General features: G+C 48.2%; 1 long non-coding RNA gene across 2 annotated transcripts; it reads right to left on the bottom strand.

The window, feature by feature from the left end:
- Positions 1-35793: 35793 nt before the first annotated feature.
- Positions 35794-40146, bottom strand: LOC125523982 (uncharacterized). Of its 2 annotated transcripts, XR_007290492.2 has the most exons (4): positions 38865-39827; positions 38599-38760; positions 37064-37556; positions 35794-36102 (listed from the first exon to the last, which is right to left on the bottom strand). It is a non-coding gene; the product is annotated as an uncharacterized LOC125523982 (long non-coding RNA). The 2 variants fall into 2 exon arrangements; XR_015598632.1 differs by having other exon boundaries at positions 37064-38760; positions 38865-40146.
- Between the last annotated feature and the right edge of the window lie 31943 nt (positions 40147-72089).

The following is a 72089-nucleotide window of genomic DNA, read 5'->3' as shown; positions in this document are numbered from 1 at the left end:
AACTAGTAATGGCACACCCCTAACAGGTGCGCCATTAGTAACCAGGGTTACTAATGGCGCATTTTTAGGTGGTGCGCCACTAGTAACCTGAGACCAGCTAGATATTTTGGACAGCCATCTACCACACTCACTTTCCCCGCTTCATTCTCTCCACCTCCTCCTCCAAACTTGTCTCGGCTGCCTCCTCCTCCTCACCTCATTTGCACCATAGATTCACCCAAATTAAGTGGTTAAATTACCTCTTTTTGATAGGTAAGTAAGGGGAAAGCTTTCTTTATGTTGTAGATCTACTTTTTTCTCTCTCCAACAATGTGCACATGCACTTTTTATGGCCTAGCTAGATCTACGCATGTTTGTGGTGTTGCATATATGTTTGTGTTTGCATGTACCGGTATTTGAAATGCGATAGTTGCCAATATTTTGCCGGAATGCTGATTCATTTCCGTTTCGGCGAGAATTTGGCACTATGCATTCTTTTTGGTCCTATTTTTAGGGAAAGTCATGCCAAAAATTTTCTTGGTTCTAAAATATCGTTTTTCTCTACCCCGCAGGCAACCATGGTCCGCACGATGACCGAAGGCATCGTGAATAGGTTTTTGAGCTCCGCGAAGGATGAGATGCTTCAAAAGAACAAGACGGAGATAAGATGTCCGTGTCGAAGATGCAAGCTGAAGAGCCTTATTGCGGACCCGGATTTCGGACAGGTGCGGGACCACCTGCTCTTGCGTGGTTTCATGGATGGCTATCAGTGGCAAGGTGATGAAGATGACTATGAAGTCGTCCATGGGCGCCGGGAAAGAAATGAGGAAGGGCAGCAAGACAACCAATGCGGTGAGGGCGGGCAAGAAGACGAAGAATCTCCAGGACATGATCACGACGGTGATGCTGTACACAGTCACCATGTAGAAGATGCCGGACATCATGATGAGGAAGATCAAGACGAAGGGCATGATCATGAAGATGAAGATGCCGGAGCGGACGATGATGGACCATCGATGGGCTGGGTGCAGGACCCTCATATTCAAGAGCTACTTCTTAAGCAAACAGATAACACAAGAGCTGCCGCCCGAGAGAAAGCCAAGATGGATCAATTAGAGATAGACGCGGTTACTCCATTGTATGAAGGATGCAGGCCCAAGGATACCAGCCTGAAAGTAACACTCATGGCTCTGTAGATGAAGGTAAAACACAAAATGACTAACGCATACTTCGACGAGAACATGTCATTCTGGCACGAACGTCTTCCCAAGGGGAACAAGTGCCCGACCAGATTCAAGGAGGCCAAGAAAATCGTGTGTCCTCTGGATTTACTGCACGTGAAATACCATGTGTGCATGAGCAATTGCATCATTTAACGGGACGAGCACGCAGAGTCTACCATATGTCCGGTGTGCGGCGTCACTCGATACAAGAAGAGGAAGAAAGCTCCTCGAAAATTGGTGTGGTACTTTCCGATCACTCCTCGTCTGCAGCGGTATTTCGCGGACCCTAGGCTAGCAAAGCTGCTGCGTTGGCACGCGGATAGGGAGGAAAAGAAGCGAGAAGGTGACGGAAATGATCCGGAGATAAATAAAAAAGACAAGATGTTGAGTCACCCTAAGGATGCGAGCCAGTGGCAAGCATTGAACTTCGAACACCCAGAATTTGGGGCCGATCCAAGGAACATTGTGCTGGGCGCGAGCACCGATGGAGTCAATCCATTTGGATGCCAGAGAAGCATACATAGCCCCTGGCCTGTGTTTGTGTGGATGTACAACCTTACCCCCTGGTTGTGCATGAATAGGAAGTACATTCACATGAGCATGCTAATTAAAGGGCCGAAACAACCAGGGAATGAAATCAATCTGTATCTGGGGCTGCTGAAAGAGGAGCAAGACACGCTGTGGAAAATGCCAGCCAATACGTGGGATGCCGTAGAGAAAGAATATTTCCCTATGAGAGCCGCACTACTCACGACGGTGCACGACTATCTCGGTTACATATATCTCGTGGGTCAGGTGGTCCACGGATTTTCTGGATGCGTCAGGTGCATGGATGACACAATGTATCGCCATCTAGATAGAGATCCCGGGTCTTCGAAAACCGTGTTCATGGGACATCGAAGGTGGCTTCATGACGATGACCAATTGAGAAAACGCAAGGATCTGTTCGATGGTGAAACCGAACCCCGAAGGCGCCCGCGTACGAGGAGCGGCGAGGAAATAGATGAGCTGTTGAAAAATTGGAAAGATTGCCCACTGCTGGGAAAGAAGCAAAAGGCGCCAGAGCCGGGAAAGAAGCGAAAGGCGCCAGAACCGCTGCTGAAGGTATGGAAAACGAGGTCTGTTTTCTGGGACTTGCCGTACTGGAAGATCCACCGTGTGCCTCACAGCCTTGATGCCATGCATATCACGAAGAATGTGTGACAGAGTCTTCTTGGTACCCTGCTCAACATGCCAGAGAGGACCAAAGATGGGCCAAAAGAAAGGGCAGACTTGAAATCAATGGGCATCAGGGAGGAGCTTCACGCTAATGATGATGATGATGATGATGATGACGATGATGATGATGATGAGGCGAAGCAGGACACGGAAACTCGTCGCAAAGGCAAAAAAGGCCAAGAAGACCGGAATTGACTACCCTCCCACGTGCTTCACTCTAAGTCAGGAGGAGATCGAGCAGTTTTTCACCTGCCTCGTAGGAGTAAAACTTCCTTATGGTTACACGGGGAAGATAAGCAGATTGTCGGGGGTTGGGTGCGACATATGCCAAGGGATGGCTTATCATGGTGGGGGCGAGTAGAACGTCGCCGGTGCCTGGAAACGGGATAAGGCGAAGGCATGCACGCCGGCGAATCTTACCCAGCTTCGGGGTTCTCCGGGGAGATAATACCCCTACTGCTGCTATGCGGGGTCTCCGCATGATCACTATGGCAAAGTGTGTACACGGTTGCTCCTTGAGCTATTTCCTGGAGGTAGGAGAAGGCTAGGCTAGCTTTCTCCTTCCTATATGACATGGTCTAGTGCTAATGGATTCGAACCCTTTGCATGGGTGCCTTGGGGGGTTTATATAGGCCTACCCCCAGGGGTACAATGGTTATCCGGCCGGGCGCGGGCCCAGCCGTCAGTTTCTTCGGCCTCCGTCTTCTCCGCCGACTGCTGGGGCCCGCCAACTGGCGGGCCCCACCGACTGGTCTAGTACGGCGCCAACAGTCTATGTCCGCCGCTGGGGGGTCTTGCCGGCTGCTGATTACTATTGCCGTGCTTCTAATGACGCGGGCTTGGTCATGGGGTCGTGGCAACAGCCCCACCGCGTGGCGGGCGATCACTATTGCCACTCCCCGCCATATCTGGTTAATGGCGCATGGACCCCGGGAGAGGGGTTGGCCGACTCTCGGGGGCCGACTCCCAACGGGTCCGACTAGTGACGCTCTCGCCGTCTTCTGGACTCCCGCTGACTGGTGGGGCCCGCCGCCCTGGGTTCGTACAGATAAGCCGTCGTTGGTGCAGGATTCTGCCCACTGGTGCTGATGTCAGGGCCGGCATGGCAACAGTGCCGCGCCGGGCGGAGATCTCCGCGGGTACGGTGTACTGTGGCCATGCCTGCCTTTGGAAAGGGGTGGGAGTGGGCTTTACTGTAGCCACTCCCTGTCCCGTCCCTCCTGATGAGGGCATGGGGTTTGTTGGAGTCGCGGGCCGACTCCCGAAGGCCGGCTTCTCTAGAAGTCGTCAATCAGGAGTCGGCTCATCCTGAAGTCGTCCCCGGGACTCGGCTGTGAGCGGTCAGTCGGTGGCCTTGCCGCCGACTTCTCAGAAGGCGGCTCGTCGTCCTCGGGTCTTGAGTGGTGCAGCTTGCCCCGATGTCTTGAATGGTTCAGGGGCTCGGTTTAGCCTACCCGTGGCCCATTACTCCGACAGTAGTCCCCGAAGCTGATGAGGCGCCGCGGACGATCGGCCGAGGAGCCTCAGTAGTTTCTCTTTCCGGGTGCCTGAGACAGGGATCTTGCTTGACTTCTGCCGGGCCGACTAGAAGGAGTCCGACTCGCTCAACTCTGACTTGTACAATATTTCGAACGCCGCCGCGGGATCCAAGTGGCGTGCTGGCTAAGCTTCTAGGCCACTGCCCGTTCCGAGCCTGTCATGTGGCAACACGCGGCCGGGCCAGTCTGCCTGCCCACTCGTGTGACGGGACAGGCCCACAGGTGGGGCCCGCCATTACCGCGCCTCGGCGCACGAGCGGATCCGCTGCGGTCCGAGCGGATGGTTGGTATTCCCCTGAAGTTACTGCGCGCGGTAACTTACGCGTGTAAACATGGGGGTCGTGGGGTCGTGGGCGCAGTACATCCCACGACCGCCCCCTCGGCTTCGCAGCCCATGAGGCTATAAGTAGGGTGTCAGGACCCCGATTCCAAGTCACATCGATCTAGCCGGTAACACCTCATATCACTTTGCGGCCTCACGCACGGTATCCCACGGGTGTCGCTTTACCATGGCCCGGGACCGTTTGCGCCTTTTGGCTCACGTATATGATAGTGTCGCTAGCATCCATATGACAGAGAACCCGGGCCGACATGGCTAGTCATGAACCCAAAGCAGCACAGACCTATGGAGACAGGCATACATGAATCACATCGAGCATGTCGGTCATCAGCGATTGATTCCGGGCTGTAGCACTGGGCTAACAGGACTCCGGGGAACCCGGGCTGTAGCAGGCTAGGCAGGACTCCGGAAGTCACAGCGTGACATTTCCCCGAAGGGACAGACATAGGAACGAAGTGAAACACATGCCGGCCAGTCAAGTGTCCTGAACAGTAGTGCTAGGCTAGCAGGACTCCGGTGAACCGGGCTGTAGCGGACTACTATGGCTCGAGGAACACTAGACTACATTTCCCCATAAGAAAGGCTGCCAAGGATAAAAAACTAGATTGTCGGATCCCACTCATACCAAGCATTTCAATCATACACACAATATGCCCGATATCAGTACATACAACATGGCATCACAACAAAACTCTACAACTCAAGTACTTTATTTAAAGGCTCCAGGGAGCCATACATAACATGTTCATACACATAGGGGTCACATGACCCGACACTCAAGTCATACAAACATACAAGCACATGCGGAAGCAACTAGTCTGAGTACAGACTCTAGAAAGAAAGAAGGCTTCTCGAAGCCTGTCTATCTACATAGGGCCCTCCATGGCCAGGATCACCACCTGGGTGGCTAGTCACTCGTAGACGTCAAGGTCTACGTAGAACCCATCGGAGGGGGCGGTGTTGTCGTCTAAAAACAGTAATTAATCAAACATGAGTACAAAGGTACTCAGCAAGTCTTACATCAGAACCTACTATACATGCTTATTCTCAAGAAGGTGGTGGGGTTAATGCAGCAAGCCAGCTTTGACTCTTGGCTAAGCTATCCTACGGAACTTCACCAGTAAAATAGTTTTCACACACGAGTCCACTACTCACCAACACAATAGTCCACCAGGGATCCTCACTCGTCATCCTACGAGAGGGCCATCCTCGGTACTCACACTTATCTTGAGTCTTTTATTAGTACCCATTAACTTGTCTATGAACTGTATAGGCAACCAAGTAGTCCTTTACCGCGGACGCGGCTATTCGAATAGTTTTATACCCTGCTGGGGTGTACTTCTTCATACACGCTTTCACCACTTACCGCCGTTTACATGACATGTACTCGGCAACCTTCAAGCGGAAGCCCAGCGAGGGTGTCGGCCATGGACTACCTAAACACTTAAGTCACTTGTCCAGGTTTATCGCCTATCCAGGTTCCATCCGCAGGGAGTCCGGCCGAGGTTTCCACATACGGCCCCGAACGATGTGAACAGGGATCCCGAGACACCAAACGGGTGACTCGGTACACCGTGCCACGGTGTATCTACCGCAACATAGCCCACCTCTAGGGTCAGCACTATGCACGGCCGCCAACACATAACCTACAAACACCAGAAACTATTTGCAACTCCTGGACAGAGTACTAGGGTGGTTAAGAAGCTGAGAGGGTCAATTAAGGATCCCAATGCATGGTAGTAGCTGAATCTTAAATCACACATACAGATCTCATTTCTTAGGGACGGCCTCAATGAAACAACCCACCATGTACTCCTACATGGCCTCTCATTGATACCTTTACCAAAACATGTTCAACACATCCCTCACATTACCGGCATAAGCATTTCACTCTAGCCCATCACCCAGATGAACCAGACCTGACACAACTCTAAGCATAGCAGGCATAGCAAGGTAGGAATCACATACATGGCTCAATCAACTCCTACACATGCTAGTGGGTTTCATCTAGTTATTGTGGCAATGACAGGTCATGCAGAGGATAAGGGTTCAACTACCGTAGCACACAGCAGTTTGAATCGTGTTGTCTTAATGTAGTAAACAAGAGCAGAAGCGAGAATATGGGTTTGTATCGGAATGATCAATGGTTGCTTGCCTGATGGAGTGGTAGTGGGATACTGCCCTTCAGTTGGATACTCGTGAATATCCTCGGAGGCAGAACCTACCACGAAGAGCACATCGTAACACAATCAACACATGATGATATGCAACAATATGATGCATGCTATGACATGGCAATATGAATGTGTCTTGGCCTAATGCAAGCTATAACAGAAAGGAATGAACTCATTTGAATCAAAGATTCAAATATTAGCTCATTAACCATGGCCTTAATAGTGCATTTCCTTATTCTTCTTAAACAGCAAGGTAAACTTGTTTTGTCATGCATGAAACCATTACAGATGGATAGATTGAATTTTTCTGATCATTTTTCATATATAAATCTTTGCATTTGGAGCTATGGTTGATTTTCTATGATTTTTAGAAGTTTTAACTATTTTCTGGAAATTCCTGAATAAAAATAAATCCAGAAAATGCATTACTGCATCAGCATTGCGTCATGCTGACCTCAGCGGGTCAAAGGTGCCAGCCCAGGTTAAACCTGACTGGTGGGCCCCTTCTGTCAGCCCCTCAGCTAATTAACACGATTAGATTAACACTAATTAGCTGTCAGTGGGGCCTGGGCCCACATGTCAGTGACTGATTTAATTAAAATTAATTAAAACTAATCCTAAATTAGTTAGCAGACCGGCCCCACCTGTCATAGACTCAGGGGGGTCAAACTCGCCGGCGACTCGACGCCGGCGAGGCCCGAGACGGTGGCGCAGCTCAGAAAACGCCCACAGGGCACGGGTGAGGCCATTCCTGGGCTCGTTGGAGAGCTCTTGCAGTCGCGCATCTAGTGGTGGTGGAGGCCGGGCCTACGGTGGCCGGAGACGATGACGGCGAGCTCCAAGGCGGCGGCTGGAGTTCGGCCATTTGCGGGGAGTGGGCTGCGGCGTGCAAACATGGAAACTAAAGCGCTAGCGAGGCACTACGCGATGTGGCAGGCACGTTGCATAGCACGGGAGGACCAAATGGTTGCCGGAGCGACACCGGCGACGAGCTCGAGCGGAGACGAGCTTCGGCCATGGTGGAACTATGGCCTAGAAGGTGCAAACGCGTGGGAAAGAAGAGGGGAAAGGCGGCGGAGCTCACAGGGAGGTCGGTGAGCAGCTCAGTGGGCTCGGGGGGACCGGAGCGAGGCGAATCCATGAACAGCGTTCGGCAGGTACCGGGGTTGAAGACGATCCGATGGCGGCGATGTAGGGCCTCCGGCGATGCGTGGCTCGGTGGGGAGGGCGAGGGCATCGCGGCGGAGCTTCTGGACAGGTCAGAGAGGCAAGGGGGTGACGGAGAGCGCGACTACGGCGGTGAGACGGCGACAAGCTCATCGGCCATGGTGCGGGAGAGGGTGAGGGAGACGAGGGGAGAGTGAGCGAGGATGAGAGGGGGACGTGGGGGTCGCGTGGCACCCCTAGGCGTCTCCAGGCGTCGGCGGAAGCAGGAGGTGGCCGGCGTGTGGCCGCGGGCGCCGGCCACGCCCTCCGCGTCCTTCTGGCGCGAGGAGGACGACGACTAGCAGAGCCAGTAGGCTGGGCCAAGCCAGGTGGTTGGGCCAGCACAGGTAAGGCCCGGGTGGGCTTCCCTCTCTCTCTCTCTCTCTCTCTCTTTATTTGTTTCTGTTTTTCTAATTAACTGCAACTGTTGGGCTTTAAATAAAATACTAAAACGTTTCAAAAATCCTGAAAATAATTGTGGGCTATGTTTAGATTATTTCCAACAGGAAACATTTATTTCCAGGATTATTTGAGCATTTAAATTATTTTATAGCATTTAAATGCCCAAATTCAAATACTTATGATTTAATTCAATAACCTTTTGTTGACCTAGAAAATTGTGCAGCAATTTTGCCAGAGGTTTTAACCCAAGACAAGGAGGGTGAACTTTTTAGAAGGGCATTTCAGGTTCATTGAAAATAAATTTAGTAAACCCTAGTTGTTTCCAGGGGGGGTGTTGGGGGTTTCTGCTTTCCCCATTTCAAATTTAAGAGAAATTTAAACATGATGCACACTCTAATGCTTGAACTAGCTAGGGTGTGACAACTCACCCCCACTCAAAAGAATCTCGTCCCGAGATTTAGGATCCTCCGGGAAGAAGGTGGGGTACTCAAGTCGAAGACGATCCTCCCTTTCCCAAGTGGCTTCTTTCTCGGAATGGTGTGACCATTGAACCTTGAGAAACTTGATATTCTGACGTCGAGTGGTACGCTCGGCCTGATCAAGGATACGAACGGGATATTCCCGATAGGAGAGGTTATCTTGTAGATCAAGCGTTTCGTGGTCCACTCCATGGATAGGATCCGCGAAGCAACGCCTGAGTTGTGAAACGTGGAAGACATTGTGAACTCTGGAAAGATGCGGAGGTAGTTCCAATTGGTAGGCAACTTCTCCTCGTTTGGCAAGAATGCGAAAGGGTCCAATGTAACGAGGGGCCAATTTGCCTTTGATACCGAAATGATGGGTTCCCTTTAACGGAGTAACCCGAAGGTAAGCCTTCTCGTCGACTTCATAAGTCATAGGCTTATGTTTACGATCATATTGACTCTTTTGATGAGATTGGGCTATTTTCAATTTCTCACGAATAACGCGAACCTGCTCTTCTGCTTCCTGAATCATATCCGGGCCAAAGAGTTGTCTTTCCCCGGTTTCTGACCAGTTAAGAGGCGTTCGACATTTTCGTCCATGGAGAACTTTGAAAGGAGCCTTGCCCAAGCTGGCTTGATAACTATTGTTATAAGCAAACTCCGCGAATGGAAGGCATTTCTCCCAACTCATTCCGAACGAGATGACAGAAGCTCGGAGCATATCTTCCAGAATTTGATTGACTCGCTCTACTTGACCACTTGATTGAGGATGGAAGGCAGTACTAAAAGAGAGATGAGTTCCCATAGCATTTTGGAAACTTTCCCAAAATCGAGAGGTGAAGAGACTCCCACGGTCTGAGTTAATTTCCAATGGAACACCATGAAGAGACACTATTCGGGAGATGTATAAATCGGCTAGCTGGCTAGCGGTGATACTCTCACGAACAGGTAGAAAGTGGGCTACTTTGGAAAGACGGTCGATCACGACGAAGATGGCATTATTCCCTCTCTTGGTCCTGGGAAACCCAGTGATGAAATCCATACTAATTTTATCCCATTTCCATTCGGGAATAGCCAAAGGTTGAAGAGTGCCAGCAGGCCGTTGATGCTTTGCTTTAACACGACGACAAACGTCGCAATTAGCAATGTATTGAGCGATTTCTCTCTTCATCCTAGTCCACCAAAACCTCTGGCGTAGGTCTTGATACATTTTAGTACTACCGGGATGAATGGTGAGAGGGGATTCATGAGCTTCCTTAAGGATCAACTGGCGCAGATATTGTTTCTTGGGAACCACCAAACGGTTCTCGAAGAAGACAGCACCTCGCTTATCCATGGAGAAACATTTAGCAACTCCGCTAGCGATGTTTTCCTTAATCCGGGATATGCCCTTATCATACCGCTGGGCGGTTATGATTTGATCCATAAGGGTAGGTTTCGCCACCAGGGTGGATAGGAATCCTCGAGGAACAATGTGAAGGTTAAGCTTACGGAATTCCTCATGGAGAGGTGGTTGACTCTGTTGTAACATCAGGTTGTTACAATAGGATTTACGACTTATTGCATCAGCCATGACATTGGCTTTGCCCGGGGTGTAAGTTATTCCTAAGTCGTAATCCGAGATCAACTCAACCCAACGTCTTTGCCTGAGATTCAAGTCTGGTTGGGTGAAGATATATTTCAAACTTTGGTGATCGGTGAAGATCACGCAACGATTACTGAGGAGGTAATGTCGCCAGGTTTTAAGTGCATGGACTACAGCTGCAAGCTCTAGATCATGTGTGGGATAATTTTCCTCATGTGGGTGTAATTGCCGTGAAGCATTGGCAATTACCTGACGATCCTGCATGAGTATCCAACCTAGTCCTTGTCGCGAGGCGTCGCAATAGATAATAGAGTCCTTGGAGAAATCTGGTGGTACCAGTACGGGAGTAGATGTCAGGCGTCTTTTCAGTTCCTGAAAGCTGAACTCACACTGTGGAGTCCACTCGAACCTTTTATCTTTCTTGAGGAGTTCAGTTAGAGGTTTAGCAACCTTGGAGAAATTCTCAACAAAGCGGCGGCAATAGCTCGCTAAGCCAAGGAAACTCCGAACTTGCTTGACCGTCTCAGGTGGAGTCCAATCAAGGACGGCTTGAACTCGCTTGGGATTGACAGCAATACCCTTGCCAGAGATTACATGGCCTAGATAGGTCACTTCTGGCAACCAAAATTCACACTTGGAGAATTTGGCATAAAGGCGATGCTCTCGAAGTTTCATCAATACCAGCCTTAGATGTTCGGCATGTTCCTCTTCATTCTTGGAGTAGATGAGTATGTCATCGAGGTATACCACGACGAATTTATCCAAGTACTCCATGAAAACCGAGTTCATTAACCGAGAGAAGGTAGCTGGGGCATTGGTTAAACCGAAGGACATGACGGTTTACTCGTATTGGCCATAACGAGTAACAAAGGCCGTTTTGGGAATGTCCCCATTTCTGATTTTGATTTGATGGTAGCCCAACCTCAAATCCATCTTGGAAAAGACTGAGGATCTAGCGAGCTGATCATACAGATCATTAATCCTAGGAAGCGGGTATTTTTTCTTGATGGTGACCAGGTTGACAGGGCGGTAGTCCACAACCATTCGATCCGTTCCATCCTTCTTCTTGACGAAGAGGACGGGGCAAGCCCAAGGAGAGGAACTAGGATGGATGAAACCCTTTTTCAAGGACTCATCGAGTTGGTTCTTAAGCTCGGCTAGTTCTAAGGGTGCCATCTTGTAGGGTCTTCTAGAAATTGGCACGGTTCCTGGAACAAGGTCTATCACAAACTCGACATCCCTGTCAGGTGGAACACCTGGAAGTTCTTCTGGAAAGACATCCGGAAAGTCTCAGACTATCGGAACATCCTCAAGGTCTGGAAGGGGGTTAGCATTTAGGGAGTAAAGCTGGCGCTTGGCCACTCGAGTTAAGACATTGACTGTCTTGCCCGATGGGTGAGTAAGCTGAACGGTTCTAGTGGCACAATCAATCTTAGCGTAATGAGCTGACATCCAGTCCATACCCAAGATAATGTTTATGTCCATGGACTTGAGAGCTATCAAGGATGCAAGGAAGGCAAGTCTATCGACAAGAATTTCGTTCCCATGACTTACTCTAGAAGTTTGCCATTTGGAACCCGGAGTTTGAATTACCATGGAAGTGGGCATGTCACAGAATGTCGTGTTATGCAATCGAGCATAGCTCTCGGATATGAAAGAATGAGATGCTCCAGTATCAAAAAGAACAGATGCCGGATGGAAGTTAACAAGGAGCGTACCAAGGACGACGTTGGGATCCCCATGAGCCTCTTGGGCTGAAACATAGTTGACATGGCCACGTGCAGTGGTGGCCGGCTTGGAGTAGAATGTTTTTCCCGCGGGCTTACCACGGCCAACGGACTTTCCAGTTTGATTGGGGTTGATGTTCTAGGGACACTCTCGGCTATAGTGACCCGGCTCTCCACACTTAAAGCATGTCACCACATTGGGGCGTGGAGCAGCATTAGCAGCGGGGCCACCATAGGGCTTGGGTGGTGCAAATTGCTGGTTGGGACGAGGCGCCTCAAAGGATGGCCTCGGGATGAACCTAGGTGGCAGCGCCGTGATTGGGATCCACACTCGGCGCTTCTGAGCTCCAGAGCCGGATGAAGAGCCAAAGTCACGGGAGTGCTTGCGTGAAGCGTCATAATCAGTCTGGCCTGTCTCAGCACTGATGGCTTTATTGACCAACTTCTGAAAGCAGGTGCACTCGTGCAGACGAAGATCGCGGCGAAGCTCAGGGCTAAGTCCCTTGCGGAACCTTGCTTGCTTCTTAGCGTCAGTACATACCTCTTCGGGAGCATAGCGTGCCAGATTTCCAAATTCACGACTATAAGCATCCACAGTCAGTCTTCCTTGGGTGAAGTTGAAGAACTCCTCCCTCTTGCGATCCATGAGACCTTCCGGAATGTGATGCTCGCGGAAAGGCTCATTGAACTCAGCCCAAGTAGTAACTTGGCCGACTGGGCGCATAGCTTCGAAGTTTTCCCACCAAAGGCTAGCAGGGCCTTCGAGGTGATAGGCAGCATAGGTAACCTTGTCGGCTTCGGCTACTTTGGCAGAACGTAGCTTGTGAGTGATGCTGTGAAGCCAGTCATCCGCGTCGAGGGGTTCGACGGAATGGTTAAACTTTGGTGGGTACAGCTTGATAAAGTCATTGATTGACACCAAGTCATTTTGTGGGTGGCGTGCAGTGTTCTGCTCAATCCGCTCTAGCAGGCGGTTAGTCTCACGCTTGTTTCTTTTCGCCTCCAGCATTACTTCGGCCAGAGAAGGCGGGTGAGGCAGATTTTCACCTCTAGCTGCACTGGCTTCCCCCTGCTCCGAGGCAGCAGGGTTGCTGCGGGTGTTGACCATCCTAGGAGAAAACAAGACAATGGTTTAGATAAGGATGGCTCAAACTTAGCAAGGAGTGCAGAATGTAATGGATAACACGGAATGCAGAGATATTCATCCGTATGTCATGGTAATATAAAACTACCATATATGTACCAACGGTCATACACATCATACATAGTTTAGTACAAGCCCAGGCTACAGTACAACTATGATGAAAGACGTTACATCTCATCGGAGGCATTCCAAGCTCCTATACAGTATTTGTCTACACCTCCGGATTTGATTACACACAAAGTCATATTCCACAAGTCTCGCAGGACAGTGGAGATACAACTACTACAATACTAGTGGTACTACTACTAACTCAGACAGCTCCGTAGTAGTCCTCATAGAAGTCACCTCCATAGCCTGGAAGTTCAACTTGACATTCCGGAAACAGACAGTCCTGAGGAGCCTGTGGACCATAGGGGCTAGGATGAGGTCTTGGACCAACAAACGGTGGCCTGCGGGGACCACGGGGTGGGGTGATGCCTCCCACATCACGCCAATCCACCATGTCTGGCAGAGCTGATCTCACAGGATACAGATCCCTTGTATCCATACATCCAGCTTGCACCGCAGGTGCAAACCGAGTCAATGTGGCCCAATGATCAGCACGGGTATTGAAAAGCTCCAGCCTCTAGGCCCGATTCTCTCGGTCCTTATCTTCGAGCATCTTGGCAGTGGTACGAGTTAATGAGTCCTCCTAAGTGGAGTCAGCATGGATAGCCTGAAGATACCCTTGCACTCCCGGAAGTGAAGCTGGCATGTAACGGAAGTCGGTGTTCCGAAGCAGGCCAGTCCGGACTCGCAAGATGGTCATCATGGAATAGGCAGCATCCTGCACAGCCATCTCAACAGTAACCCCGAGTCCATAGGAACGGTGAAGGGGCTCGGTAGATCCAGGATAAGAAGGAAATATCCTGACGGTGCAGAGATATTGGCTTTGATTAAAGTCGCAGAACTGCTCTTCGACGGTGTATTCGGGATACCCACGATAGCCCGTCTCGATCATTACCCGGACTAACATAGCAGTATGATCGGGCACGTCGAGGCACCGGGTCAGGCGAACCACTTGGTTTTGAACACGGTTGGCCATCTAAAAGCACAACCACAATGCAAAGACATCAGAATTTCTAGGGAAAATTGGATGGCATAACAGCTGTAAATGCTTAGAAAAAGATTTGAGACATCCACAACAGTTCGCAATACCACTCAACAACATCATATCAAGATTCTGATCCAGTTAGCAACATACTAAAATAGTAGAAACTGAACTGGGGCTTGTAGCATCAATCCTATAAGCTACTACGGATTAGTAACACGTGAACCTGATAGAAGGAGAGAGCCTAGTCCTTAACCCATGTTGAATGAGAAGAGAATGACTCAGATCAGAGGCATAGGGTAAAGGAGTAAAAGAGCCTTACATTCCCTCCCACAATCAATTCCCCTACATATGACTAAAGCATTTCTAGACTCGACATCGACCAGTTTGGCTCAACGAACCTACAGGCAGTCCAGCTCTGATGCCAATGCTGTCAGGACCCCGATTCCAAGTCACATCAATCTAGCCGGTAACACCTCATATCACTTTGCGGCCTCACGCACGGTATCCCACGGGTGTCGCCTTACCATGGCCCGGGACCGTTTGCGCCTTTTGGCTCACGTATATGATAGTGTCGCTAGCATCCATATGATAGAGAACCTGGGCCGACATGGCTAGTCATGAACCCAAAGCGGCACAGACCTATGGAGACAGGCATACATGAATCACATCGAGCATGTCGGTCATCAGCGATTGATTTCGGGCTGTAGCACTGGGCTAACAGGACTCCAGGGAACCCGGGCTGTAGCAGGCTAGGCAGGACTCTGGAAGTCACAGCGTGACATTTCCCCGAAGGGACAGACATAGGAACCCATCGAAGGGGGCGGTGTTGTCGTCTGAAAACAGTAATTAAGCAAACATGAGTACAAAGGTACTCAGAAAGTCTTACATCAGAACCTACTATACATGCTTATTCTCAAGAAGGTGGTGGTGTTAATGCAGCAAGCCAGCTTTGACTCTTCGCTAAGCTATCCTACGGAACTTCACCAGTAAAATAGTTTTCGCACACGAGTCCACTACTCACCAACACAATACTCCACCGGGGATCCTCACTCGTCATCCTACGAGAGGGCCATCCTCGGTACTCACACTTACCTTGAGTCTTTTATTAGTACCCATTAACTTGTCTATGAACTATATAGGCAACCACGTAGTCCTTTACCGCGGACGCGGCTATTCGAATAGTTTTATACCCTGCAGGGGTGTACTTCTTCATACACGCTTTCACCACTTACCGCCGTTTTCACGACATGTACTCGGCAACCTTCAAGCGGAAGCCCAGCGAGGGTGCCGGCCACGGCTTACCTAAACACTTAAGTCTCTAGTCCAGGTTTATTGCCTATCCAGGTTCCATCCGCAGGGAGTCCGGCCGAGGTTTCCACATACGGCCCCGAACGATGTCAATAGGGATCCCGAGACACCAAACGGGTGACTCGGTACACCGTGCCACGGTGTATCTACCGCAACATAGCCCACCCCTAGGGTCAGCGCTATGCACGGCCGCCAACACATAACCTACAAACACCAGAAACTATTTGCAACTCCTCGACAGAGTACTAGGGTGGCTAAGAAGCCGAGAGGGTCAATTAAGGATCCCAATGCATGGTAGTAGCTGAATCTTAAATCACACATACAGATCTCAGTTCTTAGGGACGGCCTCAATGAAACAATCCACCATGTACTCCTACATGGGCTCTCATCGATACCTTTACCAAAACATGTTCAACACATCCCTCACATTACCGGCATAAGCATTTCACTCTGGCCCATCACCCAGATGAACCAGACCTGACACAACTCTAAGCATAGCAGGCATAGCAAGGTAGGAATCACATACATGGCTCAATCAACTCCTACACATGCTAGTGGGTTTCATCTAGTTACTGTGGCAATGACAGGTCATGCAGAGGATAAGGGTTCAACTACCGTAGCACACAGCAGTTTGAATCGCGTTGTCTTAATGTAGTAAACAAGATTAGAAGCGAGAACATGGGTTTGTATCGGAATGATCAATGGTTGCTTGCCTGATGGAGTGGTAGTGGGATACTGCCCTTCAGTTGGATACTCGTGAATATCCTCGGAGGCAGAACCTACCACGAAGAGCACATCGTAACACAATCAACACATGATGATATGCAACAATATGATGCATGCTATGACATGGCAATATGAATGTGTCTTGGCCTAATGCAAGCTATAACAGAAAGGAATGAACTCATTTGAATCAAAGATTCAAATATTAGCTCATTAACCATGGCCTTAATAGTGCATTTCCTTATTCTTCTTAAACAGCAAGGTAAACTTGTTTTGTCATGCATGAAACCATTACAGATGGATAGATTGAATTTTTCTGATCATTTTTCATATATAAATCTTTGCATTTGGAGCTATGGTTGATTTTCTATGATTTTTAGAAGTTTTAACTATTTTCTGGAAATTCCTAAATAAAAATAAATCCAGAAAATGCATTACTGCATCAGCATTGCGTCATGCTGACCTCAGCGGGTCAAAGGCGCCAGCCCAGGTTAAACCTGACTGGTGGGCCCCTTCTGTCAGCCCCTCAGCTAATTAACAGGATTAGATTAACACTAATTAGCTGTCAGTGGGGCCTGGGCCCACATGTCAGTGACTGATTTAATTAAAATTAATTAAAACTAATCCTAAATTAGTTAGCAGACCGGCCCCACCTGTCATAGACTCAGGGGGGTCAAACTCGCCGGCGACTCGACGCCGGCGAGGCCCGAGACGGTGGCGCAGCTCGGAAAACGCCCACAGGGCACGGGTGAGGCCATTCCTGGGCTCGTTGGAGAGCTCTTGCAGTCGCGCATCTAGTGGTGGTGGAGGCCGGGCCTACGGTGGCCGGAGACGATGACGGCGAGCTCCAAGGCGGCGGCCGGAGTTCGGCCATTTGCGGGGAGTGGGCTGCGGCGTGCAAACATGGAAACTGAAGCGCTAGCGAGGCACTACGCGATGTGGCACGCACGTTGCATAGCACGGGAGGACCAAATGGTTGCCGGAGCGACACCGGCGACGAGCTCGAGCGGAGACGAGCTTCGGCCATGGTGGAACTATGGCCTAGAGGGTGCAAACGCGTGGGAAAGAAGAGGGGAAAGGCGGCGGAGCTCACAGGGAGGTCGGTGAGCAGCTCAGTGGGCTCGGGGGGACCGGAGCGAGGCGAATCCATGAACAGCGTTCGGCAGGTACCGGGGTTGAAGACGATCCGATGGCGGCGATGTAGGGCCTCCGGCGATGCGTGGCTCGGTGGGGAGGGCGAGGGCGTCGCGGCGGAGCTTCTGGACAGGTCAGAGAGGCGAGGGGGTGACGGAGAGCGCGACTACGGCGGTGAGACGGCGACAAGCTCATCGGCCATGGTGCGGGAGAGGGTGAGGGAGACGAGGGGAGAGTGAGCGAGGATGAGAGGGGGACGTGGGGGTCGCGTGGCACCCCTAGGCGTCTCCAGGCGTCGGCGGAAGCAGGAGGTGGCCGGCGTGTGGCCGCGGGCGCCGGCCACGCGCTCCACGTCCTTCTGGCGCGAGGAGGACGACGACTGGCAGAGCCAGTAGGCTGGGCCAAGCCAGGTGGTTGGGCCAGCACAGGTAAGGCCCGGGTGGGCTTCCCTCTCTCTCTCTCTCTCTCTCTCTTTATTTGTTTCTGTTTTTTAATTAACTGCAACTGTTGGGCTTTAAATAAAATACTAAAACGTTTCAAAAATCCTGAAAATAATTGTGGGCTATGTTTAGATTATTTCCAACAGGAAACATTTATTTCCAGGATTATTTGAGCATTTAAATTATTTTATAGCATTTAAATGCCCAAATTCAAATACTTATGATTTAATTCAATAACCTTTTGTTGACCTAGAAAATTGTGCAGCAATTTTGCCAGAGGTTTTAACCCAAGACAAGGAGGGTGAACTTTTTAGAAGGGCATTTCAGGTTCATTGAAAATAATTTTAGTAAACCCTAGTTGTTTCCAGGGGGGTGTTGGGGGTTTCTGCTTTCCCCATTTCAAATTTAAGAGAAATTTAAACATGATGCACACTCTAATGCTTGAACTAGCTAGGGTGTGACATAGGGGGAGGTGGGGGCGCGGCAGAGCACGCGTGCCCCTCCTCCACGCTACTCCTTGCTCTTCTTCTTCTTCTTCTTCCTCACACCGCCGCGCGCCCAAGCTTTGCCGAACGCCGCGGCGATCAGCTCACGATGAGCTCTTCCTCCGCCGCCGCGCCACCCTCGGTGCATTCCGGCACCTGGGATGGCTCAGAGGTCCACGACGACGACATCGAGTTCCTCCGCAAGACTCGTCGGCTCCCCGGCGAGGATTATGTGCGGGTACGCCTTGCGCCGAGGGGGGAGATCTCTCCGGCGCCGGAGGAGGGCGAGCGGGTTATCTTCCGCTCGCACTGCCTGCGCGGCCTGGGGCTGCCGGCGAGCAGCTTCTTCCGCTCCTTTCTGGAGTTCTACGGCCCCCAGCCGCACCACCTCACGCCCAACACGGTGGTGCTGCTATCCGCCTTCGTTGCCCTGTGCGAAGGCTTCCTCGGAGTCCTCCCCACCATCGAGCTCTAGGGGGAGTTCTTCTAGTCCAAGCTCGGTACCCAGGCCGCAGGCGTGCCGGCTCAGTGTGGCGCGTTCATCGCCGTGCGGAGGTCGGGGGCCGACAACCCCTTCCCCACCATCAAGCTGATAAAGTCGGTGAAGATGTGGCAGCGATCATACTTCTACGTGAAGAGCATCTTCGCGAAAGGCGATTGGGTCAATTTGCCGGCTTTCGCAGCCGGCCCGCCAGCTGGGAGGCTGCCCAACTGGTCGTATCGGGCCAAGTCGCTGACGCTTGCTGGAGCCGGCACCGTCACGCGACTCCGAGTGCTGATGCAGTCGGAGGGCTTGACTGGTCCGGATCTGCTGGCCGCCTTTGTGGCGCGCCGAGTTCTCCCACTCCAAGGTCGCCCCCACATGATATGCCAAATGAGCGGGCACCGTGACCCGAGTCGGATGTGCACCAAGGACATGCCTCACGAGGAGGTGGCCTACATGGTGAACTACTTCTCGAATAGCAAGCTCCCGGAGGATTGGCGGTTCGGCAAGGAGCCGTACTCTCGCGCCACCCCCCCCACCCATAGTGAGTTGCCTTTTTCCTTCTTTCTTTAAATTGTCTTCTTTCTTGCTGAGTTTGTCTTGTCCGACCTGACCAGTCGGCTTTGGTCAGAATCCCCTCCTCCATCCATCAGCCGGCACCGCGGGGCCGGCCCGCGAGTCCCACGCCGACCGGGCGGAGAGCGACGTCGATGGCCCCGATCTGGGGGCGGCGGCTTTGGAAGACGACGCCAAGGGAGAAGGCGGCCCGCGGCTCGGGGCCAGCCAGAGGACTGGCCTGATGATGATGAGGAGGTCACCCCCCGCCACCGGCCAGGAGTCGGCCATCCTGCCGCGGGCTCTTCTGCCGCGCCGGGCGCTCCAGGCGGCGCGAAGAAATGCAGGGTCGTTCTGACCTTGTTCGGCAGTCGGCTGAAGAAGCCCAAGAGTTCGGCTACGGCGACCAAGCGGGACGAGGCGGCCGCGAAGGCCATCCGCTTCCGCAAGGAAGTAAAGAAGCCGCCACTGGTCTCCGCGTGAGTACTCTATCTTAACGCCTTTATTCCTTCTTTGTGGCTTTTGTCTGAGTCCTAAATTGCTTCCCTCGCTTCAGGGCTCCCCTCACTCTTCAGAGGGTCGTCGCCGCCTCCGTCATGGGGTCGGCGAAGACGTCCGCCACCACTCGGCGGATTGACCCCACCGCCGACCTCCGGGAGGCGACAGAGCGGAACGCGTAGGAGAAGCGCAATGAGGAAGAGGCCGCCCACCTGGAGAAGGTGGAGGCCGAGAAGGCGGCGGCCTCCGCCGAGAAGAAGCTGGCGGAGGCCGAAGCTGTTGTCGCGGCGAGGCAGCAAGCTGGGGAGGACGCGCACCGCCAATCGGCGGTGTTCGTCACCCCGCTGAACTCTGCGCCGCCGCCTCCGGAGTTCACGGGGCAGACTGGGGAAGCCGGCGGTGAGAACCCCATCATGGACAGGGAAGGCCGGGACACCTCCATGCCGGACGTGATCGTTCCGCCGCCACCTCCCCTCCCGTCTAGGAGCGCGCAAGGCAAACAGCTAGCGGACCCGCCGGTGCCGCCAACAGAAGACGAGGCCGTGATGAGGCTATTCTTTCAAGTCGGCTCGCCAACGCGCCGCCGTCTTGAGAAGGCGACTTCGGCGCCATGCCCCCTGGAGACCGGCACCGCCAGCTCGGCGATCCCGGACGCCGAAGCGACGAGCGCCGCGCCCATTGGGTGGGTGCGAGGAGGCGGCACGGGCCCGCTGGACCAGGCGCTTCTCGACATCCCGACAAAGCTGCAAGCTGAGGGCGATGCAATCCAGAACTACAGCAAGGCGTACCTGGCGTCGCGGGCAGCCGTCCGGGTATGCTTTCTCTTTTGTCCTTGTTTTCTTGTTCCTCTCTGTGGGGGCGCGGCAGCGCACCCACTGGGTGTAGTCCCCGAGTTTCGGGCCGGCTGCTAAGCAGTCGGCCCAGAACTCCAATTGGTGAGTTCCGGGTACTAACTTTTGTCTGAAATACATGTCGCAGGACTATCACAACCTCCGTGTCAGTACCTTCAACCGCAATGTTGAAGAGCTGGGCAGGCGGACCGCCGATTTGTCGGAGAGCTGGAGTGAGTCCTTTTTCTTACTTGCGGGGGCGCGCTGGCGCACCCGCGGGCTGTAGTCCCCGAGATTCGGGCCGACTGCTGAGCAGTCGGGCCGGATCTCCCCGGCGACCTTCTTTGTTGATGACTTAACACCTTCTTTTTTTTTCTCTTCAGAGGCCAAGGCCGCTCTTCAACAGCAGTTGAGAGAAGCCATCTCCGCGTTGTGCGCCAAGGGGGAGGACTGCGGCAAGCTCGCCGCAGAGCGCGATCTGCTGGCCGCACAATTGGCAGAGCAGAAGGAGCTGCTGAAGAAGACGCAGAAGGAGGCGGAAGAAGCGGAGACCGCCCTCCTGGCCAAGTTCGCAAGCGAGCGCTCCTCCTGGTCTGACAAGGAGGCATTGCTGGCCTCCGGGTTCCACAAGATTGAGGACATCATTGATGGTGAGTTTCTTTACTTTTTTTCTTCGAGCTGCCGACTACAGGTCGAGCAGACTCCTGATTTTTGACTTGCTTCTTAATTCTTTTCATATTGGCAGACTTCTTCCCTGGCCACTCGCAGGCCGCCAACCAAGCCATCGAGGCTGACCATGAAGGGCGGAGGGCGGAAGGCATAGAGATCGCCGCTGACGCCCCTTGAACCCTTGATGAGCAGCTCCTGAGCATCGAGGCTCGCGTTCGGCCGGCTCACCGGATGCTGCGCCGGCTTCAATGTGTCGGCGCCCAGGCGATCGCTTTCCTGTGGCCAGAGATGCAGGCTCCGCGCACCCCCAGTCAGACTGCCGACTGGCTGGAGGACGCGGCTGGCCGTCTTGAGGCCTGGAAAGGTTCCTCGGCCCGGGCTGGAGCGCGCCGAGCCTTGGAATTCGTCAAGGCGTGGTATCCAGAGCTGGACCTAGACCGGCTGGCCACACTCCGGCTAGAGGCCCAACCGGAGCTGGCAGCCGCGGAAGATGCCCTCGTCAAGCGCGCCGCCATGATCACCGAGTACACCGACACCAGCATCTTCGTCCCCGAGCGGGCTGAAGACGGCAAGGAGGTACCGCCGGAGTGGTTTGGGATGAACCCAGACTACGGCGAGCACTCGGCGGAGGTGATCGGCTCCAGCATCGAGGAGGAAGGCAAGGCGGAGGACGGAGGCGAGGCGGAGGCACCAGAAGACGGAGCGGACGGCCAGCCTCAGCTGGACCGCGCCTCCAGCAATGAGCCGCATGCGACCGAGCCGACTGCCGCCGGAGGCGATCAAGCCGAGACTGCCCAGCCGGCCGCCCCAACGCCTGACACCGCCATCTCCTCTGAACCTCTGAATCCATCTGCCGCATCTTAGGCTGCCGCCTTATCTTTGTTTTATCTGCTTTAGTAGTCTCTGAAGAACTTGTTAATTCGCACAATTCCACCCGCGGGGTGTATTTTGAACTTCTGCTCGAAGTTTCGGCCAGGGTCTATGTTATGTAAATATTTATTCGAATTCTATCTTTTCCTGCTCATTGCTCCTTTGGCCTTTTCCTTTGCCACCTTCCCTTAGTTGTCGTATTGCTAGTCGGACAGCCGCTCTGCGGACTGCTGCTGGATCAAATGCTTGGCTACTTTTGGGAAGGCAAGTACTTAGCCATTTTAGGGTTTTTTTAGCAATTTGAATAGAAGGCGGCGAGCCGACTGCTCAATAGTCGGTTTGCGAAAAAAGGCTGGAAGCCGGCTTAAGCTATGTTTTATGCTTTGAGTCCTTAGCCATTTTTCATGCGAACACCCATTCTACCTTACTCCTGCCCATCGGACAGTCGCTCTGCGAGTTGCGGCTTCTGATAGGAGATAGCTTGGGCGCCACACACTACTTGTCCGGCTGCAGGAAGAATTTCATAGCGCAAGGCGGCAAGTCCCCGAGCCGACTAGTCGAACCCGGTGCCAAGCGGCATAACAAAGAGTAGCATACTTGTAGGCATAATTCTTATCATATAGATAAAAGAGGGCAGTCCCCGAGACGAGCTCGGGGGGCCCGAAGTCTTGGTACTTTAATACAAAAGGTAGTGTGGTACATATTGCATCAACTGTTAAACCTTCGGAGGAGATTTCCATTCCATGGCCGCTCTGTCTCTTTGCCGGAGTCGTCCCTCTTGCGTGCTGGGGGCTTCTGAGCGTCGATCAGGTAGTAGGAGTCGTTGCCCAGCACTTTGCTGATGATGAAGGGGCCTTCCCAAGGCGCCGACAGCTTGTGCTGACTGGCTGTTCGCTGGATCAGTCGGAGCGCAAGGTCGCCCTCTTGGAAAGATCTCGGCCTAACCTTCCCGTTGTAGTATCGACGCAGGCTCTGCTGGTAGATGCTGGACCGACTGAGTGCCAACAGCTGGCCCTCTTCCAGCAGATCGACGCTGTCTTGACGTGCTTCTTCTGCTTCCTCCTCGGTGTACATGGTGACTCGCGGGGCTCGAACTCTATGTCCGTTGGGATGACGGCTTCAGCACCGTAGACGAGGAAGAAAGGCGTGAAGCCGGTTGACTTGTTTGGAGTCATGTGCGGACTCTAGAGGTCGGCTGGCAACTCATCGAGCCAGCAGCCAGCCGAGCGCTCCAGAGGCTCGACCAGTCGGGGCTTGATGCCGGACAGGATGAGGCCATTTGCTCGCTCCACCTGGCCGTTTGACTGCGGATGGGCAACGGACGCTAAGTCCAGTTGGATGCCCTCTGTCGCGCAGAAACGAGCCAAGGCGCCTTTGGCAAAATTTGTGCCGTTGTCGGTGATGATGCTATGTGCTACACCGTACCGAATTGTGATGTCGGAGATGAAAGTCACGGCAGTCGGACCATTCAGTTTCTTGATTGGCTTCGCTTCTATCCACTCGGTGAACTTGTCCACCGCGACAAGTAAGTGAGTTAGGCCACCTCGTGCCGTCTTGAATGGTCCCACCATGCCCAAACTGCGAAGGGCCAGGCAATGGGGATGGTCTTGAGTGCAGAAGCCGGCTGATGTGGCTTGGAGCGGAACTTCTGGCACCCTTTGCATTTTTGGACCGATTCCTTGCCTCTTCTAAGGCAGTCGGCCAGAAGAAACCGTGTCGAAAAGCTTTCGCGACGAGTGCTCTTGAAGCTGCATGGTGGCCACACTCACCTTGATGGATGTCTTTGAGAATTGCTTGGCCCTGCTCTAGCTCTACGCAGCGCTGGTAGACACCAGTGACGCTGCGCCTGACTAGCTCTCTGTTGACTATGGTGTAGGCGGCCGCTTGGCGTTGTACTTGCCGAGCTGATGTCTCATCAGTCGGTAGCTCTTTGTTCACCAAGAATTTGAGGATGGGTTGGGCCCATGAGGGTGCTGCTATTTCTTCAACTGCCAGAACTGCGACTTGGACGAGGGCGGCTGGGCTGGGAGGCGGTGGGCTGGAGCCAGCAATTGCTTGTTGAATTAATGAAGTCCCCGGGCCGACTGGTGCAGCCCTCGAGCCGAGCTCTGGAATCTTCAGGCTGGCTGCCGTAGTCCCAGGGCCGGGTTCTGCAGTCCCTGGGTCGGCTTCGACTGTGGCGGCTTTGGAGCCATCTGCCAAAATCCTCTCGTGCCGTCTGCTGGGGCTCTGGAGTCGGATCCGACTTCTTCGGGGGGAGCTGGCACAAAGATGGAGTCTGATTCTGGTGAAGGCTTGACAGACGGCTTGAGGAGGCGCTGAAGGGCGACGCTGGATGGTATTGCTTGGCGGGTAGAGCCGATTCGTGCCAGGGCATCTTCTTGGTCGTTGTCGTTTCTTGGCACATGGAGGAACTCGCACCCCTCGAAATATCCACTGAGTCGTTGCATGAGGAAACGGTAACTCGCCATGTTTGCATCTTTGGCATGCCAGTCGCCGAATGACTGCTGGACCACTAAGTCCGAGTCACCATAACACAGGATCCGGCGAATGCCAAGTTCTTTGGCAAGCCGGAGCCCGTGAATGAGCGCCTCGTATTCGGCGACGTTGTTGGAGGAGGCGAAGTGGATTTGCAGTGCGTATTTGAGCTTGTCGCCTTTAGGAGAAGTGAGGACAACGCCGGCTCCCAAGCCGGTGCGCATCTTGGAGCCGTCGAAATGCATCCGCCAATGGGTGGAGTTGAGCGCTGGTGGTAGGTACTGGGTCTCGGCCCAGTCGACGAGGAAGTCAGCCAGTGCCTATGACTTGATGGCGGTGCGGGGCTGGTAGTAGATGGTATAGGGAGCCAACTCTATGGCCCATTTGGCCACTCATCCAGAAGCATCTCAGCTTCCGACGATCTCGGCAAGTGGGGCCATGCAGACCACAGTGATTGGATGCTCTTGAAAGTAAGGTTCAACTTCTTTGCAGCAAAGTGCACGCCATAGCACATCTTCTGGTAGTGGGGGTAGTTCTGCTTGGAGGTCGACAGCACTTTGCTCAGGTAATATACTGGTCTCTGGATAGGTAGTGCCTTGCCTTCCTCCTTGCGTTCCACTACAATGACTGTGCTGACTACCCGGCTGGTGGCGGCAATGTACAGGAGCATGGGCTCCTTAGGAGTTTGAGCCGCCAGAACGGGTGGGGTAGACAACATCTTCTTCAACTGAAGAAAGGCTTCGTCCTCCTTGTGGTTCCACTCGAAAAAAGTGGTCTTGTTCATGAGCTGGTATAAGGGGAGAGCTTTCTCGCCCAGCGGACTGATGAATCGGCTAATGGACGCCAAGCAGCCAGTGAACTTCTGCACGTCCAGCAGTCGGCTGGGTACCTCCATCCTCTCAATGGCCTTGATCATTGCGGGGTTGCACTCTATGCCACGTTCTGAGACCAGGAAACCAAGGAGTTGGCCGGCTGGTACTCCGAAGATGCACTTCTCAGGGTTGAGCTTCATCTGGAATCGGCGTAGGTTCTCAAAGGTCTCCTTGAGGTCTTCCAGCAGTGTTCCACGCTTCTCCCTCTTCACCACCACATCATCCACGTAGACGCGGGCGTTTCTGCCGAGTTGCTTGAGGAAGCACTTCTGCATGCAACGCTGAAATGTGGCGCCGACATTTCTTAAGCCGAACGTCATGGTTAGGTAGCAGAAGGCTCCAAATGGTGTGATGAAGGCGGTCTTCAGTCTGTCAGCCGGGTTTAGCTTGATCTGGTGATATCCTGAATATGCATCCAAGAAACTCAACAACTCGTATCCGGTTGTGGAGTCTATCACCTGATCAATTCTTGGCAAAGCAAACGGGTCCTTGGGGCAAGCCTAGTTGAGGCTTGTGTAGTCAACACACATTCGCCACTGCTTGTTCTTCGTCAGTACCAGGACCGGGTTGGCTAGCCAATCTGGAAAGAACATTTCCATAATGAAGCCGGCTGCTAGGAGTCAGGCTATCTCTTCTCCGATAACTCTTCTCTTTTCTTCTGATAAGCGGCGCAAGGGCTGCCTGACTGGCTTTGCATCAGATCGGACATGTAACTTGTGCTCGACGAATTCCGTCGGTACACCTGGCATGTCTTTGGGGGACAATGCGAAGATGTCCCGATTCTCACAGAGGAAATCGACGAGCTCGCCTTCCTATTTGCTGTCGAGGTTTGCGCCTACGACAGCGTACCTCTTTGGGTGCTCCAGATCCAGGGGTATCTTCTTTTTCTCTTTGGCCGGCTTGAACGAACCCTCAGCCTCCGACTCCTTGGGCTTAGGCGACACCTCTAGCTGCTTGCCGGCCATCGCCACAACCTGGTCAAGGAGCCGCTTCACGGCCGTGATCACCAGGGACTCGGCCAACCGACTACTCTCAGCCGCATAGGCAGACGACTTCCGGTAGTCGCCGGCTACGGTCAGAATCCCCTTGGAACTAGGCATCTTCATCTTGAGGTAGGCGTAGTGGGGGACCGCCATGAACTTGGCCAGGGCGGGTCGGCCAAGTAATGCATGGTATGGGCTCTCGAGATCCACCACCTCAAACCAAATTGACTCTCGGCGGAAGTGATCTTTGTCTCCAAAGAGGACGTCAATCAGGATCTTGCCAATTGGTGAGCAGAAAAGGCCAGGAACAATGCCGTGGAACACAGTCTGGCTGTTCTGAAGCTATCTTTGCTTGATTCCTAACTTCTCCATGGAGTCCTTGTATAGGATGTTGATGCTGCTGGCTCCGTCTGTTAGAACTCGCGAGAAGCGAGAAGCTCGTCTATCTGTGGCAAAGGTGGCATCCAGGACCAAGGCATAGGAGCCCGGACTTGGCATCACCTCTAGGTGATCAGCTCTGCTCCAGCTGATAGACTTCTCGGACCAGTGCATGTATTCTGGTGTCTCTGACGCTTCTGCATTCACCTCTTGCTGCTGCAGCCGCCTGCCTCGTCGATCATCAGCCACGCTGGTAAATATCACGTAGGCTCCGTGCTCTTCGGGGTACTCGTCTTGTACTGCGCCGACTGGCCTGATAGCCGGCTGCTGGGGTGGAGGCGGAGGCTGCTGCCCAGCAGGCGGGGGAGGCAGGAGGCCGTCTCCTTTGGCGATCCTGGTGAGCCAGTGGCACTTTCGGGTGGTGTGATTCGACGGCTTCGCGCCACTGTGGAACTTGCAAGGACCATCCAGAGTCTGCTCGTATGAGAAAGCCGACAACCAGTTGGGCTTGCCGCCTTTCTATCGCTTGGGTGGAGGCTGCCCATCTGGCTGCTGGTCTTCGACTGTCGCCACCTGCCGGCTGCTGGAAGCCGGCTGTGGGGCCTTGCGCTTGTGGTCGTTCTACTGTTGTCGCCGACTGGCGTCTCCAGCCGGAGTTCTAGGAGCTTGAGGGGCCACTTTGCCAGTCGCACTAACTTGAATCTCCGCCTTCATGGAGGAGTCGGCCGTGGCATACTTGTCTGCTATGATCAGCAGCTCGTCGAGGGTCTCTGGCTCGTTGCAGAGGAGCTTGTGCTTGAGGAGGGTGCCTTCTCTGCACTCGGCGGTGAAGTACTCGATAGCCTGCACCTCGTGGACGCCCTCACAAGAGTTCCGGAGCTCAGACCAAGGCGTGACGTAGTCGTGAGTCGACTCGTTGGGGCCTTGCACGCACAAGGAGAGCTAGCGAGGTTTGGGAGGACGCTTGTATGTGCTCGTGAAGTTGCGGACGAACGCATCGGTGAAGTCGACCCAGCTGTTGATTCTGTGGGGCTTCAGGCTATTCAGCCATGTCCGGGCCGTGCCCTGGAGCACGAGCGGAACGTATTTTACGGCAACACACTTGTTGCCGTTCGCTATGCTGACGGCCGTGGAGTAGTCAACCAGCCAGTCCTCCGGCTTCACGGAGCCGATATACTTGGGCGTGTCTCTTGGGAGCGTGAACCCTTTGGGAAAGGGCTCGTCTCGAATGCGGGGCCCGAAACAAGGCGGACCCAACTCATCTTCTTCTTCCAGGGCTAGGGATCGGTGAAGTCCGTCAATCCGGTGGCGGGCGTCGTTTTCTCGGACTCCCTCTCGGCGGCCAAGGCGGTCGCCGAGAGTCGGATGGTCAACAGGCAGCGGGGAGACTCGCCTTTCCTTGTGACGAGGAGGAGGTGGACAGTCGCCCCGTCGTTCCACTGCTCTCGGGCGGCCGTCTTGGTCGCGCTCTATGGTAATGCGAGTCTGACTGTGGCTGATAGCCGGCTCCCACTACTAGGGAAAAGCCTAGCAGCAGCACGGGTTTTGGGCCTATTAGCAGCGCGGGGGCCGGCGCTACAGCTAACATATAGCAGCAGCGCGGGTGCCACTCGCGCTACTACTACGTTGCCGTTCGCTATGCTGACGGCCGTGGAGTAGTCAACCAGCCAGTCCTCCGGCTTCACGGAGCCGGTATACTTGGGCGTGTCTCTTGGGAGCGTGAACCCTTTGGGAAAGGGCTCGTCTCGAATGCAGGGCCCGAAACAAGGCGGACCCAACTCATCTTCTTCTTCCAGGGCTAGGGATCGGTGAAGTCGGTCGATCCGGTGGCGGGCGTCGTTTTCTCCGACTCCCTCTCGGCGGCCAAGGCGGTCGCCGAGAGTCGGATGGTCAACAGGCGGCGGGGAGACTCGCCTTTCCTTGCGACGAGGAGGAGGTGGACAGTCGCCCCGTCGTTCCACTGCTCTCGGGAGGCCATCTTGGTCGCGCTCTATGGTAATGCGAGTCCGACTGTGGCTGATAGCCAGCTCCCACTAGTAGGGAAAAGCCTAGCAGCAGCGCGGGTTTTGGGCCTATTAGCAGCGCGGGGGCCGGCGCTAAAGCTAACATATAGCAGCAGCGCGGGTGCCACCCGCGCTACTACTACGTTGCCGTTCGCTATGCTGACGGCCGTGGAGTAGTCAACCAGCCAGTCCTCCGGCTTCACGGAGCCGGTATACTTGGGCGTGTCTCTTGGGAGCGTGAACCCTTTGGGAAAGGGCTCGTCTCGAATGCGGGGCCCGAAACAAGGCGAACCCAACTCATCTTCTTCTTCCAAGGCTAGGGATCGGTGAAGTCGGTCGATTCGGTGGCGGGCGTCGTTTTCTCCGACTCGCTCTCGGCAGCCAAGGCGGTCGCCGAGAGTCGGATGGTCAACAGGCGGCGAGGAGACTCGCCTTTCCTTGCGACGAGGAGGAGGTGGACAGTCGCCCCGTCGTTCCACTGCTCTCAGGCGGCCGTCTTGGTCGCGCTCTATGGTAATGCGAGTCCGACTGTGGCTGACAGCCGACTCCCACAACTACGGAAAAGCCTAGTAGCAGCGCGGGTTTTGGGCCTATTAGCAGCGCGGGGGCCGGCGCTACAGCTAACATATAGCAGCAGCGCGGGTGCCACCCGCGCTACTACTACGTCTGTTAGTAGTAGCGTGGGTAAAAACCCGCGCTACTACTAACCTGCGGAATATTTTTTCGAATTTTTTGCGTGAATTTTCAAATTTCTGAATTATTTTAACCTCTAATCTCTAATCACCCTCATCGCTGCTCAATTTAATCTCTAATCACCCCTCATCATTCCAAATCATCTAACTTCCCGGATGGTCACCCATCCTCTCACTACTCCACCCTGAGCACGCTTAACTTCCGTGTTCTATTCTCCCTCGATTCCAAGTCTGCACTTGTTGTTTTCCTGACAATAGTAAGATGTCAATCCTATTAACCCTCGGGAGTTTAGCTTGAGCATGAAGTCATACATTTCGCTGTTTGAGTTTAAAACTATTGTTCTAAAAAACAATAATTATTTAGTAACACTAATATTTCTTGAATAAGGAGTTTGACCACATTTTGACCAAAGTTTGACCACAGTTTGACCAGATTTGACTAAAATTCCAAAAAACTGAAATAATTATTTAGTAACACTAATATTCTTGAATAATTATTTAGTAACACTAATACTTCTTGAATAAGTAGTTTGACCACAGTTTGACCAGATTGGACCAAAATAAAAAAAACTGAAATTTGAGCATAACTTTTTTTCCTTTTAGAATTTGAGGATTCTAAACATTTGCAAACAGGCCGTAGGCAGTCTCCATCGTATGAGGATTTTCGTGCTAAACATTTTGATATATTATACGTTTTTTTCGAACATCGTATGCAAAAGTTATAGCCATTTTACATTTTCCCTACACTTTTTGCAAAACATGTCCAAATTTAAGTTTTTAAATTTTCCTAACTAGTAGATGTAGTAACATAACTACATGTCGAAGGATTTTAATTTTTGAAGTTTTTATCATTTTCTTTTGCTTTTTACAAAACCGAAAAGGCGATCCACGGAGGGGCACGGTTGAGACCTCTTAGTAGTAGCGAGGGGTAAAAACTTAGTAGTAGCGCGGGTTTATAACCCTCGCTACTACTATGGCATGGCCCAGGGGTACGGTAGAGACCGCTTAGTAGTAGCGATGGGTAAAAACCAGCGCTACTACTATCAACTTAGTAGTAGCAAGGGTTAAAAACCCGCGCTACTACTATGGCATGTCCCAGGGGGCACGGTAGAGACCGCTTAGTAGTAGCGAGGGTAAAAAACCAGCACTACTGCTATCAACTTAGTAGTAGCAAGGGTTAAAAACCCGTGCTACTGCTACTTAGCAGTAGTGCCTGATTTTAAAGCGCGCTGCTGGTAAGATTCTATGTATAGGCTTTTCCCTAGTAGTGTCCTTGTCCTTCCTTGCTCGGGCGCCGCTAGTCGGCGTTCGAGACGTCGCGCCTTGATCTCGGCGTGGAGGCGGGTCGTCGTTTTGTCGCTGCGGCGCCTCTATGCGGCAGCCGGCCTCATTCTGCGCGGCAGCCGCGTCGAGGAGCCGCTGGACTCGCTCCGTCATCAGGCGGCGCTCTTCACCCTCGAAGTTGTCCAGCTCGTCTGCCCGCGACTGGGCGGCTCGAATATTCTCTGCAGGCGTGGCGTACACAGGGCGATTTTCCCCGAACAGGTTGGCGATGGCCACGCTGCGCTGCTGGACCGCACCTAGGCGGCTGGGCCCAATTGGGGCTGGCGAGCCACCCACAGCATGATCCATCTCACGCTGGTAGGCTTCTGACAAGCATCTCATGCTAGCAAGCTTCTTCGCGCCTTCGACGAGCTGAAGGCGGCGCGCCTCCAACGTTTCCGCGTCAGCGTCTTCCGGAATGGGCGCAGTCAGGTCTTGCAATGCCGCGCTAAGTGGGTCATGCGCTCCTCCGCCGGGATGCTCGTCATGACTGATGAGGAGCACCTTTGTGACAGTGCTTCCGTCGCTCTCCGCGCGAGGGAGCGGCTCGTCGTAGACCACCACGTTGGTGGGGAACGCGTCGAGCGATGCGGTGTCGGAGTCGACCAGCATTGGGTCGGTGGAGCCTACAGACTACAAGTCCACGGCAGGTTCGCCGGTGACGTGGAGTTGGTCAAGGAGGCCCGCGAGGAGGCTCTTGGGGCCGCCCGTGCCTGCGTCGGATGCAGGCTCGTCGGAGGAGTCGGCCGGGCTAGCTGCGCTCGCCAGGGAGGAAAAGGGTTCCCGTCCAAAACAGGTCTCCGAACGACGGTGCGCCAGGCCCCACAGTGGGTGCCAAATGTCGGGGGTTGGGTGCAACATATGCCAAGGGATGGCTTATCATGGTGGGGGTGAGTAGAACGTCGCCGATGCCTGGAAACGGGATAAGTGAAGGCATGCACGCCGGCGAATCTTACCCAGCTTCGGGGCTCTCCGGGGAGATAATACTCCTACTGCTGCTCTGCGGGGTCTGCGCATGATCACTATGGAAAAGTGTGTACACGGTTGCTCCTTGAGCTGTTTCCTGGAGGTAGGAGAAGGCTAGGCTAGCTTTCTCCTTCCTATATGATCTGGTCTAGTGCTAATTGATTCGAACCCTTTGCATGGGTGCCCTGGGGGTTTATATAGGCCTACCCCCCAGGGGTACAACAGTAATCCGGCCGGGCGCGGGCCCAGCTGTCATTTTCTTTGGCCTCCGTCTTCTCCGCCGACTGCTGGGGCCCGCCAACTGGCGGGCCCTGCCGACTGGTCCGGTACGGCGCCGACAGGCCGTGTCCGCCACTGGCGGGTCTTGCCGGCTGCTGATTACTGTAGCCGTGCTTCTAATGACGCGGGCTTGGCCATGGGGTCGTGGCAACAGCCCCGCCGCCTGTCAAGCGATCACTATTGCCACTCCCCGTCATATATGGTTAATGGCGCGTGGGCCCCAGGGGAGGGGCTGGCCGACTCTCGGGGGCCGACTCCCAACGGGTCCGACTGGTGACGCTCTTGCCGTCTTCTGGACTCCCACTGACTGGTGGGGCCCGCCGCCCTGGGGTCGTATAGACAAGCCGTCGTGGGTGCAGGATTCTGCCCACTGGTGCTGATGTCAGGGCCGACATGGCAACAGTGCCGCGCGGGGCGGAGATCTCCGTAGGTACGGCGTACTGTGGCCATGCCTGCCTCTGCAAAGGGGTGGGAGTGGGCTTTACTGTAGCCACTCCCTGTCCCGTCCCTCCTAATGAGGGCATGGGGTTTGTTGGAGCCGCAGGCCGACTCCCCAAGGCCAGCTTCTCTGGAAGTCGTAAGTCAGGAGTCGGCTCATCCTGAAGTCATCCCCGGGACTCGGCCGCGAGTGGGCAGTCGGTTGCCTTGCCGCCGACTTCTCAGAAGGCGGCTCTTCATCCTGGGGTCTTGAGGGGCGCAGCCTGCCCCGATGTCTTGAAAGGTTCAGGGGCTCGGGTTAGCCTACCGTGGCCCATTACTCTAACATAGATACCTAGACTCAGCGAAGGAGAAGTTCAGCGGGATGAAGTCTCACGACTGTCACATGCTGATGACATAGATACTTCCAGTTGCAATCCGTGGGATCATCGACGCGCACATCCGTGAAATGCTATTTGTCCTATGCAACTTTTTCGACATCATCTCTCGGAAGTCGGTTGGCATGAGGCAACTCAGAAGGCTACAGGAAGAGATCATGGTGACACTATGCGAGCTTGAGATGTACTTCCCGCCCGCATTCTTCAATGTTATGGTGCATCTGCTTGTCCGTATCGTGGAGGATATCATCCAACTCGGGCCAACGTTCCTGCACAACATGACGCCGTTCGATAGGATGAATGGTGTCATCAAAGGATACGTTCGCAACATGTCACGTCCAGAGGGAAGCATAGCCAGGGGCTTTCTGACCGAAGAGTGCATCTCCTACTGCACGAATTATCTAGGCATCGAAAACCCCGTTGGTCTTCCCGTCAACAGGCACCTTGGCAGGCTCGCTGGATGGGGTCACGACGATGGTCGCTGCGAAATGCATGTCGACTTCGAGGGTCGACTCGCCGAGTTTGAAAGAGCAAACCTAGTCACTCTACAACACATAGACGTGGTCGATCCTTGGGTGGTAGAGCACAAAACCTTTATTGAGAAGACGTACAATGACTGAGGCCAACAGAGGACAAACGGAGATATAATCAAAGAGCACAACTCATGTTTCACGCGTTGGTTCATGGAGAAGCTTCTGTCGTACCCTTTACATGAGGATTCTTCCACGGAAGAAAAACTCATATTCGCCTTGTCACAGGGCGCTGAGCACAACCTGATGACCTATGAGGCGTACGATATCAATGGCTACACATTCTACACCGAGGACAAGGACATGAAGAGCGATGGTTATCAGAACTCCGGGGTAACGATGGAATCCTACACCGATAACGACAAGGACATATACTACGGAAGGATCGAGGAGATCTGGGAGCTGAGGTATGCTGGAGAGAAGGTCCCAATGTTCTGTGTCATATGGGCCAAGAGCGTCCTAAAAGAAGACCGGTATTTCACCACCATGGTTATACCCGAAGCCAAATCCAAGACCGCGGGCGCAAACGTCACCGTGAAAAATGAGCCATGGGTACTGGCTTCCCAAGATGACCAATGCTTCTTCATTACCGACCCGTCAAAGCCCAGTCGTGTTGTCGTGAGTAGAGGCAAAAGGAAGACCATCGGAATGGATGGAGTCACGAATGAGCAAGACTTCAACAAGTACGGCGACCCGAAGATGGAACATGACGATGACAATGAAGTTCCATACACCACAAGAAGAAGCAGGACCACCCTACCTAAAGGATGTCCGTTCAACAGAAGAACTCCATTTGCGAAAAAGAAGGGCAAGAAGATTGTGAAAGGATAGCTAGCTAAGATCGATTGTATTTAAATCGTAGTCTTCATTTGTCGATTGTATTTCGACATTTTGAAATGATATTTCTTCTGTTCTAGTCCTCATGAATATTTATTTATGTGTTTATTCTGGTATTGAATTTCTAACCCACAAAAAGTATTGAATTTGTTAGTATTTTTTGATCTCATGAATATTCTTCCCCCCTAGGTGGTGCGCCATTGCTATTCTTCCCCCCTCTATCTGTTTTCCCCTCCCCCCCCCCCCCCCCGCGCCAGATCCCCCTCCATCTCGATCCTCGTCCCTCGCCAGATCACCCTCGCCGCCACCGACCCCCCGCACCCTCCCCCACTCCACCGACGCCGACGACTCCCCGCTCCAACCTAGGTTAGGCTAGGTCGCGTCGCGCCCTAACCCCATTCGCCGTAGCCGCCCCACCCCACCCCACCGGCAGCTGCACCACGTTCCACCGCTATGATGAGGAAACCAGAGCCCGGAGGTGGAGACTTCAGCGGGGTTACTCGCAGTTCATTGATGGCTGACAACGAACGCCGACGCGACACGACAAGGCCGGCCCACAACCACGACCATGACCGGCGTCCTCCTCCTTCTACGGTCTGCATCTCCGAGAGTGCGACGCCAACCACTGCCTCGTCAACGAATGTAAATGCTCCGTCCCTTCGTCCCTCCTCTACTCCTCTGCTTTATATAGTGTAATAATTTTTATCAATGAAAAATAGTTAAAAAAGGTTACTAATGGCGCACCAGGAGAGGGTGCGCCATTGTTATCAATAAAAAATAATAATAAAGTTAGTAATGGCACACCAGGAGAGGGTGCGCCAATATTATCAATAAAAAGTTACTTATGGCGCACACCTTGGTGGTGTGCCATTGCTATGGATGTACTTATGGCGCACCCCTTGGAGGTGCGCCATTGCTATGCCTTTCCCCCTTGCCCCCCATGCCAGATCAAATCACTAGCCCCCTCGCCCCCTGCGCCAGATCCCTTTCCCCCTCGCCGCCACTACAAGAAATATGTCAACTTGTGACCCTCACTATTGGTCGCTGAAAGGTCATAGTTTTTCATTTGCGACATTCTTGTGACAAAAAACAGAAGGTCAAAAGCTGGCGGTCGTAAATTGAAATTATTGACCTTCTTCGGGATAAGGTCGTAGACGTTTACGACCAAAACAAAAGGTCGTGGAACCCATGACCTTTTGTTTTGGTCACTGGCTGTCTGCCCAGGCCACGTCGGAATTGCGACCAATTGAAAAGGTCGTTGATAAGATTCAGCCCGGTCCAGTTTGGTGTTTTAGATGGGCCGAGCCCATTAATTCAGCCTTTTTACTTTATATTTTTTCTGTTTATTTTCTCTAGCTACATGGGCCTGGCCCAATCATTTGGCCTTTTTATTTTCAAGAAATTGCGGTCCATTTCTTTTTAATTTCCTGCTTTTTGTCAGCTCCAGTAATGGGTCCCAATTATCATATTTTCCTCGCAGTGGTTCCAAATCACTTTTCACATATTATTAATAAGCAGTATATATCAAACAGAAAGAAGAGAGAAGCGTATGAAAATCTTCAAATAACAACCAAAATAGGTTTATTACAATATATTCTGTACAGAACAGAACATGTGAAACTCCATACACTCGTTCACATCACAACAACCAGTTTAACTATCAAATATTGCATGCTCAGGAACTTCAAACTTCACGTAGATAACCATACAATATTCCACACAATCACAAATATTGCGATCGACAAAAAAATGCTCTGCTAGTGTAATGCTAGCTACTCTTGGATACCACGGAACATGCTCTTCGACATAGGAAGAAGCCATCAACGGAGTTCTACAAACAACACAAGATCCATTCACCTACAAGAACAGAATGGAATATCAAGTACCGAATCGTTCAAGTAGATTACAACCAACATATATATGTAGAAGTACATCAGGAAATATGATAGAAAAACCGGACAATAGATACACGTATACAGCCCAACAAATGGGTGATGACGACAAGATAAAAATATAGAATATGAAATTTATGAGATTACATATTTTCCAACAAATGGGTGATGGCAACAGATACACTTATCGAGAAAATATATATTTAACGAAATTTCACATGAGAAAGTAGTTTCTGCTTCAAGTTTAAAAACTCAACCATTCATCATTAATAGTAGCAATTCAAACTAGAACTTAAATTCTCTAGTAAGATATACAATACAACATTGTTCTTTCAAAAAATTGAAAAGTTGCAAGTAACATCTTAATAGACATCAAACTCACTAGGCAGATTAAATTACAACAATACACTAGTGCAGAATGAATCAGTGATGTTATTATAGGTGCTGAATTCACAACGTGGGCACGGCATTTGCAAATTTGCAGCAACCAAAGGTTGTGCACCAAGTAAAAGTAATTCCCAGCAAAGGTTATTCACAAGCGAGCAAAGCAAAGCATACGGGTACAACGGTATGATGCAGCAGACATACATAGACACATAACAGGATTATACGCCACTTGACTCGCCGATCCATTACCAACAGTATAGTTAGTTTACCCTTTACTTTACTGTCAGGTCATTTCATTTCAATGCAACTCTTGGTTGCAGATGTATTATTATTGCTCTAGTACGTACTAATCAGCAGCAGCAGCAGGAATAGTACTAGATAGTAGTGTCAACCAATAAGCATCAGAACCAACCAACATATATTTATTCCTCGTGACTTATTAGCAGAAAACAGAGTGAGTTTTTCTGTGTGTATCTGCAATACAGTTTCGGTCTAATATAGATCTAGTCTACGAAAAACAGGGGTAGGGAAGTTGCAACCTGGGTGTGGCTGTGGTCGCCGAATTCAGGTATAGGGCCGCTGAGGTGGAGGTGGTCCTCCTGAATCTGCAGTTTGTCGGCGACGAAGACAAAGCGGAAGGCGAGGAGGGGTTGTGTGCCGGTATTCCCATTCCCATCTTGACGCAGGAAGGAGCAGGTCTTCTACCACCACGCTTGAGCCTGATCCTGAGCCTGAGCAGCATTGCAACTTTTGCAAGGGACGACTCCGCCGGAAGCAGGAGCAGCCACCGGCACCGTGGCGGCAGGAGCAGGTAGTGAAGCAGAATCGCCAGCAGCAGTGGCATCTGAGCCTGCAGTTGCAGTCGCGTCAGGAAGAGAGCAAATCACCGTGGTGGTTTGCTGCACTTCATCCCCTCCTCCTCCTCCTTCCAGCTGCAAATCATCCCCTCCTCCTCGCCCCCAATTTTGCTTTGTCTACGCTTCTCCAGCATTGTTCATAGGGATTGGGACTTCAGGGGCCTTGCCTTTCCCTCTACAAATCCACAAGATTCGCCAAAAACATCAAAAGGGGCAGCAAAATTAGGTCATATAGGACTTCAGCTAGTACAGATTACACACAACTATGTATCATAAGTACACTAGAGCTAGCAAGGAATGATATTTTTTAGAAAACTGTAAAACCAGAAGATAGGTACAGTAAGTCGTGATAAAACAGAACTGTAATTACATAAAATGGGTGCTTTGATCTTGCTTATGTGGATATAGAGTACAACTAGTGTAGATTACAAGCTACTTAGTACATATCAGACTTACACTAACTTTAAATTTTCAGAAAACTGCAAAGACATGAGTAGAAGAACTGTAATTACATGAAAATGGTGCTCTGATCTAGAAGATCAGAGAACATAGGCTAGATAAACAGCAGAGGCTGATATCTCAGTACTCTAATCATTACCAATTACTGACTTACAGTCCTCAAAAACCAAATTTACACTGCACTATATTGGCAACAAAACAAACCGACTACCGCATACAGTAAATACTGGCATACATGGACAGAGTAAATGGACTGTAAAAAAAGGTTCAATAACAGTAAATTGTGAAAAAATATCTTTAATACTAAGGGAAATAAACTTAAAACAGCGATCAACAGTAGCATGTAACTACTCCCCGCGTTCCTAAATATATGTAACTACTCCCACCATTCCTAAATAAAGGCGAGTTCTAATATTAGTAGTCAAAGCACTCATACTAACATCACAAACATGCATCATATAGTAATTCAACATTGTATCTTGCAAGTCAACAGTTATCACGGAGGACAAAATAGCATAAGATGAATGATGGCACACAATTTCTAATCTCACATAGATAAAATTCACTCCCATAGTAGCAGTAATCTCACTTGGATATATCTAACAAATCCAGTTGGTTGTCATAAGCAAATCCACGCGCTAAGCACTCAATCAAACAGAAAACTTGGGTGCTTTCTTCTAGTACACAAGCTCAGGTAGTGCAACATGTCTAGCAGAACAATAGCAGCAAAATGTCAGCAGCAAGCACTAAGGCCGGACCATTGAGATGGTGATTCCTGTGGCTTTCTCCTCCACATGTCAGCAGCAAGCACCAAGGTTGGTCTCATCAAATGCCATCGCCTTGGCGCTCCCGGCCTGCACCAGTACCTACCACAACACCCACTCAGAATTCCAATAACCTCATTTCCAGTTGGCTTTGCACTGAGGAATAAAAGCACACAAAAGAGTTAGTTAGATATGCATGCTGCAAGGATCTTCCCCAAATTTTATACTGCATAAACCAAGATATATAAGATGGTTGTTACCTGAGAGTTCTTGCAAAAGTACCCCATCTGGAGCACACATTTGTAGCAGCATATGTTGATTGGACGTTGGCCGTCAGCCGGTATGTAAACAATCGATGGTCAGAAAGTCACATTCAATAGTCAGAAAGTCAAATCATTGACAATATTAAGCACTAAAACATTTTGGTTTCCTAGTGGGCGGATCAATTCTCTGCACAAACAACAAAAGGGAACACATTCCAAACAGAAGAAAGATGCATATTAGTCAAAAAAATACATGACTGACCCCTGTTAACCCCGCTCATTTGCATGAAAAGTTGTTCAAAGTCATCGATCGTTTGCTAACCAATAACATGGCATATGATCATGGTACACACAATCATTCGTAGAAGTCCATACTTGCAGTACAGAACAAATTCATAGTCACCTCTGCAGCAATACAGACACATAGTGATCCTGGACACTAGCAATTAAGAACATGTTTTTTTTCAGAGAGGCAATAAGGCATACTACAAGGAGATGAGAAATCAAAAAGGAAACATGGTAATACAGAAACCTGTCCTAGTCACTGACCATTTGGGTTAATATAGACCATGGCATATGATCTAAGAACTAACAAACAACAGTCCATACTTGCATGTATATAGAACAAATTCAGAGTCACCAACAATACAGAGACACAGTCACTGCTGGGCAGTAGCAGTAAAGGACATGCTTTTTTCGGAGGGTGAATCACATCATTGACAATAGTCAATATTGAGCTTGTGTAAGGTAAACAATCAATATTCAGAAATTTTACATGATTGGCAATATTAAGGCCAAAAACTTTTTAGTGGCTTAGTGAGCAGACGTATGCACAGAATTGGGGACATTTTTCAAACTGAAGAAAACACACATATCATTCAGTAGCCAGTACCAAAATACCAATCCATGTAAGTGCATAAATAATACTACCAAACTACCAATCTCTGTAGCGGATCTGGGCAGAAAGGGTAGGGAAGGGGGCACTCACGTGCGGATGAATGTGGCCATGGACCTCGCCCGGAGGCCCGCGGACGGCGGCGATGGCTGGGGGCACGTCGGCGAGTATGGCGGTGCAGTAGATCACGGCGACGCGGAGGGCAGGGTAGGCGAGGACGTGACGGGAGCTGCCCCGGAGCACTGCGGCCAGTCGAGGTTCAGAGGAGCAGCCGCGGAGCACAGCGGCCAATCGAGGTCGAGGACGCGGATCAATTCGACGGCGGCGGTGTGGATCTGGGGCTCTACCGAACTCCTTGTCGGCCTTCCCTCCCTTCGTTTTGTTCCCTCGCTTCCATTCCCTTGGGAGAGGAAGGAGAAGGTGGGGGCTGCGGTGACCCGGCACCACCTCGCCGACAATCTAACCGTTCCATTCCCTTGGGTCGTCGACGGTCGTGTGACAACGGATCAAGGTGGGAGGGAGATGGTTTGGGTTGGGGCAGCGGCGGTTGTGGGGAAGGAGGGGGCGGCGACGGGGGGGGGGGGCGTCATCGTCGATCTAGATCAGGAAGAGAGGGAGAGAGAGGCGGCGGCGGGTGTGTTCTGGGGGTGGGTGAGGAGGTGCGGATCCAGCGACGTGGGGGCGGTGAGGTCGGGGCGGTGGGTGAGGAGGAAGGGTTGCCGCGCGGGAGAGGACTGGATCGGGAGGGGGCGGCGGCAGTGCGGAGATGGGAGGAGGGGTGCGACAGGGGGGGGTCGATCTGAGCTAGGGTTTGGGCTACGGGTGGGGGATCTCTTTTTGTTTTCTTTTTTTCTTTTTTCTGTAGAAAGATGGATGGATGGATGGATGTGGGATGCAGAGATGGATGGATGGATGGATGGACGCCATGTCATCAATCCGTGGGAAGTGTTCTGATTGGTTCAGAAAATCAATGGTTTAAAATAGTTTTGAAGTACTAAAAATAGAGGGATTTTGTGAAGTATCTATCAAAAATATTTTTCAAAAGGGCACCACACAAATTTTCACTAGAGTTAGACCACATTTTATGGATAAGGACCAATTTGTATGCATTTCTGATCTTTCTAGCTATTTTTAATCATTTTCCGAGTGGCAAAAATGGGTTTTTTGTGAAGAACATACCAAATATTTGTTGCAAAATTGGATGCCATCAATTTTCCAAAATACTAATTCATATTTAATATACAATTGACCAAATGGTTGGGTGTCAAAAGCTTTGATCCACCTCTCGTGAAAAAAATAAATTTCCTCCGGTTCAGCTGGAAATGGGTCAAATTTGAACTGCAGCTGCCCCATAGTTTGCTCTTTATTTTTCCCCAAAATCATTTCTAGGTACAAACGTATATATTTAATCAGAGAAACACCAAAAATTTTCCAAGATTCAACCACTATCTAGGAACGGTCATGCCCGCTATTTTGACCGCATTTTGAAACGGGCATAAAAAATTTGAAAAGAAATCAAAAAATTGGAAAACCTTCGCATTGTGTTATTATGTGTGACCAAGTTATCAAGAAAAATAATAAACTTGTAATACGGTAATTATTTTGAAAAGGTGTTCTCAAAAACGAGCTATGATGTGTGAAGATGCGTGGCTTTCAAGCCAAATGATCAATCTTATGGCCACATTCATGGCATACTTTGTTCAAATGATCTCATATTGTGCACAAGGGTGCATCTTGGGATGGCAAACAATGTTGCCTAAGGAAGCTTTCATTTTCTTTGCACAAAAAATTCATTTTTCTAATTTTTGAGTGTCCAAAATGAGTTTTTTTGTGAAGAACCTAGCAAATATTTGTTGCAAATTTGGACCAAATCATTTTTAGAAAATAATAGGCCATATATAATGCACAATTGACCAAATGGTTGGGTGTTAAAAGTTTCGATGGACCTCTCATGAAAAAGACAAATTTCCACCGATTCAGGAGGAAGCGGGTCAAATTTAAACTGCACCTGCCTCATAGTTTGCTATTTATTTTTTCCAAAAATCATTTCTAGGTACAAAAGTATCTATTTAATCAAAGAAACACCAAAAAATTTCCAAGATTCAACCACTAGCTAGGAACGGTCATGCCCGCCGTTTTGACCGCAGTTTGAAACGGGCATAAAAAATTCAAAAAAATCAAAAAATCGGAAAACCTTCGCATTGTGTCATTATATGTGACCAAGTTACCAGGAAAAATAATAAACTTGTAATATGGTAATTATTTTGAAAAAGTGTTCTCAGATACGAGCTATCATGTGTGAAGATGCATGGCTTTCAAGCCAAATGATCAATCTTAATGCCACATTCATGGCATAGTTTGTTCAAATGATCTCATATTGTGCACAATGGTGCATCTTGGGATGGCAAACAATGTTGCCGAAGGAAGCTTTCATTTTCTTTGCACAAAAAATTCATTTTTCTAATTTTTGATTGTCCAAAATGAGTTTTTTTGTGAAGGACCTAGCAAATATTTGTTGCAAATTTGGACCAAATCATTTTTAGAAAATAATAGGCCATATATAATGCACAATTGACCAAATGGTTGGGTGTTAAAAGTTTTGATCCACCTCTTGTGAAAAAGAGAAATTTCCTTCGATTCAGTAAGAAGCCGGTCAAATTCAAGCTGCACCTGCCTCATAGTTTGCTATTTATTTTTTTCCAAAAATTATTTCTAAGTACATAAGTATCTATTTAATCAGAGAAACACAAAAAAAATTCCAAGATTCAACCACTAGCTAGGAACGGTCATGCCCGGCGTTTTGACTGCATTTTGAAACGAGCAAAAAAAAATTCAAAAAAAATCAAAAAAATTGGAAAACCTTCGCATTGTGTCATTATATGTGACCAAGTTACCAGGAAAATAATAAACTTGTAATATGGTAATTATTTTGAAAACGTGTTCTCAGAAATGAGCTATCATGTGTGAAGATGCATGGCTTTCAAGCTAAATGATCAATGTTATGGCCACATTCATGGCATAGTTTGTTCAAATTATCTCATATTGTGCACAAGGGTGCATCTTGGCATGGCAAACAATCTTGCCTAAGGAAGTTTTCATTTTCTTTGGACTAAAAATTCATTTTCTATTTTCCAAGTGCCCCAAATGAGTTTTTTTTGTGAAGGACCTACCATATATTTGTTGCAATATTCGACAAAATAGTTTTTATAAAATAATAGGCCATATATAATGCACAATTGACAAAATGGTTGGGTGTCAAAAGTTTTGATCCACCTCTGGTGAAAAACACAAATTCCCACCGATTCAGTAGGAAGCGGGTCAAATTTGAACTGAGCTGCCTTATTGTGTGCTCTTTATTTTTTCCAAAAATCATTTCTAGTTACATAAGTATCTATTTAAGCATAAATACATGGTTTGGTGGCGATACAATGAGGTTTGGATGGTGGCCCAGGGCCCCAACTCCAAAGTGCGTGAACTCGCATGCCTGGTGCGTGGTCACCTCATGACCTTGGCGTTGACATACGTTCTGGGAGGCCTAGGAATGTCTAGTGGGTTGGGCACTCCCCAAGTAGGTACTAGGAAGAAAATTACAACAGATGAATCTCACGAGGAGACCGACCTATGCTCAAAGATGAATTAGCAGCCAAGTGTTTGATTGGCAGTACGGGAAATGCACATGGCCAATGGGTGTGAGTTTTGGCTGAGGATGATCATCTACTAAGAAGAATGTCTTCGCAAATTTTCACATGAAAAGGAGGATCCTATGTGGTACTTGCTTTGCAAAGTACCACACTGGATAGAAATATGAATGTTGAAGATGGGCTCAAAATAATGAATGGATTGAGCTGAAATTTGCTGGAGGATGGTTATTTGGGCATTGGAAAGCACCATAGAAAATTGATACAATTTGGACATGCCAAAGTGGTACTTCCTTCACAACGCTCTTCTATGGACAGAAACTTGGGAAAACTAGTGAGAGAAATTGGATGAATGAAATGAGCTCAAATCTGGTGTAGGTAAGTTACATAGGTATGGTCAAGCCTTGGTATATTTTCAGATCATTTGGGTAAGCCTAGCTAGTACTTACTTCACAAAGCTTCTCTCGAGGTAGAAACTTTGGAAATTTCCTGAGAAAGATTTACTAGGAAAGTGGAGCTGAATATTATCATGTGGCAATGATTTGGGTATGGAAGAGTGCCCAAAGAGTTTGAGGGTAATAGGAGGGGTCTAGATAACACATGCTTTGCAATGTGCCAATCTGGCCATAAAATATAAATTGAACCTGAGCTCACATAGATGATTTGACTGAGCTGCAATTTGGAGGAGGGTGATAATTTGGGCATATGAAGGAACTGTATAAATTTCATGTCAGTTGGATATATAAAAAAGGTACTTCCTTCACAATGCTTCTAGGTGGACAAAAACTTGGAAATTTGCTGAGGAAGATCTGCTAGGAAAATGGAGCGGAATTTTGTCTTGCGACAATGATTTGGATAGGAAAGAGTGCCCAAGAATTCCGAGGGCAATCAAGAACATATAAATAGAACTTCCTTCATAAAGTGTTGTTGTGAATAGAATAGGAAAATGAATATTGTTGAATTATTTTTGAACTAGGCAAGGAAGGATTTTTATATATTTGACGGAGATATGATCCAAAGAATTTATGAGATTTTTTTGGGAATTTTCAGAATGACAGAAATATAGGTTGCTTCACAAACTAGGGTAAAAATTGACAAATGGACATGACACATAGGCAAAACTGATGAGGTGGCGCCAAGTCATACCAATCCACCACAATTTACAAGGTTATGACCATCTATATTGGTCATGATCAGCTAGAAATAAGGCAGCGGACTGGTGCTTTCTGCTTTATGACCATTTCGTGTAAGGAAATTACGACCTTTCTGACCAAAATGGTCGCAATGGTTTAGGGTTTGGAGCCCCCCGAACAGCTTTTGACCAATTGGTCTAAAATGGTCATAGATTTATGACCAATTCTTCCAGGGTCACTGACAGAAGGTCATAACTTGACATATTTCTTGTAGTGCGCCGATGACCCCTTTCTAGCGCGCCCCGCCCCCACCTCCAGCGCTCCTCCACCCATCACCACCGTAGCTCTTCCACCTCTCACCACCGCAAGCCGCCGCCAACCCCTAGCATCCACCGCCGCCGCCGCTCCAAAGCATCCACCACCACCGCCGCCCCCAACCAATTGCGGTGCACCCCCCGCCTCCGTCTTCATCACCGCCCCTGTCTCCGTCTCCGTCGCGGTCTTCATCGCCACCCCTGTCTCCCTCTTCGTCGCCGCCGCTCCCAAGCATCCACCACCACCGTTGTCGTCTCCCCCGAGGTGAGACCCGCTCCGCCATCTCTGTTATGTTCCTTAGCATCCCTAGGTGGCGGCGTGTAGTGTAGGGTAAGATGGCCTCTCTTGTTTTTTGCGGTCACTACGATGTTGTTCTGTTCTATAATAGAAACATCAATGGGGGGAAATCGATGGCATGGCATCGCATAGCCCGATTCTTCCTTCTGAATGATGGTAACAGGGGGTGGGGATGCGGATTGGTTGGACACCAAATTAGGCATACAGATGCATTTCAGTTTGATCTAGGCAACAGGGGTTTGCCATCTTACATGTGCTGCTAATGAAAATGGTTGTGAGTTTTTCGCATTGCGGTGACACATAAGGCATATAGGAGGGATCACCAGACTGCATGGGGTCCTAGTTGTTGGAATCTAAAATACTTGTTTGTGTGGTTGATAGATAGGGGTGGCTATGCTGTTGACAATATATGAGCAGTTAGATCATGCTTGTTGGGGTTTACTGGCAAGACTGCTGTTACAATAGATGATGTTGGCTCTGCCCTGCCATTTTTCTTCAGTTCTGTTGGTAGTTTCGGTGTTAGGTGTCATTTTCTCATGTTTTGTGTGCTACAAATTCACTTTGTGCACAATACTCCTTCCAAGCACTCTCTGTTTCTTAATTTTACTAAAGCAGTCACATAAGCTTTTAAGTAATTACAGCAACATTGCTAGTTTGTTTGACTGCATATTTTTCTGGGAACTACACATTTACATCCTCTGAAGTACACAACTTCTTATTTGGCTGCTTATTTTTCCTTGCATCTATATTTTCACAGGAACTTTGCCTACTTTTGTGTACTATAATGCACTAAAATATAGGGTATTTTCTTTCCAACAACTTTTGAGTGCACAACCATAGCCCTCCATTAAGAATGTAATCTCCAAAAAATAGTGGTAGGTACAACTTCCAAGCTAGAACACTAAACAACCGAAAGATTTCAATATATAGGATTGTTGGTTTTTAACCTTGGTTGCCATTGTTTCTATTTGGAACGGTCTGAAGAATGACTCATGCTGTTTGTGCTATCAGCTACCTAACAATCTATAAGTGAAAGCAACTAGCTGGAGAAGATTTGTGCACACAATACTCGTTCCAAGACAATTTGCTTCCAAGGAGTAGTTTCAGTTTTCTTGCAAGGAGTAGTTTCAGTAAAGTTTTAGCATGGTTTCAGTATAGTTTCAGTAGCCGATTTGCTATTCACTTTGTGTTATTAGTTTGCTTCCATCTTTGTTCCCACTCTGAATAGTATTCGTATATGCTTGGAACTAAACAGAATTATACAATGAACTTCTGCAGGCTGATCTGAGTTGGACCATCCTCTGCAGGCAACTTCTCTTCAGCAAGAGGAAGAAAGGAGAATCAGGGTAGGGTTTCATGGCTAGAAGATATATTACTGTACCCCGAGTGAAGGGAAGGAGTTTGCTGGGTTTTGTCTCCGACCATCGTGTTGTGATGATTTTGCAGGTACCCCGAGAGGCCCTTGAGTTTGTCGAAATGTCGATTAACTTCCGTTCCAGCAAATTCGGGAACTCCATATGTCCTATTTTCAGCAAAGGTCATGCTGAAATTTTCCGTGAATTTTAGCATGACTTTGCTGAAAAGAGGACATATGGGGTACTTGCGACTAATGCATGGGCTGGGGTATCTTAGTACTTAATTAAGTAGGATCAACTGCCTCTTCTGTTATACATATAGAAGTGTGATATCAACTCATAATTATTACTCTATCTGTCACTGATACCCACAAGTATAGGGGATCGCAACAGCTTTCGAGGGTAGAGTATTCAACCCAAATTTATTGATTCGACAAAAGGGGAGCCAAAGAACATTCTCAAGTATTAGCAGCTGAGTTGTCAATTCAACCACACCTGGAAACTTAGTATCTGTAGTAAAGTGTTTAGTAGCAAAGTAATATGACAGTGGTGGTAGCGGCAACAAAAGTAAAGACAGCAAAAGTAATATTTTTGGTATTTGGTAGTGATTGTAACAGTAGCAGCGGAAAGGTAAATAAGCATAAACCAGTATATGGAAAACTCGTAGGCACCGGATCAGTGATGGATAATTATGCCGGATGCGGTTCATCATGTAACAGTCATAACATAGGACGACACAGAACTAGCTCCAGTTCATCAATGTAATGTAGGCATGTATTCCGTATATAGTCATACGTGCTTATGGAAAAGAACTTGCATGACATCTTTTGTCCTACCCTCCCGTGGCAGCGGGGTCCTATTGGAAACAAAGGGATATTAAGTCCTCCTTTTAATAGAGAACCGGAAAAAAGCATTAGCACATAGTGAATACATGAACTCCTCAAACTAAGGTCATCACCGGGAGTGGTCCCGATTATTGTCACTTCGGGATTGCCGGATCATAACACATAGTAGGTGACTGTAGACTTGCAAGATAGGATTAAGACCTTACATATATTCATGAAAACATAATAGGTTCAGATCTGAAATCATGGCACTCGGGCCCTAGTGACAAGCATTAAGCATAGCAAAGTCATAGCAACATCAATCTCAGAACATAATGGATACTAGGGATCAAACCCTAACAAAACTAACTCGATTACATGATAAATCTCATCCAACCCATCACCGTCTAGCAAGCCTACGATGGAATTACTCACGCACGGTGGTGAGCATCATGAAATTGGTGATGGAGGATGGTTGATGATGACGACAGCGACGAATCCCCCTCTCCAGAGCCCTGAACGGACTCCAGATCAGCCCTCCCGAGAGGTTTTAGGGCTTGGCGGCGGCTCTGTATCGTAAAACACGATGATTTCTTCTCTCTGATTTTTTCTCTCCGAAAGCAAATATATAGAGTTGGACTTGGTGTCGGAGGGTCAACAGGGGGCCCACGAGGTAGGGGGCGCGCCCTAGGTGGGGGCGCGCCCTAGCGGGGGGCGCCCCCACTCTCATGGAAAGGGTGTGGGCCCCCTGGTCTTCATATTTGATGAGGATTTTTTATTATTTTTTCTAAGACCCCCCGTGGAGTTTCAGGTCATTCCAAGAATATTTGTTTTCTGCACATAAAACAACATTATGGTAATTCCGCTTAAAACAGCGTTAGTCCGGGTTAGTTCCATTCAAATCATACAAGTTAGATTCCAAAAAAGGGCAAAAGTGTTTGGAAAAGTAGATATGACGGAGACGTATCAACTCCCCCAAGCTTAAACCCTTGCTTGTCCTCAAGCAATTCAGTTGACAAACTGAAAGAAAGAAAAACTTTTACAAACTCTGTTTGCTCTTGTTGTTGTAACTATGTCAAGCCAGCATTCAAGTTTTTAGCATAGATCATAACTAACCACATTTGCAATAATTCTCAGGTCTCATAATTACTCATATCAATAGCATAATCAACTAGCAAGTCATAATAATAAATCTCGGATGACAACACTTTCTCAAAACAATCATAATATGATATAACAAGATGGTATCTCGCTAGCCCTTTCTGAGACCGCAAAACATAAATGCAGAGCACCTTTAAAGATCAAGGACTTACTAGACATTGTAATTCATGGTAAAAGAGATCCAATCATAGTCATACCCAATATAAATTAAACAGTGATGAATGCAAATGACGGCTGTGCTCTCCAGCTAGTGCTTCTTAATAAGAGGGTGATGATTGAACATAAAAGTAAATGGATAGGCCCTTCACAGAGCGAAGCGGGGATTTGTAGAGGTGCCAGAGCTCGATTTTGAAATAGAGATAAATTGTATTTTGAGCGGTATACATTCATTGTCAACGTAACAACTAAGAGATGGCGATATCTTCCATGTTAAACACATTGTAGGCGGTTCCCAAATAGAATGGTAAAGTTCATACTCCCCCTCCACCAACAAGCATCAATCCATGGCTTGCTCGAAACAACGAGTGCCTCCAACATACATCAGGTCCCAGGGGGAGTTTTGTTTGCAATTAATTTTGATTTAGTTTGCATAAAGCATGGGACTGGGCATCCCGTTGACCAGCCATTTTCTCGTGAGTGAGGAGCGGAGTCCACTCCTCTTGAGAATAACCTGCCTAACACGGAAGATAAGGGCACCCTTTGTTGATACATGAGCTATTCGAGCATACAAAATAGAATGTTTATTTGAAGGTTTAGAGTTTGGCACATGCAAATTTACTTGGAACGGCAGGTAGATACCGCATATAGGAAGGTATAGTGGACTCATCTGGGATAACTTTGGGGTTTAAGAGATTGGATGCACAAGCAGTATTCCCGCTTAGTACAGGTGAAGGCTAGCAAAATACTGGGAAACGACTAACTAGAGAGCGACAACAACCATGTACATGGATTAAAATTAATAAACATTGGATGCAAGCATGAGTAGGATATAATCCACCATGAACATAAATATCGTGAAGGCTATGTTGATTTTGTTTCAACTACATGCGTGAACATGTGCCAAGTCAAGTCACTTAAATCATTCAAAGGAGGATACCACCCCATCATACCACATCATAATCATCTCAATAGCATGTTGGCATACAAGGTAAACCATTATAACTCATAGCTAATCAAGCATGGCACAAGCAACTATGATCTCTAATTGTCATTGCAAACATGTTCATTCATAATAAGCTGAATCAAGAACGCGAGACTCATCATATTTACAAAAACAAAAGAGGTCAAGCTCATACCAGCTTTTCTCCTCTCAGTCAGTCCATCATATATCATCGTAATTGCCTTTCACTTGCGCGACCGAACGGTGTGAATAATAATAAGAGTGCAGATGCATTGGACTAAGCTAGAATCTGCGAGCATTCGATAAACAGGAGAAGACAAGGCAATATGGGCTCTTGGTTAAATCAACAATAATGCATATAAGATACACTTCAACAATTTAATTATGGTCTTCGACTACTGACCCCCAAGAAAAGAAAAGAAATAAAACTATTTACACGGGAAAGCTCCCAACAAGCAAAAGAAGAACGGGAAATATTTTTGGGTTTTCTTTTTAATTATTACTACTATATCAGAAAAATAAAGTACTACTAATTTTTTGGTTTTTCTTAAGGTCTAACAAACACACAAGAAGAAAGCAGGAAAAAGAAAATAAACTAGCATGGATATTACACTGAAAAAGTATGAGCACCGACATCTAGCAATGAGTGTGTGTGAACATAAATGTAATGTCGGTGAGAAATACGTACTCCCCCAAGCTTAGGCTTTTGGCCTAAGTTGGTCTATGGCCACGGCTGGCCTGGCGGATATCCATAATAATAGTTGTTGGGGTCGTACTGTGATGAGGAGGGATAGTTGGGATCATACTGTGATGAAGAAGAAGACTCTGACTGCCACTGGCTGACAGTCATCTCTGGATCCCAAGAATAAACAGATTGTTGCGGAGGCTCATCTTGTGGTTCCTGTTCTGGCTCCTCGACTGGTGCAGGGTTCCGATAGGCGTGAATAGCCGTCAACGGAACAAGGTACGTGCCTACAGTCAAATCAAACAAAGATGGAGCAGGCAAGGTAATAGTCTCAGGATGATTTTTATTAAAGAACAATTGATATCTAAGCTCCCCTGCCCTATTTTTAACAATAAAATCATGTGCCACCATAGTTTTATGATCTAGATAAACATGGGGTAGCACTTTTTCTTCCTTCTCATCATGCCTAATAGGTATGTTAAAATGTGCTGCTAGGCGTGTGGCATAAATGCCTCCAAAGATGGGGCCCTTAGTACGGTTCATATTTAACCGTCTAGCAATAACACCGCCCAAACTAAAAGTGTTATCACTATATAATCCTTGGAGTAGAATAATTAAATCAGGGATACTAAGGTTTCCAGAATTTCCGCGTCCAATTAAACAACGATTAGAAAATAATGCAAAGTAATGCAAAACAGGAAAATGTATGCTAGTGATTCGTGCATCGGAAACCTTCCTAGTTTCTCCTACATTGATATTATCAATAAACCCAGCAACATCATCAAGATGTGGTTCTTCTGTCTTGCCCTCAAAAGGTACTAAACAAATCCAAGAGAAATCATAAAGTGTCATCTCCTTAGGCTCATCATATAAATGAAATTCCACCGTAGGTGGTGAGTTCCTAGGATGAAAATAAAAGTTTTGCACAAAGGTATTTGTGAGTAAGAGATACTGATCGCATTGGTCGTGAAGGAAAGCGGTGAGGCCTGCATTGTGAGCCAATTCATGAAAATCTTCATAGATACCGGCTGCTCTCAAGAAATCTTCAGAAGGCCATTCACACGCCCGAATCTCCGCGGTGCGTGGCAAATTATACTTAGGTGCATTTTCCTTTGAGCTTTGGCTTGATGAGCCCCTCAATAATCTCATCATTTTTCTGAAACAATCTGAAATTTTTAGTAACTTCAAACAAAAATGAACCAACTTCAATAATATTGATATCAACTACTCCTACAAGTGCCTAGAGCCTATATCAACCATTAGAACTACTTGGAACCATATAAATTTGACATGCAAGCTCAAGAACATGGTCACCTATGCAGCACAAATTTGCAAAGAATAAAGCACTAGAACAAAAACTAATTGGACCAATGGAGAAGTCACATACCAAGGAACAATCTGCCCAAGCAGTTTTGCAAGAGGTGCTTTGAGCAAGGAGATCAAAAATCACAGCAAAAGTGGCTAGAACTCGTGCTTGAGTTGGTTTTTCGGGTTTGTGTGAGAGAGAGGAAGAAGATGGGTGCTGGGATAAGTGGAGGAGGGCCACCATGGGCCCACGAGGCAGGCGGCGCGCCTTATAGGGGGGGTGCCCACCACCCTCGTGACCAGGTGGCAGCTCCTCCCGTGGTAATTTTTGCACAGTAAATTCTCAAATATTCCCGAAAAAATCATATTAAATTGGCATGGCATTCTGAGGACTTCTATTTTCAGGATATTTTTATATTGCACGGATAAGTCAGGAAACAGACAGAAAAATACTATATTTACTTTATTTAATATAAATAACAGAAAATATACAGAGGGTACAGAAGTTTGTGCTTCTAGTTTCATCCATCTCATGCTCATCAAAAAGAATCCACTAACAAGGTTGATCAAGTCTTGTTAACAAACTCATTCCGATAATCATGAAACTGGAGAAATTTCGAATATCACTAAGTTACCTCAACGGGGATATGCACATCCCCAATAATAAGTATATCATATTTCTTCTTGACAGTAGGAAGAGGAAATTCAAAACCTCCAAATATAATCGATGGAATTTTTCCAATAGAGTTGATACTATGAACTTGAGGTTGTTTCCTCGGAAACTGTACCGTATGCTCATTACCGTTAACATGAAAAGTAACATTGCCTTTGTTGCAATCAATAATAGCCCCTGCAGTATTAAGAAAGGTCTTCCAAGAATAATAGACATACTATCATCCTCTGGAATATCAAGTATAACAAAGTCCATTAAAATAGTAACGTTTGCAACCACAACAGGCACATCCTGACAAATACCGACAGGTATAGCAGTTGATTTATCAGCCATTTCCAAAGATATTTTGGTAGGTGTCAAATTATTCAATTCAAGTCTACGATATAAAGAGAGAGGCATAACACTAACACCGGCTCCAGGATCACATAAAGCAGTTTCAATATAATTTATTTTGATGGAGCAAGGTGTAGTAGGTACTCCCGGGTCTCCAAGTTTCTTTGGTATTCCACCCTTAAAAGTGTAATTAGCAAGCATGGTGGAAATCTAAGCTTTCGGTATCTTTCTTTTATTAGTAATGATATCTTTCATATATTTAGCATAAGGATTTGTTTTAAGCACATCAGTTAATCGCATACGCAAAAAGATAGGCCTATTTAAAGTGAATGCGGCAGTCTCTAAAGCATAGCCCCAAAATGACAGTGGTAGATCGGTAAGAGACATCATAGATCGCACCATATCCAATAGAGTGCGATTACGACATTCGGACACACCGTTACGCTGAGGTGTTCCAGGCGGTGTGAGTTGTGAAACTATTCCACATTTCCTTAAGTGCGTGCCAAATTCGGGACTCAAGTATTGTCTCCCACGATCTGATCGCAAGAACTTGATTTTCCTGTCACGTTGATTCTCAACCTCACTCTGAAATTCTTTGAACTTTTCAAAGGTCTCAGACTTGTGTTTCATCAAGTAGACATACCCATATCTACTCAAGTCATCATTGAGGGTGAGAACATAACGATAGCCACCGCGAGCCTCAACACTCATTGGACCGCACACATCAGTATGTATGATTTCCAATAAGTTGGTTGCTCGCTCCATTGTTCCTGAGAACGGAGTCTTGGTCATTTTACCCATGAGGCATGGTTCGCACGTGTCAAATGATTCGTAATCAAGAGACTCCAAAAGCCCATCTGCATGGAGCTTCTTCATGCGTTTGACACCTATGTGACCAAGGCGGCAGTGCCACAAGTATGTGGGACTATCATTATCAACCTTATATCTTTTGGTATTCACACTATGAATATGTGTAACATTACGCTCGAGATTCATTACGAATAAACCATTCATCAGCGGGGCATGACCATAAAACATATCTCTCATATAAATAGAACAACCATTATTCTCGGATTTAAATGAGTAGCCATCTCGAATTAAACGAGATCCTGATACAATGTTCATGCTCAAAGCTGGCACTAAAAACAACTATTGAGGTTTAAAACTAATCCCGTAGTTAAATGTAGAGGTAGCGTGCCGACGGCGATCACATCGACCTTGGAACCATTCCCGACGCGCATCGTCACCTCGTCCTTCGCCAGTCTCCGCTTATTCCGCAGCTCCTGCTTTGAGTTACAAATGTGAGCAACCGCACCGGTATCAAATACCCAGGAGCTACTACGAGTACTGGTAAGGTACACATCAATTACATGTATATCACATATACATTTAGTGTTGCCGGCCTTCTTGTCCGCTAAGTATTTGGGACAGTTCCGCTTCCAGTGACCACTTCCCTTGCAATAAAAACACTCAGTCTCGGGCTTGGGTCCATTCTTTGGCTTCTTCCCGGCTGCTTGCTTACCGGGTGCGGCAACCCCCTTGCCGTCCTTCTTAAAGTTCTTCTTACCCTTGCCTTTCTTAAACTTAGTGGTTTTATTCACCATCAACACTTGATGTTCCTTTTTGATCTCCACCTCTGCTGATTTCAGCATTGAATATACTTCAGGAATGGTCTTTTCCATCCCCTGCATATTGAAGTTCATCACAAAGCTCTTGTAGCTCGGTGGAAGCGACTGAAGGATTCTGTCAATGACCGCGTCATCCGGGAGATTAACTCCCAGCTGAGTCAAGCGGTTATGCAACCCAGACATTTTGAGTATGTGCTCACTGACAGAACTATTTTCCTCCATCTTACAACTGAAGAACTTGTCGGAGACTTCATATCTCTCGACCTGGGCATGAGCTTGGAAAACCATTTTCAGCTCTTCGAACATCTCATATGCTCCGTGTTGCTCAAAACGCCTTTGGAGCCCCGGTTCTAAGCTGTAAAGCATGCCGCCCTGAACGAGGGAGTAATCATCAGCACGTGACTGCCAAGTGTTCATAACGTCTTGGTTATCTGGGATGGCTACGTCACCTAGCGGTGCTTCTAGGACATAATCTTTCTTGGCAGCTATGAGGATGATCCTCAGGTTCCGGACCCATCTGTATAGTTGCTGCCATCATCTTTCAGCTTGGTTTTCTCTAGGAACGCGTTGAAGTTGAGGGCAACATTAGCGTGGGCCATTTGATCTACAAGACATATTGTAAAGATTTTAGACTAAGTTCATGATAATTAAGTTCATCTAATCAAATTATTCAATGAACTCCCACTCAGATAGACATCCCTCTAGTCATCTAAGTGAAACATGATCCGAATCAACTAGGCCGTGTCCGATCATCACGTGAGATGGACTAGTCAACATCGGTGAACATCTTCATGTTGATCGTATCTTCTATACGACTCATGCTCGACCTTTCGGTCTTCCGTGTTCCGAGGCCATGTCTGTACATGCTAGGCTCGTCAAGTCAACCTAAGTGTTTTGCGTGTGTAAATCTGGCTTACACCCGTTGTATTCGAACGTTAGAATCTATCACACCTGATCATCACGTGGTGCTTCGAAACAACGAACATTTGCAACGGTGCACAGTTAGGGGGAACACTTTCTTGAAATTATTACGAGGGATCATCTTATTTAAGCTACCGTCGTTCTAAGAAAATAAGATGTAAAACATGATAAACATCACATGCAATCAAACAATGACATGATATGGCCAATATCATTTGCTCCTTTTGATCTCCATCTTCGGGGCGCCATGATCATCATCGTCACCGGCATGACACCATGATCTCCATCATCGTGTCTTCATGCAGTTGTCTCGTCATCTATTACTTCTACTACTATGGCTAACGGTTTAGCAATAAAGTAAAGTAATTACATGACCTTTATGTTGACACGCAGGTCATAAATAAATTAAGACAACTCCTATGGCTCCTGCCGGTTGTCATACTCATCGACATGCAAGTCGTGATTCCTATTACAAGAACATGATCAATCTCATACATCACATGTATCATTCATCACATCCTTTTGGCCATATCACATCACACGGCACATGCTGCAAAAACAAGTTAGACGTTCTCTAATTGTTGTTGCAAGTTTTTACGTAGCTGCTATAGGTTTCTTAGCAAGAATGTTTCTTACCTACGCCAAAACCACAATGTGATATGCCAATTTCTATTTACCCTTCATAAGGACCCTTTTCATCGAATCCGATCTGACTAACGTGGGAGAGACAGACACCCGCTAGCCACCTTATGCAACTAGTGCATGTCAGTCAGTGGAACCAGTCTCACGTAAGCGTACGTGTAAGGTCGGTCTGGGCCGCTTCATCCCACGATGCTGCCGAATCAAGATAAGACTAGTAACGGCAAGTAAATTGACAATATTGACGCCCACAACTGCTTTGTGTTCTACTCGTGCATAGAAACTACGCATAGACCTAGCTCATGATGCCATTGTTGGGGAACGCAGCAGAATTTAAAATTTTCTATGCATCACCAAGATCAATCTATGGAGTTATCTAGCAACGAGGGAAAGGGGAGTGCATCTACATACCCTTGTAGATCGCGCGCGGAAGCGTTCAAGAGAACGGGGTTGATGGAGTCGTACTCGTTGTGATCCAAATCACCGATGACCGAGCGCCAAACGGATGGCACCTCCGCATTCAAAACACGTACGGTTGGGAAGACCTCTCCTCCTTCTTGATCCAGCAAGGGGGAAGGAGAGGTTGATGGAGATCCAGCAGCACGACGACGTGGTGGTGGAAGCAACGGCGATCTCGGCAGGGCTTCGCCAAGCTCAGCGAGAGGGAGAGGTGTCACGGGAGGGAGAGGGAGGCGCCAAGGGATAGGGTGCGGCTGCCCTCCCTCCCCCCACTATATATAGGGCCCCTAGGGGGGGCGCCGGCCCTAGAGATTGAATCTCAAGGGGGGGGGGCGGCGGCTAAGGGGGGTGGCTTGCCCCCCAAGCCAAGTGGGGCGGCCCCCACCCCTAGGGTTTCCAACCCTAGGCGCAGGGGGAGGCCCAAGGGGGGCGCACCAGCCCACCAGGGGCTGGTTCCCTTCCCCACTTCAGCCCATGGGGCCCTCCGGGATAGGTGGCCCCACCGGGTGGACCCCCGGGACCCTTCCGGTGGTCCCGGTACAATACCAATGACCCCCGAAACTTTCCCGATGGCCGAAACTGGACTTCCTATATATAATTCTTCACCTCTGGACCATTCCGGAACTCCTCGTGACGTCCGGGATCTCATCCGGGACTCCAAACAACTTTCGGGTTACCACATACTAATATCTCTACAACCCTAGCGTCACTGAACCTTAAGTGAGTAGACCCTACGGGTTCGGGAGACACGCAGACATGATCGAGACGACTCTCCGGTCAATAACCAATAGTTGGCTCCCACATGCTCCTCGATGATCTCATCGGATGAACCACGATGTCGAGGATTCAATCAATCCCGTATACAATTCCCTTTGTCAATCGGTACGTTACTCGCCCGAGACTCGATCGTCGGTATCCCAATACCTAGTTCAATCTCGTTACCGGCAAGTCACTTTACTCGTACCGTAATGCATGATCCCGTGATCAACCACTTGGTCACATTGAGCTCATTATGATGATGCATTACCGAGTGGGCCTAGAGATACCTCTCCGTCATACGGAGTGACAAATCCCAGTCTTGATTCATGCTAACCCAACATACACTTTCGGAGATACCCGTAGTGCACCTTTATAGTCACCCAGTTACGTTGTGACGTTTGGCACACCCGAAGCACTCCTACGGTATCCGGGAGTTGCACAATCTCATGGTCTAAGGAAATGATACTTGACATTCGGAAAAGCTCTAGCAAACGAACTACACGATCTTTGAGCTATGCTTAGGATTGGGTCTTGTCCATGACATCTAATGTCCATAGTCAGGAAAACCATGACTATCTTTTGATCAACGAGCTATTCAACTAGAGGCTCACTAGGGACGTGTTGTGGTCTATGTATTCACACCGTATTACGATTTCCGGATAACACAATTATAGCATGAACAATAGACAATTATCATGAACAAGGAAATATAATAATAACCATTTTATTATTGCCTCTAGGGCATATTTCCAACACGTAGGTGGTGAGTTCCTAGAATGAAAATGAAAGTTTTGCACAAAGGTATTTGTGATTAAGAGATATTGATCGCATTGGTCGTGGAGGAAAGCGGTGAGGCCTGCATTATGAGCCAATTCATGAAAATTTTCGTAAATTCCGGCTGCTCTCAAGAAATCCTCGGAAGGCCATTCACACACCCGAACCTCCGCGGTGCGCGGCAAATTATACTTAGGTTTCGGTGCCTTTTCCTTCGAGCTTTGGCTCGATGAGCCCCTCAATAATCTCCTCATCATTTTCTAAAAAATTCTGAAATTTTTAGTAACTTCAAAATAAAAGTAAACCAAACTCAATATATTTATAGCAACTACTCCTACAAGTGCCTAGGGCCTATATCATGCATCAAAACTACTTTTGACCATATAAATTTGACATGCAAGCTCAAGAACAGGGTCACCTAAGCAGCAAAAAATTGCAATGTATAAAGCACTAGAACAAAAACTAATTGGACCAATGGAGGAGTCACATACCAAGGAACAATCTCCCCAAGCAGTTTTGTGAGAGGTGCTTTGAGCAAGGAGATCGAAAATGGCAGAAAAGAGGGCTGGAACTCGTGCTTGAGTTGGTTTTTCGTGTTTGTGGGAGAAAGAAGAAGAGGATGGGTGCAGGAATAAGTGGAGGAGGGCCACCGTGGGCCCACGAGGCATCGGGGGCATGCCCTGCACCCTCGTGGCAAGGTGGTTGGCCCCCCTGGTGTGTTCTTTGTTCCATAAATCCTCAAATATTCTAGAAAAAATCATATTTAATTTTCAGGGCATTCGGAGAACTTTTATTTTCGAGGTATTTTTATATTGCACGGATAATCAGATAACAGACAGAAAATTATTTATTTTTACTTTATTTCAACTAAATAACAGAAAGTATAGAGAGGGTACAGAAGGTTGTGCTTCTAGTTTCATCAATCTCATGCTCATCAAAAGGAATCCACTAACAAGGTTGACCAAGTCTTGTTAACAAACTCATTAACATGAAACCGGAGAAATTTCAAATAACACTTGGTTACCTCAACGGGGATATGCACATCCCCAATAATAAGTATATAATATTTCTTCTTGACAGTAGGAAGAGGAAATTCAAAACCTCCAAATATAATCGATGGAATTTTTCCGATAGAATTGATACTATGAACTTGAGGTTGTTTCCTCGGTAAGTGTACCGTATGCTCATTACCATTAACATGAAAAGTGACATTGCCTTTGTTAAGAAAAGGTCTTCCAAGAATATTAGACATACTATCGTCCTCGGGAATATCAAGAATAACAAAGTCCGTTAAAATAGTAACGTTTGCAACTACAATAGGCACATCCTCACAAATACCGACAGGTATAGCAGTTGATTTATTAGCCATTTGCAAAGATATTTCAGTAGGTGTCAACTTATTCAAGTCAAGTCTACGATATAAAGAGAGATGCATAACACTAACACCGGCTCCAAGATCACATAAAGCAGTTTTAACATAGTTTGTTTTAATGGAGCATGGTATAGTAGGTACTCCTGGATCTCCAAGTTTCTTTGGTATCCCACCCTTAAAAGTATAATTAGCAAGCATGGTGGAAATTTCAGCTTCTGGTATCTTTCTTTTATTTGTAACAATATCTTTCATGTACTTAGCATAAGGATTCATTTTGAGCATATCAGTCAATCGCATACGCAAAAAGATAGGTCTAATCATTTCAGCAAAGCGCTCAAAATCCTCATCATCCTTTTTCTTGGATGGTTTCGGAGGAAAAGGCATGGGTTTCTGAACCCAAGGTTCCCTTTCTTTACCATGTTTCCTAGCAACGAAGTCTCTTTTATCATAACGTTGATTCTTTGATTGTGGGTTATCAAGATCAATAGCAGGTTCAATTTCTACATCATTATCATTACTAGGTCGAGCATCATCATGAACATCATCATTAATATTTTTACTAGGTTCATGTTCATTACCAAATTGTGTTTCAGCATTAGACATAGAAATATCATTTGTATTATCAGGTGGTTCAGCAATAGGTTCACTAGAAGTTTGCACAGTTCCATCATTTTTCTTTTTCTTCTTTTTAGAAGAACTAGGAACATCAATATTATTTCTCTAAGAATCTTGCTCGATTCTCTTAGGGTGGCCTTCAGGATACAAGGGTTCCTGAGTCATTCTACCAGTTCTAGTAGCCACTCTAACAACATAGTAATTTTTCTTACTATTCATTTCATCAAGCACTTCTTTTTGAGCCTTAAGTACTTGTTCTACTTGAGTGGTAACCATAGAAGCATGTTTGCTAACAAGTTTAAGTTCACCTTTAATATCAGCCATATAATCACCCAAGTGTCTAATCATATAAGCATTTTCTTTTAATTATCTACCAAAATAAGCATTGAAGTCATCTTGCTTAAACATAAAGTTATCAAACTCATCCAAGCACTAACTAGCAATTTTAGAAGGAGGGACTTTAGCTTTATCATATCTATAGAGAGAATTTACCTTTACTACCTGTGTCGGGATATCGGGATCAGGAAGTTCTTCAGTAAATAAATAATTGAGATCATATGTTTCTTCAACAGGTGGTATATTAAGACCATGTATTTCTTCAATAGGAGGTAAATTCTTAATGTCTTCAGCTTTAATACCTTTTTCTTTCATAGATTTCTTTGCCTCTTGCATATCTTTGGGACTGAAAAATAGGACACCTCTCTTCTTCGGAGTTGGTTTAGGAATAGGCTCTGTAACTGGAGCAGGAGCTGGCTCAGGAGGTGCCCAATTACTTTCATTTGTCAACATATTATTCAATAGAATTTCAGCTTCATCTGGTGTTTTTTCCCTAAAAAGAGAACCAGCACAACTATCCAGGTAATCTCTGGAAGCATCGGTTAGTCCATTATAAAAGATATCAAGTATTTCAGGTTTCTTAAGAGGATGATCAGGCAAAGCATTAAGTAACTTAAGAAGCCTCCCCCAAGCTTGTGGGAGACTCTCTTCTTTAATTTGCACAAAGTTGTATATTTCCCTCAAAGCAGCTTGTTTCTTATGAGCAGGGAAATATTTAGCAGAGAAGTAATAAATCATATCTTCAGGACTACGTACACAACCAGGATCAAGAGAATTAAACCATATCTTAGCATCACCCTTTAATGAGAACGGAAATATTTTGAGTAAATAGAGGTAACGTGATCTCTCATTATTAGTGAACAGGGAAGCTATATCATTTAACTTAGTAAGATGTGCCACAACAGTTTCAGATTCATAGCCATAAAACGGATCAGATTCAACCAAAGTAATTATATCAGGATCAACAGAGAATTCATAATCCTTATCAGGAACACATATAGGTGAAGTAGCAAAAGCAGGGTCGGGTTTCATTTTATCTCTAAGTGATTCTTTGTTCAATTTTATTAATAACCTCTTAAGCTCATATCTATCTCTGCAAGCTAAATAGCTAAAGAAGCATCCCTATCAAAAAGATAACCTTTAGGAATAACAGGCATGTTTTCATCATCACTATCATCATCGTATTCAGATTCAATAATTTCTCTTTCTCTAGCCCTAGCAATTTGTTCATCAAGAAATTCACTAAGGGGCACAGTAGTATCAGGCATAGAAGCAGTTTCATCATAAGTATCATGCATAGCAGAAGTGGCATCATCAATAACATGCGACATATCAGAACGAATAGTGGAAGCAGGTGTAGGTGTCGCAAACTTTCTCATAACAGAAGGTGAATCAAGTGTAGAGCTAGATGGCAATTCCTTACCTCCCCTCGTAGTTGAGGGATAAATCTTTGTTTTTGGATCTCTCAAGTTCTTCATAGTGTCCAGCAGATATAAATCCCAAGTGACCCAAAGAATAGAGCTATGCTCCCCGGCAACAGCGCCAGAAATTTGTCTTGATACCCACAAGTATATGGGATCGCAGCAGCTTTCGAGGGCAGAGTATTCAACCCAAATTTATTGATTCGACACAAGGGGGGCCAAAGAATATTCTCAAGTATTAGCAGCTGAGTTAACAATTAAACCACACCTGGAAACTTAGTATCTGCAGCCAAGTGCTTAGTAGCAAAGTAATATGATAGTGGTGGTAGCGGCAACAAAAGTAAAGACAGCAAAAGTAATATTTTTGGTATTTTGTAGTGATTGTAACAGTAGCAGCGGAAAGATAAATAAGCGTAAACCAGTATATGGAAAACTCGTACGCACCAGATCAGTGATGGATAATTATGCCGGATGCGGATCATCATGTAAAAGTCATAACATAGGGCGACACATAACTAGCTCCAGTTCATCAATGTAATGTAGGCATGTATTCCGTATATAGTCATACGTGCTTATGGAAAAGAACTTGCATGACATCTTTTGTCCTACCCGCCCATGGCAGCGGGGTCCTATTGGAAACTAAGGGATATTAAGGCCTCCTTTTAATAGAGAACCGGAACAAAGCATTAGCACATACTGAATACATGAACTCCTCAAACTAAGGTCATCACCGGTAGTGGTCCCGATTATTGTCACTTCGGGGTTGCTGGATCATAACACATAGTAGGTGACTATAGACTTGCAAGATAGGATCAAGAACTCACATATATTCATGAAAACATAATAGGTTCAGATCTGAAATCATGGCACTCGGGCCCTAGTGACAAGCATTAAGCATAGCAAAGCCATAGCAACATCAATCTCAGAACATAATGGATACTAGGGATCGAACCCTAACAAAACTAACTCAATTACATGATAAATCTCATCCAACCCATCACCGTCCAGCAAGCCTACGATGGAATTACTCACGCATGGCGGTGAGCATCATGAAATTGGTGATGGAGGATGGTTGATGATGATGACGATGAATCCCCCTCTCCAGAGCCCCGAACGGACTCCAGATCAGCCCTCCCGAGAGGTTTTAGGTCTTGGCGGCGGCTCCGTATCGTAAAACTCGATGATTTCTTCTCTCTGATTTTTTTCTCTCCGAAAGCAAATATATAGAGTTGGAGTTGGCGTCGGAGGGTCAATAGGGGGCCCACGAGGTAGGGGGCGCGCCCTAGGGGGGGCGCCCCCCACCTTCGTGGAAAGGGTGTCGGCCCCCTGGTCTTCATATTTGGCTAGGAATTTTTATTATTTTTTGTAAGACCTCTCGTGGAGTTTTAGGTCATTTCGAGAATATTTGTTTTCTGCACATAAAACAACATCATGGTAATTCTGCTGAAAACAGCGTCAGTCCGGGTTAGTTCCATTCAAATCATACAAGTTCGAGTCCAAAACAAGGGCAAAAGTGTTTGGAGAAGTAGATACGACGGAGACGTATCAGTCACCGTATATGCGTTTCCAACCTTGTGAACTTGTTATATTTTGTAGTCTGTGTTAACTCAAGTATGTGTGATATATATACATATGTGTGTGCCTGTGATATAATACTCTGTTTGGGATAGTTTAACCTGCAAGTTGCCTTCTCTGTTTCTCTGGCTGTGACGAGATAGCATGATCGGAAGCACCAGCGCTCTTTTCCTAGGCACTCGAGTAGGCGGTGCTGCCGATGCGATCTGGCATTTAGAGTACCCATATATATCAGTCAACCTAGGGTGCCTCGGCATCGATAAACCCTAAATGATGAAAACTTAACTTAGCATTTAGGGTGCCTCAGCGTCAACAAACCCTAAATGATAAAACCTTGGCTTTTAGGGTGCCTCAGCATCGACAAACCCTAAATAATAAAAGCTTAGCTTTTAGGATGCCTCGGTGTCGACAAACCATAAATGATGAGACCATGATAATTCCTCACAAACCCTAAATGATGAGATCTTTTTCCTTGACAATAACCAACTTTTTGACCAAACTTTTTTCCTATTTAGAGAGAAACATGGCCAACAACGATGAGGTCGGTAGTTTGGGCAAGGCATTCTGGGAGCTGTCCCATGAGATGGAGGAAGAACCTGACCGCTATGAGGACGCCGCCCCCGACACCGATACTGACTACACAACCCCTAGTGGCGTCGGGGATGACACCACTGATGGTGCCGCTGAGGATGCCACCACTAATATTGGCCGCGCACACACAGATGGCACCCAACCGAAGAGGCAAGGAAGGACCAGCACCCGAACGTGCTCGGCACCGTCAAGGAGGAATTTGCAGAAGTGTCCTCCGAGGGGCATCCAACGGCGCCCCCAGAAATAGTCAAGGGGTACGCGGGACAGCTCGGGTGCATTCTCCGGAGCACCGTCTCGATCAACACCGAGAACCTAAGGCATCGTGACCAAGGGAATTTGCGCAACCTCCTCTTCACGAAGGTACACGAACAATATAAGATCCCCGGTGACTTCGCAAACACACGCCTCTCAGGGAATAAAGTGAACAGTGCCGCCCTCACGAAGATGAGCACGGACCTGGCTACTTGGAGAGCCTCGGTGAAGAGCATGATTGAAAAAGGTGATAGTTATGAGAAGATCAAGGAGAAAAATCCTTCGATCAGCGAAGATGACTACGGGGAGTTCAAGATCAAGTGCGAGAGCAACGCATCTGCGGAATCAAGTCAGTGGGGGAAAGAGATTCGGGACTTGAACTTAAGGGCCCACAAACTCGGTCCCGGCGGTTACAGAGTGGCGAAACCTATATGGGACAAGGAGGACATGGAGCATGCCGAGTAAGGCCTACCGCCCCTCTTCGAGAAATACCGTGACAAGAAGACTAGGATCTATGTCAGGGCCCGGTACAAAATTGACCCGGTAAACAAGGAGCTTACCACGGATCTGAAGACCAAGGCGCTTGAGCGTGTTCTCGTAAGGAATACACCCCCGCATAATTAACTCCATATGGTTGCATTCTAATTAATGAAGCAAAATTTCTAAATGGTTCACGTTCCTTCCGCAGGACACTGAAAGCAGTAGCGCGGGGTCCCCTTTTGAAACCCCTTTAAATAGGGCGTTGAACGTAATGAAAAACAAGGATAAGCTCAGTAAGCCTACGTCAGCTGGTCGTGTGGCCGTCAAAGGCTTGTCCACGAAATGGTCGGAGTACTATACCGCTGGGTGAAAGGAGAGAAAGACCAGCTCGGAAAGCCAGGAGCGCGAGGTTCAACAACTCAAGGCATAAGTGGCGCGGATTCCAGAGATCGTCGAAGAGCAAGTGCGAGACAAACTGGGAGCGACGATCACCGCCATTATGCCTACCTTGGTTTCTAGGCTGCAGGCATGGATTGCGGGAGGCCAACAAGGGCCGCGCCCGATTCCTAGCTTCACGGGCAGCAACTCGCGCAACGCACCGACGGCGCCATTGGTGTCTCCAGCGGAGGCGGCATTGGTGTCTCCCGCGGCGGCGCCGACATTGCAGCTTAATACACCCGGGTGTGGGACGAATACGCCGGCGGCACCTCGGCAGCAAGTGTCCCCTCTGTCACTTGCACACCCGCTGTTGCTGGTGCCTCGACATTAGCCAAGCTCTACGCCATCATGGTAACTAATTAAGCCTCTCGGTCGATGACTTCATCTCCTTTCCTTTGACTGGGCATCCCTGACGCCCTAAATGTTTTCGTAGGGTGCCGCTGACATTCCGTGCTCTCTCCTGCACTTCATGAACGACGAGGTGGTCGATGTCGCCAAGTGCAGAATCGTTCAACCGGGCAGCCGCGTGTTCCACGGTAATCAGATGCCATCCACCGTTTATAGGGTTCAACTGGTTCAGGTGCTGTCGGGCTTCGACGACATGTTACCTCCGTATCGACCCCATGGGGCCGACAAAGATGATGTGATGACCCTCAGCGCCTACATAAGCTGGCCCATGCTTTGGCCAAAGAGCCAGATTAGTTTGGTGGCGGGGGACAGCACCCGACAGACAACACCGCCAGTCGTGCCGGCGCCAAGCCATGGCAAGACCCCCGCAATGCTACCGGACATGCCGGACATGGATATGGCACAGGATCCGGACATGCATATGGCACAGGATCCAGACGATGCTGACGACGACAACGACGGTTCATTTACCAATGTCGATAAGTACTTCAACGAACATGGGTACGGTGACGAATTCTTGGGGCCTCCTTCTCAAGAACCCAACCCTGCAAAAGACGATCTAGCTGGTACCTCGGAGAAACCCAGTTGCAATAGGCGTCGTCTGGCGTTCAGTTCTTAGGAGACGCCTCTAGCTGCCGCCTTCACCAAGCCTCAGATAGCCGAGGTGCGAAATATTATCAGCCCCAACACACGCAAGAAGGCTGTCTATGAGCAGAACTCGATCCCATTACAGCAGAAGAAGAAGGGACGGAAAAGAAAGAGTAACAAGGGTACGAGCCAGCCGGCACCGAGTACGATCCGTACTCAGGACGGGCCACCTTCACCTAAGGATTTATCGAGGAGGGTGCATGTGGCGGGTAGGCTGATGCTACCGACTAATCTGCTCAATGCTGCAACTGGTGCTATGCGGAGTCTACATGACAGTGTTCTTTCTTTGGAGAAGCGGCGTCTCCGAGAGAATTATGTGGCATACCCGGTTTTCTTGGCCAAGGTGCCAGAGGGCAAGGGCTTTGTGGATAGCGCCATCGGGGGTCTGATCGTCCTACGGTTTGATGACATCTTCGCTATGTTTAACCTACGTCCGCTGCACTACACCTTCGTTTGGCTATTTTCGCTAAGTATGGAGATGTAGATCATTAGAGACAAGACCCCGGACATCGTGATAGTCGATCCATTCTACATGCGTGCCAAGATCTTGGGCAGCGCTGGGGACCGGCAAGTCGCGAGTTCATACCTCGAAGGCATCATTCTGGAAAAGCCAGATAAGGATAACTTCCTCATGCCTTACTTCCTCGAGTAAGTCATCCCCTCACCGCCCCGTAACATATGATTTCTTAGATTTCGATCATTCTTTTTTTCCTAACATTCCGTGTTTTGTGCAGTGACACACATTGCACACTCATCCTCTTAAGCCTGAAATATTCCATGGCCACGTATTTCGACTCGGACCGTCAGTCGAAGAAAGACTACACAAATATCAATAAAGTTCTTGATGATGTTCTCCCTGGCTACACCAGATCTGGAGGCACCTTCAGAAGGCCAATTCATAGGTACAGCAAGCACGTGTTCGCCCACAAAATGAAGTTCCCCTATGTCAAGCAGCCTCCTGGCGGTCAGAAGGATGCCTACTACGCCCTCCATCACATGCGGGCGATCGTACGGGACCATAATCATATTCTGCTACCAAATAATCTCAAAGATTGGGCCGCAAGCTTGTCGGCAATCCAGGACGCGGACATCAGACAAGAATTCTTTCACATCCAGTCGGAGTTTGCGGAAATCATCCATCAACATGTCCTTCATACCTCGGGGCAGTTCTACCTCAGATATCAACCGTCCAATAGTGAGATAGAAACAACGCTACAAATGCAGGCTGACAACGCCCGCGATTTCATGACCATCATGACAGATGGCGGCTTCATCCATGCTCCGGTCCCTGAGTCGAGTCGAAAGTAGTGATGCTATGTGTAGTTCTGAAATATCGATTAGCTCATGTTGTAATTAGACTTTAATGAACTTGTATGTCTCTTTGGTTTGGACAGTCGCTCAACTTATATGTAATCGATGCTATTTATTAGTAGGACTATGAATCCTGCTATTAATGTCTTGCTTTTCTCTTCCGATCCTTTTGTTGCATACTTATATATTGCTTATGTATTGTCTCTAAATTGCTACTAACGTTTTGTTTGGCTAGTGCATAGAGATGTCATCGTATTTCGTGTACAAGGGTAAGGTTCCCGGAGTCTACGACGACTGGGAGGAGTGTTGGAGAGAGGTCCACCGTTTCAGCGGTAATAGTTACAAAGGGTACACCACTAGGGCGGAGGCGGAAGCTAGATACGCGTGCTATCTAGCGGGAGAGAGGAGGGAGCGGAGGAGGAATCAGATGAAGACCAGTTTCATCCCGATGATGCTAATCATGATGACCGCAGCTCTCTTCTATGTGATGGTAGTTTAGATGATCGATATCGACTTGTAATGTGAAGACAAACTCGCTAATCGCGGTCTCGAGACTTGTAATGTTCTAACTTTGTTCGGTCTTTTGAATTCGGAGACTAATTTGATGAATTGTATTCGGAGACTAATCTTCTATTGTATTTGATAAATCTGCTGTTACTATGTGGTGCTGTCTATATTCTGTCGAGTAATATATTTTGTAACCTGTGCAAATATCAGAAAAGAAAAATAATAATTCATAATATTCATACTAGTGGCGCACCACACAGCACTTTAGTGGCGCACTGCAATAAACACACTAGTGGCGCACTGCCTAGTAGTGGGCCATTAGTAACCCAGAGCACAAGGTAAATATGGCCCTGTAACGCCCACGATGCGGCTATATCTCCCACGTGTCGAAGCACGACTTAGAGGCATAACCGAATTGTAAGCAATGTCACAAGAGGGGTAATCATTACACATCCCATGTACTGAATAAGGAAAGAGGAACATAGTTGGCTTACAATCGCCACTTCACACAATACATGAATAAAGCATTACATCATCCAGATACAAACAAGGTCCGACTACGGAACCAAAATAAAAGAGGACTACCCCTAATGCTATAAATCCCCGATCGCCCCAACTGGGCTCCACTACTGAACAACTGGAAACGGAAACAACATAACGAACACGATCTTCATCGAGCTCCTCCTTGAGCTCGGTTGTGTCACTTGCACGGTATCATCGGCACCTGCAACTGGTTTTGGAAGTAAACTGTGAGTCACGGGGACTCAGCAATCTCACACCCTCGCGATCAAGACTATTTAAGCTAATAGGTAGGGTAAAAGGTATGAGGTGGAGCTGCAGCAAGCACTAGCATATATAGTGGCTACCTTACGCAAATGAGAGCGAGAAGAGGAGGCAAAGCACGGTCGAGAATCTATGATCAAGAAGTGATCCTAGACTACTTACATTCAAGCACAACTGCAACACCGTGTTCACTTCTCGGACCCCGCAGAGAAGAGACCATCACGGCTACACACGCGGTTGATGCATTTTAATTAAGTTAAGTTTAAGGTTATCTACAACCGGACATTAACAAATTCCCATCTACCCATAACCGTGGGCACGGCTTTCGAAAGTTCAAAACCCCATAGGGGTGTCCCAACTTAGCCCATCACAAGCTCTCACGGTCAACGAAGGATATTCCTTCTCCCAGGATGACCCGATCAGACTTAGCATCCCGGTTACAAGACATTTCGACAATGGTAAAACAAGACCAGCAAAGCCACACGGACGTGCCGACAAATCCCGATAGGAGCTGCACATATCTCGTTCTCAGGGCACACCGGATTGTCCAATCTTCCGGCGGCTGACAGATTGGACCAACACTCATAGGAGCACTGGCCCGGGGGTTTAAAATAAAGATGACCCTTGAGTCTGCAGAACCCAAGGGAAAAAGGCTTAGCTGACAAATGGTAAAACCAAGGTTGGGCCTTGCTGGAGGAGTTTTATTCAAGGGCAACAATCAAGGGGTTCCCATTATAACCCAACCGCGTAAGGAACGCAAAATCAAGGAACATAACACCGGTATGATGGAAACTAGGGCGGCAAGAGTGGAACAAAACACCAGGCATAAGGCCGGGCCTTCCACCCTTTACCAAGTATATAAATGTATTAATTAAATAAGAGATATTCTGATATCCCAAACAATAATCATGTTCCAACAAGGAACAAACTCCATCTTCACCTGCAACTAACAACGCTATAAGAGGGGCTGAGCAAAGCGGTAACATAGCCAAACAACGGTTTGCTAGGACAAGGAGGGTTAGAGGCTTGACAAGGCAGTATGGGAGACATGATATAGTAAGTGGTAGGTATCGCAGCATAGCAATAGAGCAAGCAACTAGCAAGAAAAGATAGAAGTGATTTCGAGGGTATGATCATGTTGAGTGAGATCCCTCAAGGAAGAAGAACGAGTCGATGAAGAAGACAAACGGACGTAGTCGAACGAATCCTCACAAACGCGATGTTATTGGAACCAACCCGAAGAAGCAACACCGGAAAGAAGCACACAACATAGTAAACAACCAACACATGAACATGGCATGATGCACAACCAAGTACGATGCATGTCCGTTTTAATGAGGCATGGCATGGCAAAGTGCAACAAACAACAGAACAAATTAAGTGGAGATCAATATGCAACTCCGTTGTATATTGACGAAACACCACATTCAAGTTATTTAGTTCGGTCTCGTTTATGTACCCAAAAATATTAAATGTTGATTAACAAGACAAGGGGGTGAAGCACAACAAAACTACCTATCTAGGCAAGTTTAAATGAGGCCGGAAACAACGAACAACAATTCTGGTAAATCCCCATATGCATATTTTAAGGTTTGGTACTGTTCTGCCCTAAACGCAATTTTAGAGTTATTAAACATGCAAAGTAAGTACACCATGTTAAACTAGGCATTTTTCTACCCCAAATACATATGAAGTTTGTTAGGTTTGGAGCTACGGTTATTTAGTTATGAATTAAAGCATTCTAGCATGACATATGAGCAAATTTAAACAAACAGCATATTTAAGCACTTTAAACGTGGATGAAAGTTGCATATTATGAGAGTATATGAAATTCTAAGCATTTTAGATATATAGTTTGTGTAATTTGGATGCATGCATATTTAGTTATTAACAATTCAAAATGATGGCATTCCTGTAATTACGCATGCAGTGGAAAATAACTAAATCCACAGGCAGGAAAAAAAGGCATGGGCTCGAAGCATTTGAGTGGTGCGGCCAAAAGTTTAATCGGGCCCAAGTGTGCGTGTGTGCAAAAGAAAAGAAAAACAGGGCAAAACTGGGGCGCCTGGAATCGAACCCACAACCTCTCGATAGAAAACAAAGGGAACTAACCACTGCTCTAGTACGATGTTTGTGATACACAGGGAAATCGGCTGTAGATGAACAGATTGTACTGCGGCGAAGGCTGGGGCTTTGTTCTACATTGCGGACGACTGTTTCTCGTCGGTGATAGGAACAAACAGCAGCGACTGCTGCGGCTTCCAAGCACCGGCGGGGGTGCGGAAATAGGTGAGGGTGCGCTTGTGGGTGTGCACATGCGTGTGCGCGGAGGTGTGCAGCGAAGGTGAAGTAAAGCACTGAAGCCAGCGGCATGTGTGGGAGCAGGAACTTGGGCCATGGTGGTGTTGCATGGTGAGACAAGCGCTATAGCAGCGGGCATGCGGATTCATGTGTGGTGCGTGCGTGCAGCGGATGTGGCGTATATGCGCAGGTTGAGGCGGAAGCAGAGGCCGGACTCGTGCGCGAGCACGGCTCGGCGCGGGCAACGCAACTCGCGGCAGCAAGGCGAAGCAGAGGCGTGGCGCTGCTGCAGAGAGAGGTTAGACGCGGGGCGATGTCTGCGCGAGGGGATCCAGAGCGGGGCTGGACAAGCATGATATAGCAACCCCAACAACTACAGAAAGACGTTGCAGACTTCGCCGGAGCACCGACAGCTAGACGAAGGCACGAAACTAGCGACGCGTACAGGTATCGGTCGGCAACAGGAAAGAGCAGGGATGGGTCTGGGTATACCTAGTATACCTAGGATAAGAAGATGTCGCCGGGGACGGAGCAGATCGACAGCGGGGGTGCGAAGATCTCCGGTGGACTTGCTGTCCGCTAGGCAGAGGAAGTAGGGAAGGAGGCCGTCGGTGTGGAACTTGGCGATCCGACTCAGGGAAGACGTCTGAACGGGCGTAGTCGACGTCAACGAAGAAGATGGACATGCTGGAGACGACTGTGGTGGCCTCCGACCAAGCAGTAGACGGCGAAGCTCTCGGTGATGCTCTCTGTTCTTGAAGAAGAAGAAGAAGAAGAAGAAGAACGGGAGGAAGTAGAGGCCTTGGCGGCGGCAAGAGGGGGAATAGGGAAAACCCTAGGGCGCGGGCTTGGGGCTTTATAGGGGAGCGGGATGTGCTGGCATCGACGTCCGTGAAGCACAGCTCATGGTGTTTTCGCTCCTGAAGGCAGAGGAGGGAGACGGCGCTGTAGCAGAGCAGGTGGACGTTCGGCTCTGCTGGGCCGGGGAAAGAAAGGCCCAGGTGGGCTGCGGGGAGTGAGTGCTGGTGGGTTGCGCTGTTTCCACTGCTCCTTCTCTTCTTTTCTTTTCTTCAGACAGAAAACAAGAGAGAAAAGCACAGGAATAATGGAGAGGGTGAAGAGAGATATGAGAATATCCCTGGAGTTCAGAATTCATGCAGAAAGTTTAATAAATTGACTCGGTGAATTTTAGAGGTAGAAAAATAATCCAAGTTTGAATTAAATTGAAACTTGAGCCATTTTTGAACCCAACCAAAACACATCCAAATGA

The sequence above is a fragment of the Triticum urartu genome, chromosome 3A, assembly GCF_056163025.1.
Source record: "Triticum urartu cultivar PI428250 chromosome 3A, HENAU_Tu73, whole genome shotgun sequence".
NCBI classification, from domain to species: Eukaryota; Viridiplantae; Streptophyta; class Magnoliopsida; order Poales; family Poaceae; genus Triticum; species Triticum urartu.
Note: the sequence above shows the minus strand (reverse complement) of the source record. Positions and strands in the feature narration are given on the sequence as shown.